The following is a 71,864-nucleotide window of genomic DNA, read 5'->3' as shown; positions in this document are numbered from 1 at the left end:
AGAGTTTGAACAAGAGCTCTGTCTGGAGCTGCATTCTTGCTTACACCCCAGAAGGGCACATCCCGAACAGCCACCTATAAGAAAAGGAAGTCTTTCACTGAGACCTGGGGAATGGAATGTATTTGAAAATCCCTTGGTGTTTTTAAGCAATAAATTTAGGTTAAGTTTGAAAGAGCTGCACAGGCACGTTAATCTTTCTGAGAAAGATGTGGCTAATTTGAAAGCAATAACAATGACTTTAGCCTCACCATCGTTGTGCTTTATACAGCACTTTATATTCACAATCGGTTTCGAGGACTGTCGTGTTTACTATCATAATCACTTCCATTCTATTTCCTCTTGAAAGGAAAGCTGAAAATATCACTGACATATGGGAAAAATAAATTTAAAAATCAGAGGAAGAAAAATAACTTACTTAGAAAAAAGTTTTCTAAATTTTCTACTTTGATTTACTTCATGAATTACAAGACTGTATATGAGTCAAATATCCATTGGTTTGAAGGTAGCTGGTGTCTCAGGAGAGGCAAGGTGGAGGAAGGAATAGTGGTGTTGGTGTGAGAACTGGGTTCGAATCCCAACTCTGCCTTTCACTAGCTGTGACTCTGGGTAAGTCGCATGCGCGTTCTGACACTGAGTCTCCTCCCCTCTTAGGTGGAGCCATAGCAACTACCTTAGGAAGTTGTGAGGATGAATCAAAGCCTTATACCCAAGGCACGTAGCAGAGACCTGTCACTGGGCAGACATTCGGGAAAGGCCAGTTGCTTTTCTGCGCCACGTACCTCTGATTTGCATCAGAAATCAAGAAACAAGCTCATGATTTGTCATAGGCCGACCATTACTAGATGCTGGAGGTTAAAGAGTGTGTAAGACACACTCCTGGCTTTGAGGCTCTCGCGGTCCTTCAGGGAAGTCCTTCCTTCTTCCCTGCCTTCCTTCCTTCCTTAACAGATATTTATTAAGTGGTTGTTATGTGTCAGGTGCTGTTCTAAGAGAGCATAGATAAAATTCCTGCCCTCAAGGAGCTTACATTTTACTGGAGGTGACAGTAATCACACAGACAAAGAAGTAGATAATGTCAGACAGGTAGGGGTCAGTGCTATGAGGGAAACTGGGGCTGGAGAATAATGGTCAGGGTTGCTATTTTGGTAGGATGCTTGGGGCAGCCTCTCTGAGGAGGTGACCTTTGAGAAGAGACCTGATGGAAGTGAGGCCATGTGGCTCTGGGGGAAGACAGTTTCCAGAAAGTACAAAGTTCTGAGGTGGGAATATGCTTGGTTGAGAAATGGATGGGAGGCCAGTGTGGCTGGAGCCGATAAAACAAGGGAACAGTGAAGGAGGTGTGGTTGGAGGGAGAGCCAGGGGTCAGATGGCAGGGGACCGACAGACACTCATTTCTCTGGAACACAAGTGCTTTGCTGGTGGTACCAACGAGGTGCTTTGGGGACACAGAGGAAGGCTTTGTTAGCTCTGCTCTTGGGTGAGAGGTGGCAGGTGTGTTGGTGTAAGGGAAACCTTCTCAGAGAGCTGGGGATGGAGCTGAGCCTTTATCACAGGCTCAGGCTCTGCTAAATGCTGGGGGCAAAGACAGCAAGACACAGTGTTTGTCCTTCAGGGGTTTACAACCTATTGAGATTATGAAACAAAATACTTGACCTGAATGGGGTGCCGTAAGCCCCGCAGAGCAGGAGGTCAGCTGCCTGTACTGTGGGGTCACCATATATGGCGGACTCATGGGGGCCAGAAAAGCCCTTTGAGTGGTAATGTGATTGGATCACACAGTGAGTGGTATTGAAGGTGAACTGGAGGGGGGACAAAGTGGGGTAAAAAAATAGGCATTTGCTGAAATTAATTTGAAGATACACATTACATATCCTCTACTCTGTCCAAAGGAGGTCTTTGCCAGCATGATACAATGTGCCCTATCTTGTCCCAGGGTTGTCGGTGAGTGCAGCTGTTGGTGTCTTTTTCTTCTAATTGCAGCTGTGTTCCCTCATGATTTGGGCCTCCAGCTGGGAAGCCAGTCTGCAGGCCTCTGTCCACACCGAGAACTATAAGGAAATGTAAAGGGACATTGTTTCAGGGGATGACCATGTGTCTTCTTGCACTGGGCCACCCTGTTAATATGGGAGATGGGGAGGAGAGGGGTGGCATGGTTAGTGGGCCTGCTGAGAGACTGCAGGCGGGGAAGGCCTAAGGTCAGTCAGGCAAATCTAGTTCAGATTTCCAATACCACCCTGAGACAGCTGCCTTTGGGCCAGTAACTGAACAGCTTTGGACTTTATTTTGCTCATCTGTGACATGGGCTGATAAGTGTATAAATTTCACACTGTTGTTGTGAGGACAGCAACACATTAGGTTGTCAATAAAGGTTAGCTATCTTTTCTCATTGCAATACACCTCATTAAAGAGGTAGAAATGACCTCAGTTCATGTGAACAGTTTGAATTGTTTGCACTTGATATGGTGGACCCATGGCAGCCAAAAAAGCTCTTCGAGCAATAAAGTAATATGATTAGATCTCAGTAAGTGGTGTTGAAGATGAGCTGGAGAAGGGGCAAAGAGGGGTAACGAATAAGGCAGTAAGCATTGGTTTCTGTTTCAAGCCATTTGGTTGCAAAGGGAAGGAAAGACCACTTGAGGGGAATTTTTAAGACAGACTTTAAGGGAAGGTTGCAAATCTAGGCTGATGCAGCTGCTGTGACGTGCCCTACCATGGACACCATTCACGTCCAAAGAGGTGGGTTTTGTTCTTTACTCTGGCCAAGGGGTTAGTAGAGAAAAAGAATAAAGTCATGGCCATCTTGAGCTGGTACCAGAAGAGTGGAACAAGGATAGAGCCCTTGCTCAGACACTACCCATTGGGCTCCAATAAACATCTTTGTCGACACCCATTGTCACGGGAACAGCTTTACCCATAACCCCAAAAGACTTTTACTCTTTGGTTAGTTCATTTAGGGAAAAAACCAACCAACCAACACCCTCACCACCCTTCACCACACCTGGCACATCATACATACGCAACAATTATTTCCTGGCTGCATAAACCAATCTATTTTTTCCTCTAATCAAAAACTAAATCATAATCTATTATTGGATGAAGTTCAAATTCACCCTGATGGCTAAATCTGATGATGAGATTATCTGGCCAATGAATAGTCAGTTCAATTCATGGTCATAAACTAGAAATACCTTGCAAAAAAACTACTAAAGATTTTCCAGGTCACATGCATTTTATTAGCCCATGTTTGCCAGAGGAGTGACACAGATGGGACAATAATTGAAGTCAGCCTTTTAAATTTGGCTGTTGAAAGTCATTACTCACTCTGGGCATAGAAATGGTAGGAAGGCTATGTAGCATTTGAGGAATGTGAGATGCTAAGACTTATCTGCTGAATTTTACAGCTGGAAAAGTGATGGCATATGAAGGTTAAGTGGCTCGGTCAGTGTGCCAAATGTAGGAACACACATTAGGGATTATTAGTGATAACTTGCTATGAAATTCATCAACAGACCCCCAAGCAAATATTATTCCATTGTTCCAACACAGAACTCACTAGAAGGGAGAGGTGGCAAGAGGAGGATGATTAAGCAGTAAAACTTTTTCTAGAGGAAAGTGAAAATGTGTCCAAAATATATAGACAAGGAGCAATATTAGAGTCAGCCAGAAGAGACCCAAGGAGCTACAACTGTTTAAATAAAATTGCCATTTTATATTCACAATGGGCCAGATTTTATCCCAGTATAGCTCCGCAGGAATTCTTTGGAAAGTTTCCTAACTCTAGAATTACTTGGTGTGAGTGAATTGGGGCCCTATGAAAATGATACTTGGTGATGATTTTATGCAACTGCTTTTTAACCACCTAATAGATATAGAATTACATTTTACCTAGTCCCACACTGGCACAGCCCTGGGATGAAGATTCAGCAAATCCCATTATATGTGGATTTGACTTTTCTTTCAGTTTGATAGCTTTGGGGAAAGAAACTCCAATGAGCTGTGTATTTGTACAACTAACTCAGCATAAATATTCATTTCTACAGAATATGTGCACTATGCAAAGTTGGCCCAGTCATTTAAACTTATAAAAGTCCAGCACATGCTGTAAGAATCACTTAAGTAATGAGAATAAAAACCCCAGCAATGTCTATACCTAGAGAATCAGATTGCTTCTACTGTTGCCTGTTCCCTTGCTACAGGCAGCAAATACCAAGAAAGTTCATTCTGTTCCCTCCTGTCTCTTCTCTCTGTTGGTCCTATTGTAATTACATTCTTTCCTCCGATATTTTAAAATGTTCCAGCCAACTTAGTCTTTCCTTAAGTTGTCTCCCACTTTTGGGAACTGCTACCCTCTTTCCTTACGTTTCGCTGTCCCAAATTCATCGTCTATGGAAAACCTCTCTCTCCCTCCCTTTTTTTCTTTTCTAAGCTCCCATTGATATGGTGACACAAAGAGGAATAAGTCACAATTTTTGCCCCTGAGAAACTCATAGCTTAGTGGAAGGCAGAATTGTGGTGATCAAGAGAACACATGGGAACTCTAAGTAAAACTGTGTTTGCCAGCCTGGAAAGAAATCCAGGAAGGCCTCCAAAAAGAGGTGACATCTAAACTGAGTCATAAGGTATGAATAGGAGTTGGGGGTGGGTAAGCAGAGGTGGAGCAGGAAAAAGGGATCCAGGGCAAAGGGGTCCATGTGAGCAAAGATAAAGAGGAGGGAGATAGGATAATGGTGATGTGGGGTCAGAGGTGGAGGACTACAGGTCCTCTGAGACATCTGGCAAAGTAGGTGGCAGGCAGTTGGGGAGATGCAGCTGGAGAGGTTGACAATAGCCACATCATCAGGCCTAGTCATGCTTGGAGGTCTCCTTCCAGAGCTCTTCTGTGCTAAAACTTCAAGAGTTCTATTCCCAAAAGAGAGCCTGCTTTCTTCCAGTCATGGCTCCATAACAATACATGGTCAGGGGGATGGAAGAAGGAATCACTGAGAAAGGGTTTTCATGGTGAGACTCACAGAGTCATGAAGTAATATGTATGAAGTTCCCGAATGCAGTTCATATCCAGAATTTGGTTCCTGTGTAGATTAGTTTAGACTCACAATCACTTTGCTTATTGATTTACTCAGTTTTTATTACTTACATTATTACCTACAATGTGCCAAGTCTTGAGCCAGACACTAAGGATATAAAGGTAAATAAGACACCAGCCCCAGGGTAGAGTGTTCTCCTTTGAAGGTATGGCCTAAGAAAAGTTCCTGCCTTCATGAAATTCATGTTCTGGGTGCAAAGGCAGACAGGAAAACACTGTTTAAATGTTGTGCTAAAGGCTTGCCTTAAGCAGGGTTTGGTGAAGCCACTAATTTACAAGTGAAAAGGAGGTAGCATGTATAATAGAAAGATCAGGAGCTGGGAAGTCAAGACTTGATTTTACAGACTGTACTCTATTACCAGCTGTGTGCGACCTTGAAAAAGTTATTGAACCTCTCTGAGTTTGCTTTCCTATCTATAAAATGGGGGTGAAGACAACTATCTGATAGAGTAGTTTCCAGTATCACATGAGACAATATTTGTGCCTGGAGCATTGCAGGTGTAACAAATTTACTTTCAACCAACATTCTTCAAACATGCAATTTGTATTCAAGTCATATACTATTTCTTTCTTTTTCTTTTTTTTTCTTTCTTTTTGCGGTATGCAGGCCTCTCACTGCTGTGGCCTCTCCTGTTGCGGAGCACAGGCTCCAGACGCGCAGGCTCAGCGGCCATGGCTCACAGGCCCAGCCGCTCTGCGGCATGAGGGATCTTCCCTGACCGGGGCACAAACCCGTGTGCCCTGCATCGGCAGGCGGACTCTCAACCACTGTGCCACCAGGGAAGCCCCATATACTATTTCTTTTTTTGTTTGTTTGTTTTTTGTTTTTTTGTTTTTTGTTTTTTTTTGCAGTACGCGGGCCTCTCACTGCTGTGTCCTCTCCCGTTGTGGAGCACAGGCTCCGGATGCGCAGGCTCAGCGGCCATGGCTCATAGGCCCAGCCGCTCCGCAGCATGTGGGATCTTCCCGGACCAGGGCACGAACCTGTGTCCCCTGCATCGGCAGGCGGACTCTCAACCACTGCGCCACCAGGGAAGCCCCATATTACTATTTCTTAATCCTCAGAACTCTAAGGATTCAAAGATGAATATGAGAGCTGCATCTACATTTCTCACCTTTAAGGAACTCTCCATCAGGTATTAGCTTTCTCCTAATTAATACAGACATTAACTTCTATTTTCATGTCTCAGTTTCTCATCCAGGAAATGAGGTTAGTCTTCTTGCCTCCCTTCCCTCCTCCATAAAAAGCCTCAGGACCTAATAGAACTTAAATACTCATGCACGCGTGGGCAGGCGTGCTCACACACACACACACACACACACACACACACACACAGTGTGGCATTAAGCACGCGTTCTGGAAATAACTCACCAAACAAACAAAGCTTCTTTATGCCAGGAATTGTTTGGGGCTGGGGCTGCTGGCTCATAGAGCTGTAGGTTGCAGCATGGTTAGTTCTAGGACATAGAAATATGTAGGCAAGTTTTCTGGCTTATGTCCAGAATCCCTTTATGGCTCCTTGGTGAGGAAAAGGCAGACAAAGTCACAGGACCCTTGGGTTCTAATACCTCTCCCAAATGCTGGTGCTGTCACTGGGCAGGAAAACAAGAATTCCACATGCCAATTGCCTTTGGATGATCATGATGAGGTTGGGGGCTTCTTCCTTTAGGATTTTGTTTCTTTCTTGTGATGTGCTACACTTGTTCATCTGTTCCATGTGTCCTGTCAGACAGCAGCTGTTTCTAAGTTATATGGGCCAATCCACAGGGACACTTAAGCATCTAGAGAACATTAGTGATAATACACCGGATAAATCCATTTCTGTTACATGGTTTTCCTGCAGAGAAACAAGGAAAAGACCAGCATTCTGATGATATTCTAGCTTGTGAGACACATCTGCCACACATTAAACAACCATTTGAGGGATTCATTTCTGAAAATGATTTCCTTTCATTTTGGAAGGACAGCTACAGCTGTGTCTCCCTGCAGCTTATATTCTATCAAAGGCAGCCCAAATGTAGGAGTTGTTGAAAATTTCAATCCCATTTAGTGATGTGCCAATGAGTTTCAGTGAAGCAAAATCTGTCAAATGATGTCATTGTGTATATTTTTTCATTTACTCCTTCCTTTCTTCTTCTTTTTTTTTTGAAAATGAATTTTTCTAGGTGATTCAATTGACTTCTAACTCATCATAAATATTGTCCCAGAGTCAAGAGAAACCAGCGAAATGCATGATCTGACTGGAAACTTATGTAGTTCCTCTGCAAAAAAGATGGTTTTAGGAATCTAAGACAAAGATCAAAGTTTAAAAGTAGAATTTGAAAAGCACAGTGTGGCTGACCTGCATGTGTAAAGCATGGTCTGTACCCACCTTGACCAGAGTATATAATAAAGGAGATTTTAAGTATCTTGTAACTCTCAAAATTCAAGGTATCTTGTACCTCTCAAAGTTCAGGGTAATTCTAGAGCAACCTGGTCAGTCTACTGTCAAAAATAAATCAATAAGAATGTATTCAGTCTCCCCTCCTCTTCTTGTCTGTCCCAGGACCCAACCTCATCTCATCTCTCGTGCTAGCTCTTGTCAGCATAATTCAGGGGAAATAAAACAGAAAGTTGATTTTTTTTAGTGGAAAATAGGAGGAACTCCTGGTGAACTCTGATTGCAGCTTTATGGTTACAAGGAATGGAAACTCAGCGCACCTGCAGAGTTGGGGATACCTGTAATAAAGACTGAAGATCAGGGAAATCACAGATACTGTGGCATAAGTAGGACTTGGGGAGCCAAAGATAGCTCAGAGCATCTCCGAAGCTGGGGTTTCTGAGTCTTCACTCCTGTCATCACTTTTGTGGCTTCAGCCTCCATATAGATAATCCACTCAACACTTTGGCCTCAGTCCCTTGACCTCATCACTTCTCATGCCCTTTTCCTGCAGCCCCTGTTAACCGCCTACTCCTGTGGCTTACCCTAAATCTTGCTATTCTCAGTAATTGCCCCACCTCCAAAATTGTGATTTCCAGCATCCCACACTCATTCCTTTGTTTATTATTCCCACACCAAAATTTCTTTATGACTATCAGCACCTCAAAACCACTGGCCTCGGGCTTCCCTGGTGGCGCAGTGGTTGGGAGTCCACCTGCCGATGCAGGGGACATGGGTTCATGCCTCGGTTCGGGAGGATCCCACATGCCGCGGAGCGGCTGGGCCCGTGAGCCATGGCCGCTGAGCCTGTGCATCCAGAGCCTGTGCTCCGCAATGGGAGAGGCCACAGCAGTGAGAGGCCCACGTACCGCAAAAAAAACCCAAAACAACCACTGGCCTCACCACTTTTTCACTGTCCCTCACCACTGCCTCTTTCTCTCCCAACTCCCTCATTTCCCTCTAAACCCAGCATGGACTCTGTAGTCCATGACGGCAGTCACTCTCTTACATGTGCCCTCAAATTCTTGGTCTTTCTTTTCCTCCATGTTACTGGAAAAACCCCAATTCTAATTAAACCCAACTCTCTGACTGCTCTGCTGTGCCTGCACCTCAGCAGTTAATTCAGCTGGGAGAACACACACAAGTATGCTGATTTTTCCTTCTTTAAAGTTATGACCAATAACTGTCAAGGTGGGCCCTCTGTACCACCCGGTGATCTTACCTTCTTTCTCTCCTCAATTCATTCTGTTTTCCCCAAGACAACTATTTTTGTTTGTTTGTTTTGCGGTACGCGGGCCTCTCCCTGTTGTGGCCTCTCCCGTTGCGGAGCACAGGCTCTGGACGCGCAGGCTCAGCGGCCATGGCTCACGGGCCCAGCCGCTCCACGGCACGTGGGATCCTCCCGGACCGGGGCATGAACCCGCATCCCCTGCATCGGCAGGCGGACTCTCAACCACTGCGCCACCAGGGAAGCCCCAAGACAACGATTTTATACCTTCTCTTCTCTCCTTAAGCAACCGTCCCCCCTTCCCCTTCCTCATTCTCCCTGAGGACCTCTAAACTCACATCACTGAGAAGAGAAAATAGAAGCAGTCAGAGGAGAACTACATCTTTCTACCATTAGAACAACTACCTGTTTATACATCTACCCACATGCCCGGCCTTCCCTCTTGTTATAAAAGACAAACTTTTGTTGTTTTTTTCTCTTTGTTTGTTTCCAATCTCAGGTGAACCCCTCCACTTGTGCCACTTCTCACCTACCTAAGAACTTTGCTGCTGATGTTTTCCCCTTTCTCTGGTTCACCATTCCCTTCTGCATACCAACATTCTGTAACATCTTCCATGTTTTCAAAAACTGTACCTTCACCCAACTTCCCCTTCTGGATACAGCCCCATCTTTCTTTTTCCTCTCTGGCAAAATTTTCAAAAGAGTGTTTACACTCACTGCTTCTACTTCCTCATTTCCCACTCTTTCCTGAATTCTCTCTAATTTTAGGGGGTCTATTACCATCACCCCTCTGAAATCCCTCTCAAAAAGCTTGTCAATCACTTCCATGCTCCCACAGAGGTCCACCTTCAGTCTAAATCTTCTCTTTCTCTGCAGCATTTGTCCTAGCTGGTGACCCCTTCCTTCTCAAACACTTGATTCACTTGGTTACCACATCCTTCCATTTGCTTCTTTCTTCCCAACCTCTACATGTGGCATTCTCCTAAAATCCTTCCTCTTTCCCTCTCTATCCATAACTCTCTCAATGGTCTCAATAACATGGTCTAAAAAAATAGAAACACAGCATTTATACTGATGGGTCCCCGAATTATAGCTCCAACTCTAACCTTTCCTTTGAGCTGCACATTAAACATCCCTCCTTCTCCATGTGAATGTCTCCAAGCCATGTCTAACTTAACACATCCACCACCAAAAACTAGGAATCATTCTTAATTCCTTCCTTTCCCTGGCAGTCCTCATCCAATCCATCAGCAAATCTATCAGCTTTAACATTCCTGGGCCTCAGTGTTCTCAGCTGCAAAATGAAAATATCAGGATCTACTTTATAGATTGGCTGTGGAGATTACGTAAGGTAAGAGAGACGTGCTTAACACATACTAACTACTCAATAAGCATCAATCTCCCTTCTCTTTCCAATAACCTATAACAGTGGTGCTGCCCCTGTATCCATTCCACACCTCCACGTGGCACTTGAGGCTTGTCATAGTCTGGCCCCACCCTGTCTCTCCACCCGTCAGGCTCAATAATTATATTTCTATTATTATTTTTACTTCACAGAGCTTTTTAAAATTTTTATAACTTATTTTTTAATTTAATTTTTTAATTTTTAAAATGAATGAATTAATTAATTTATGGCTGCTTTGGGTCTTTGTTGCGGTGCGCGGGCTTCTCATTGTGGTGGCTTCTCTTGTCGTGGAGCACGGGCTTTAGGCACGCAGGCTTCAGTAGTTGTGGCACACGGACTCAGTAGTTGTGGCTCACAGGCTCTAGAGCGCAGGTTCAGTAGTTGTGGCACATAGGTTTAGTTGCTCGGCGGCATGTGGGATCTTCCTGGATCAGGGATCGAACCCGTGTCCCCTGCATTGGCAGGTGGATTCTTAACCACTGCGTCACCAGGGAAGCCCTCACAGAGCTTTTTGACATATCTTATTCTTATCATTTCTATAAGAAATAGGTATTATCAACTCCATTTTAAGAGTTGGAAAACTGAGAGAGATGCTACATAAATTGCTAAAAATCATAAGCCAATCAATGTTAGATCTGGAAATGAAGCAAAGAGCTTTCATTATGAGCTGCCTTGCTTTTTCTCCCAGGCCACGCTGCCTCTCCAACACAGAGCTTTATCACCCTCACTTACCTGAAACCCACTCCATGCCCTTCCCTACCCTGCTTCTCCTTCCAAGAAGTCCCTCTCTTCCTTTCTTTTCCTTCATCATTCTTGTGATGGACTGAACGTCCTCATGCTGCTGAGGACTTCAGTGTACAACGGTCTCTCAGACTACCAGTGTTTATTGTTTCACTAATTCACTTAGTCATTACCTTCCTCCTTCTCTCACTCATCAAATATTTAAAGAGTATCAACTCTAGGCAATTCTCTGTGCTGAGGATGGATTACAAGGATGAGAAGGAGTCAGACCTTATGGCTGAGGAGCTCACAATTTAGGACACATGTTCTTAGCAGGGCAATAACACACCTGAGGGGGGAAGATTGGTTCTTGGGGGCCAAAAAGATTAGTACAATTCTTTGTGGCCCTCCAAAGCTCAACTCTATTTGATGAAATCTTATTCCTTACTATTTAATTTCTCTTGTTGGGTTTTCTTGGGTACCAGCACTTTTGACATTGACTTCATGGAAAGTACACAAAATGTATGGAAGATCAGTGCTACAAAACTGTGGTGATTAGATGGTTATGATTGGAGGTCTTTCTCTCAATTGACTGCACCATCTTGGAGTTGCATTTGGAGAGGTGGCCTATATATTCATGTTGGCTAATACTAGCTGCCTTGTGAATATTGTTTGTGTTTGCTCTTCGGAGCCTTTGTCTCAGAGAATTAAATAAAATAACTAAATGAAAATATATTTATTGTTTAACTTTACAAAAATTAGTCCACCGGTAATTATGTCAAGTGATGAAAAGAAAAAAATTCTGCAATAACAAATGAATATCTAGCAGTTAAAGCTATTTTTGCATATTGAATTAAAATTAAAAGTTAAATTCACTGAAAATAAGTTTAAGAAATTAATTTAATTTCCAATTGTTTTACTTTTGTTGGAAAAATAAATCTGAATGATATTTTTAAAAATCTGATTACACTGCTATTATATATTTATATCAGTTGACTTTCCTAGGTAATTTTTTTTGTGGTATGCGGGCCTCTCACTGTTGTGGCATCTCCCATTGAGGAGCACAGGCTCTGGACACGCAGGCTCAGCGGCCATGGCTCATGGGCCCAGGCGCTCCGCGGCATGTGGGATCTTCCTGGACCGGGGCATGAACCTGTGTCCCCTGCATCGGCAGGCGGACTCTCAACCACTGCGCCACCAGGGAAGCCCGGACGGGGCTTTTGTTTACTACTGTACCTCTGACGTGGGGACTCAGTATTGGTTGAATGTGTCAGTGAATACATGAATGAATAAGGGAGGCCACTTTGATTTTTGGCTTAAATGGAGTACAGCTTGAACCTTTCTTTTTCATTATTTTAAGCAACCTTTCCTCCTGATAGTGGCGGCAAAGCGCCTGAAGAAAACAAACATCCCTTCCTCTCTGTAGTTCTTTTTCTCTCTTGTACATCCCCCTTCCTTCTCCCTCTCCCCCCCTCCCATTCACTTTTCACATTACAAATGGCTGACACGGTCCAGGCCCTGTGGGAATAAATTCCAGTGTACTTCTTCCTAACTCCTCCTCCTCTCTCTGCCCTGCTTAGAATAAGTCTGTAAGGAAGTGTCCTGGGCATACAACCTTTGAAGGTGCTTTCTTCACCTGGTTTCAAAGGGAGAGACACCCATCACTTAGACACATACCACTGGGATGACCGTGGGCCGCTTGCCCAGTCCTACTTACGAGGTCCTGTTGTCAGGTGTGAATTACTGTGACCTCCCAGGTCTCACACAGGAGTGATGACAGACTCCTCCAGGAAGGCCATGCAGAACATTTCTCCTGGAGTATATTGCTCTAATCAGTTTCAGACCTTGCCTTAGATGTCCTCGAAGCTTCCCAGGAACTATCTGAATAGACATTCCTATGAGATTCTGGCCCAGGACACCAGAATGCTTTGAAATTAAACTGCCTGATGAGTTTAGACATTGCTATGTACATATTTCTGGGGCGATCTGAAAACACAATAAATTTCTATTGCGGGACAGAGGGTTCTGTTTGTCTATTACGTGAAATGGCAGAAAACGAAACACATATTGATTCTTGCAAATGTATACTTTTTTATAGTCTCTAAAGAAATGAAAGAAATCAGAGACTTGGTTTACTATTGCCATATGGAATATAGTGTGAGAAAAATTTACCAGCCTGCAGGTCTACCGTTTCTGGTCTTAAATCTTACCTATGAAGTATGTTTTTCTTCTTACATATGGAAATCCCTGAACATTTAGATGGGGATTCACTTGCTTGTCCCCTGAATTATAGTTCAATGCAGAGACCCTTTTCACTGGATTAGACCATTTAAATCCCTCTAGCTATGAAAGTGTTTTTCCTTGTCATCTATATTTCTTTCAGGAAAGTGAGTAGGTCAGGAGGAGAGACACCAACCTGACTTAACTTTTGTGTCATTGACATGAGTAGTACAGCATCCTAGAAAAAGGCTGAGCTTTGAAGTTGGGCAGATGTGGAAGGGAATCTTGTGTTCTTCACCAGCTCTGTAATCAGGGCAAGTTATTGAGAGAGGTGGTACTGAAAGGCGGTTAAGGACATGAGCTTCTAGGTATGACAACTTGAATTTGAATCTTGGTTCTGCTACTTATTCTATGATCTTGGGCAATTGACTTTACCTCTCTGAACCTCAGTTTCTTCTTCTGTAAACTAATATTTACTTTTCTGAGAGGTTGTGAGGATTAAGTGAAATAAAGCATGTAAAGCTCTTAGCACAGTTTCTGGCATTCTGGTAAGTAATGGTGCAATCAATGTAAGCTGTTATCAGCATCTACATCCATAATATTAGTAATTGTGGTGTTAGTTAAGATCACACAACTAGTTAATGATGGAATCTAAAAAATCCCTTAATGCCTTATTTCCAGCCAAGTGATTTTTTTGTTCTGTCAAAATTTGTAGCCTTGGGAGGAGATGTGGCAAGAAGTTAAATAAATGAGCGTGAAGATAAGGATGGTGAAGATGTTAGAAATGACAGTGATCACTTGAAACACAGCTTTCTTTACAGCAGTGGTCCTCATCCTTGGTTACACATTGGAATCCCCTGGGTAGTTTCAAAACACCAATGCCTGAATTTCACCACTAAAGATTCTGATTTTAATGGTTTGGAGTGCAGCCTGGATGGGATTTTTAAAATAGCCCCCTAGTAATTATAATGGATAACCAGGTTGAGAACCCCTGGTTTAGAAGCACCTCTTGCAGCTTGCAAATCCTAGTGACAATGGTTAAGATCAGGCTCCGATGCCTCTGTGGAGGAAGACCAGCAGAAAAGCTTTGTTCCCCGGTGCCCAACTCCCACTGCTACAAGACTGAGAGGGTGTGAGCTTATTGTACCTTGCTGGGTGTCTAGAGAGGGAACATGGTAGCTGGCTACCTCCTTACTGGAAAGCAACAACCCTGTATTCTCTGTGGGTGTCTCTCCCTGCTCCTGGCTGTCAAAGGCTAACTCAGAAGCAGAAAATGCACCCACATGCAGACCCACACATGTTTAAAAGCATAGTATCTTAGAGATTGCTATGGAATCTCAAAATGCTGGTGTGTGTGCACGTGTGTGTATGCATGCATGAGTGTCTGTGTGTAAATGGAATCACTACAGTCAATTTCAGACTCCCTTATATTCAACCAGTCAACATAAAACAGCTGAATATTGTTATTTTATGGTTATTATGGTTATGGTTGTGGTTTTATGGTTATGTTATTTTATTCTTTCATGGTCTTGAAAGAAACTTGAGATTGTTCTGAATCACCAGCCGGCACCACATTGCCCATCTAGCTAACGGCCTTCCATTTAAGAGGGTTGGTCAAGTCCACTTCAGGATTTGTGGCCATTATTCATCAGTACATGATCCCCCTCTACCCAGGGGTGAGTGATGGGAGTAGGACTAGCCCTGCTTGAGCAGATCTTGCAAAGCTGAGCTGATGTCTCAATGCTGGGATGTGTCCAGCTGGAGAAAAGAGACTCAGAAGCATGTCCTCGAGGAGTGGAGAGGGGGAGCTGGGTAGCAAACCCCAGGGCGAGGATTCTGGACCAGCAACCAAGGTGCGGAGTCCAAAATGGGTGTTGTGAGGGCTTCCCTGGTGGTGCAGTGGTTGAGAGTCCGCCTGCCGATGCAGGGGACACGGGTTCGTGCCCCGGTCCAGGAGGATCCCACATGCCGCGGAGCAGCTAGGCCCGTGAGCCATGGCTGCTGAGCCTGAACGTCCGGAGCCTGCGCGTCCGGAGCCTGTGCTCCGCAATGGGAGAGGCCACAACAGTGAGAGGCCCGCATACCACAAAAAAAAAAAAAAAAAAAAAATCAAAATGGGTGTTGTGACACCAGGATGGCAGAGGATGAAGATTAGAGGAGCTAGAGAGGTGGAAGGGGTCTGGGAGCAATTCTGGTAAAATGCACCAAGGCGCCTTCCTTTTTAGGAAAGCAGGGGCTAGAGTGTAGTGCACAGTTATAATTGTCTATGCATCTATTATAAATTATTTGCCTTTTGAAACCCCGGATACTTCAGCTAGCTGAAGCTGGTGAGTTTCTCAATCCACCAATCTCTTTTAAGCCACTGCGGGGACTTGTTCATGGATGCCAGGACGTTCCGGAGTCCTTGCCAACTTCTGCTTAGTTACCACTTCTCAAGCCAACCTGCCTTTCTCCCTTCCAGGTGTGTCTTCCTCTGAGGAGCCACTCCTTCCCTTGCTCTGATCAGGGCCCACAGCATGGGACTGCCGTCTCTGCTCTGCGCCCTGATCATTAGGCAGCTGTGTCCTAGCACAAAATTCACCCCTGTGACTAGCTTTAGAAAAGCTAAGTCTGTTACTCTTTTCTCTAGGGTATTTGCATTCTTATAGGGAAGGATATTATAGACTGAGGAATTTTAAAATAGAATTGCAGGTGCTCGTCATTTTACCAGTAACAGATGATTCAAGATGCTTTTGTAAGAAAAGAGGGTTTATCAGAATTTTAAAAATTCTCATGGCCAATTTCTATGCTTCTGAGACAAGAACTGTCCAAATTTAGTTCCATTTCTCCCACACGCACGTCTGCACAGAGGTCTGGGTAGGTGAGGCAGTGACACAGGAAGAAGGAGCTACATGTAGAATCTGAAACCTGGGCCTGAGCACATGCTGGGCGCCAGCAGTTTGTGGTCCTGGCAACGGACCTGGCCTTCCTGAGCCCTGGGTCCTCATTTGAAAAATGAGCTCAGCCACCATAATTGAAAGTCCGCTAAGTTCCAGCAAAGCTTGGGGATCAAGGACAGCAGCAGTTACTGAGGGAGACTGTGCCCCATGACAATGCTTTTCTAGACGTGCCTATGAGAGGAGTGGAAGAAATGTATTAACTCTGCAGGGGAGCTAGGGATGTTGTCAGAGAGAAGAACTTCATGCTGGAACCAACACTGGGGACTGTGTGACATGGGAGTTAGGAGCTATGACACTGGTGTCTTAGAGCTAGCTCGAATCCAGGCTCTGTCACTTACTATTGGGGACGTTATCTGAAAAATGGGGATGATAATCGTATACATCCCATAGGTGAGAAGTAAGTTGATACAAGTCAGAATGGTGCCTGGTGCCTAGGAAATGCCAGTCTTCATCATTTACTATTTATTTTATATATATATATATATATATATATATATATATATAATATATATACATCATTTACTATATATAATATATGTTATATATATTTATAATATATATACATCATTTACTCTCTATATATTTTATATATCTATATACACTTTGGGCACAGTGCAGCTTGTGGGATCTTAATTCCCCAGCCAGGGATTGAACCTGGGCCCTGGGCAGTGAAAGAGCAGAGTCCCAACCACTGGACTACCAGGGAATTCTCTATCATTGACTAGCTTTAAAAAAATTATTCATTTATTTATTTAGTTTGGCTGTGCTGGGTCTTAGTTGCGGCAGGGGGGATCTTTAGTTGCGGCAGGCGGGCTTCTTAGTTGCGGCTCGCAAGCAGGATCTAGTTCCCCAACCGGGGATCAACCTGGGCCCATGGCATTGGGAGCCCGCAGTCTTACTCACGGGACCACCAGAGAAGTCCCTCATTTACTACTGAGTAAACAATAAAGAGGAGAGAAAAGATATTGGGGCGGAGCATTCTAGATGTAACCTGAGGCCAGGCAGAAATACAAAAAGGGAATGCGGTGCTTGGGGACTAAAGGAGACGACAGGAATCGAGGACCTGGGACCTGCGGGGAGAGGGTGCAGACAAGCCTGCAGAGGCAAGGGGGCCAGACCTGAGCAGGCCCTGCAGGGGCCCCGAGGAGGGGGTCTCTCTCGGGAGAGTGAGGGGAAGCCATTCATGGCAGGTGGGAGGGTTCTAGGAGAAAGACGTCTCCCGCGGCTCCAGGGAGGTTGGGCTGAGGAAGGGAGACTGGTGACAGGGTGTGGGAAGATCAGATGGGATATTGAGTGTACAAAAAGCACATGTGAATGTGCAAAGTGCAAGGTGAATACGAGTGGTACGGAGAGACCAAGGCGGGTCTGAGAGCCTCCCTTCCTGAGAGAACCTTGGGCAAGAACTATTGTTTACCTGCACTGGAGGGGGGGAGGGGAGGAGGTGGGGGAGGGGAGCGGGAGGGTGGGGGGGAGGGGAGGAGTAAGGTAGGGTAGGGGATGGGGAGGGGAGGGGGTAGGGGAGGGGGAGGGGGTAGGGTGGGGAGGAGGAGGGGGGTAGGGGTGGGGAGGGGGAGGGGGAGGGGGTAGGGGAGGGGGAGGGGGTAGGGGTGGGGAGGGGAGGGGGTAGGGGTGGGGAGGGGGAGGGGGTAGGGGTGGGGAGGGGGAGGGGGAGGGGGTAGGGGTGGGGAGGGGGAGGGGGGTAGGGTGGGGAGGAGGAGGGGGGTAGGGGTGGGGAGGGGGAGGGGGAGGGGTAGGGGAGGAGGAGGGGGGTAGGGGTGGGGAGGGGGAGGGGGGTAGGGGTGGGGAGGAGGAGGGGGGGTAGGGGTGGGGAGGGGGAGGGGGGTAGGGGTGGGGAGGGGGAGGGGGAGGGGGTAGGGGTGGGGAGGGGGAGGGGGAGGGGGTAGGGGTGGGGATGGGGAGGGGAGGGGGAGGGGAGGGGGAGGGGGGTAGGGGTGGGGAGGAGGAGGGGGGTAGGGGTGGGGAGGGGGAGGGGGAGGGGTAGGGGTGGGGAGGGGGAGGGGGAGGGGGAGGGGTGGGGGAGGGGGAGGGGGTAGGGGAGGGGAGGGGGAGGGGAGCAGGAGGGGAGGGGAAGGGAGGGGGTGAGGTCAGCCTCCCACCTCCCTTAGCCTGCGCCCGAGCTGGTGGCAGGTGGCTGCAGGCCACGGGGACGCAGAGCAGAATCATCAGAAAGGACCCCTCTCGACTCAGCCCTCCTACCCTACCGCCCGCACACAGTCTCTGAGATGCAGAACTCCCCGGAAGTAGACTAACGATGAAGGCCCTAGAGGCAGCCTGAACTTGAATCTGCTTCTCTCAGTTGCTAGCTCTGTGACCCAGGCAAGTTGCTTAAGCTCATCTTAATTGCCTTTGGCTTCAGTTTTCACATCCATAAGATGGCGTTAATAGTAATACCCACCGCATAGGACAGCAATGAGGATTAAGTGAGTTAGTATGTGGAAGGCACTGGAATGGTACCTGACACAAGTAAGTGCTAAATAAGGCTTTGTTCATTAAAATATGTAAAATGATAATAACTGATGGTGTGCAGCGTGGCCAAGAAAAAAAAAAAAGATAACTGTACCTACTTCAAAATGTATCGTGAGGGCTTCCCTGGTGGCGTCGTAGTTGAGAGTCCGCCTGCCGATGCAGGGGACGCAGGTTCGTGCCCCGGTCCGGGAAGATCCCACATGCCGTGGAGCGGCTGGGCCCGTGAGTCATGGCCGCTGAGCCTGCGCGTCCGGAGCCTGTGCTCCGCAATGGGAGAGGCCCCAACAGTGAGAGGCCCGCGTACCGCAAAAAAAAAAAAAAAAAAAAAAATGTATCGTGAACATTCAAGTATTTGGGGCAATGTCTGGCATATCTTAAGCCCTCAGTTAAGTTAGGGGCTACTATTACTATTCTAACGGATGCCCCAGAGCTCAGGGGAACACCAGGGGGCAAGGTAAAGGTATGCAGGGGAGGATATTTTCCCCGTTTCAGACAATCTACTTGAACGTGGGCCTGTCTTTGTTGCATTTCTACTTGAAATTTACTTTGGGTGTATTTATTTGTTAATCATTTTTTTGCATTCATAGATTCTGCCCTATACAATCAGCAAGTTCCATCCATGAAGAGATATTTAGCCCCCATCCCTTGCGGTAGGACCAGGTCGTTATCCGCCTGAAGCTGTTTGAATCCCCTACTGCTCAGAGGCAGAAGGCTGCAATAATGAACTCCTCTCACCCTAAAGGTCCTTTTCCTGAAAGGGATGTGACAGGTTGGATTTTCTTCACTGTCTCACACATCACCCCACACCCCTCATTGCATGCATCTCAATGGTTTTGCAAGATAAATGTGGGGTCCCTTCTCAGTTTCCTGGGTTTGAAGAGAGAAAAGCCATAGGAATGAACCCTCAAGGAGAAGAGAAGTTGATCATTTCGCCAAAGAACAGCGAGGAAACCAGGCTAATGGAAAGCTCGGGGTATTGGGAGGGGGTATTGGGACACTATGGCCATACAAGGGCTCTGTGCCCCTGCCCTCTTCCACGAAGAACAGCGCGACCACCTGCAAGAGGGCTGGTTTCCTCAGGGAAAGCCCAACTGGGGTCCCAGCTCCATCTCTTGAGCTACAGGGTCTGGGGCTACTTACTTAACCTCTCTAGCTTTTTCTCATCTGGAAAATAACAACAACAGCAATAATATGTCATGAGCAGTTATAAGGATTCTTTCTTTCTGTTTCCCAGACGTGCCAAGCTTCTTCTCACCTTGGGGCCTTTGCACGTGCTGTTTCCTTGGCAGAGGGCTCTCCCACCAGACTTGTGTGGCGAGTTTCTTTTCCTTATTCAGGCCTCAGAGCAAATATTCTCTCCTCAAAGAGGTCTTTTCTGACCACCCTATCAAAAATGGCCATCCCTGGACACTTTTATCACACTGCTTCATTTTATTGTTTACATAACACTTATCACTACTTGAAACGATCTTTCCTTGTTTGTTTACTTGGTTATTGTCTGTTTCCCCTGACTAGGATGTAAGTTTCACAAGTACATGTTCACTGCTGTATACACCATGCTTGGCACATTCAATGAATGAATAATGTATTAAAAGCACCTGTACTTTCACTTAAAACTCAATGATATTAGTATCATTATTATTATCATTAATTTCATTCCCAGAAAAGGATGGCAGTTTGAGTATTCCTTTGTTTTATTTCTAAAAATCCAGAATTCTCTATAGGCTTTGATCATAGACAATAACTTCAAACTCTGTCCTATTCAAGTCTCATAAAAACCCATCTTTGGTGAAAAACACCTAAAGAGACATACCATTCCTTCATTTTTCTAAACATTCCAGATGCTACACCATCAGAAAAACTAGAAACTTGCCCTTTTCAAAGAGCAGCTTAAACTAAGGCTTTCACTGAGGGATGCTATGAGAAACCACCTTAAGAGTCATTAGCTGTTTGAACAGTATTAGGGAGATGGTACATTACAGTCCCAGGAACAACTATGAGAAACTCTAGTGTGAGAAATTCCTTTCAAAGTTCAACCCTTAGTAAAATATTCACTTCCTTTGGGGAGCTAGTATGTATTTTTGTCTTCACAAGTTGGGTAACAGGTTGCTTGCCTTTTCACTTTAGCTGCCAGGAAGCTCAGGGCCAAATATTTAATTCATATATAGAAGCTATATAAGGTTTAACGGTCTGCATATTTGCATCTCTCTTTTCCTTCATCTTTACCTCACACTCTATATTCATCTTCACTATGATTAATCTCTGGGAAGACAAAAAAATTGGCTTAGAAAAGGGCAGGTACCAACGGAAGCTGGATAGTCAAAATCACAGTCTAATCTTATCGCAGAGACAACCTGGGGAGGACACTGCTGCCATGGTCTCAGGACTCACATGTAGAGTCCTTAGGGGGAGCATCCACTTGGACAAGACCAGTCACATGTGCAGAGCAAAACGAGTATCTGACCTCCTAGGTGTCTGCATGAGAGACAGCCCTGCCTGCCACCCAGGCTCACGCCATAGGGAATTCCTCAAACAGGAAAAGGGTTCAGATATTAGACACCCCCATAAATAACTGTTCATTGGAGTTTATTTTTATTTGAGGGATTTTTTTCCTTATCTACCTCAAAGCCTTTGTGGAATGACGGGGGATAGGAGGAAACCAGTAACTACATATAACAGATGTGAATTGCTCCACGCCACAGAGTGAAAGAAACCTTTCATTTCCTTACTTTTCTAAATGAAAACTTGCTCTGGGCTCCGTTCTCCAACATGGGTGAGAAGTCCAGTGTGTTACTTGCGGCTCCTTCCTCATTCCCCGGACCATGAGAGCCCCGTAGCTGCAATTTTCGGAACAATTGGACAGGCAGGGTCCATCCTCTGGTGAGCTCTCCCTGTGGTTGCCATGAAGATGCCCACTGCCAGATGCTGGGGCCCATTCTGGGGTGGGCAGTTCCCCTGGTAGCGCCCATTCCGCCTGGGCCAAGCTCACGTGCTGCATTTGCTGCTGGCTGGGCCACTCTGAGGTGAAGGTGGAAGGCTCACGTACCTTTTGATGGGTAGAATCACTTCCGAGTGGGAGGAGGTCAGGCTGTGCACTGGATTCCCCGCCGTACAGGCACATGGAGGCCAGAACGCAGTGCTGCACCTCGCTTGTGGTTCTTCTCTCCCCAACCCCTCTCCATCCCAGACCCAATGTTTGCGTGTTTATCCACTTTACACCCAACAGAGAGGTACAAACTACACATTCTCTTCAGCCTCGTCTCAGCGGGGATATGAGGGACATGCTGAGTGTGGGTCCTTGGGGGTATTGTTCTCTCCAGCGCGGGGGAGGGAGTGACATTCTATATTTTTAATCATAACAGGAGACTGGTTTGACCTTACGGCCAGCAAATCCCCAGGATAATACTGGGCTACCAGGCGAAGTTTCCAGGGCAGCAGTGTTGGACCCGCCCCGTTTCAGACAAGAACAAGCCAAGGTGTATTGAAGCCTGTTCCTCTCCTGGCAGCATTAAATAGTATTCCCTCCCCCTGCCCAGGGCATCCAGGATTTAAAAGGCTCACGTCGCTGTCTGAACACCAGAGGGCGCCATTAGCCTGGTTTCTGGAGTCGCAGCTGCTCTGATCAGAGTAAGAACGTGTCAGGTGTGACACAGTGAAATAAAACCTAGTATTTTAGATCCATTTTAGAGCGAGTAGGTGGCTCATTGCTGTGAATTAAGGTCACCAGCAGTAAAATAGGTCAGAATTTCCTTGATTCCTTTCTGCCCGATCTCAAGATAAGTAACTAGGAGGCTGATTTAAATGGTTTCCAAGGAACTGGTAACTCCAGGCATAAGGGCAAATAATAATGATTCTGGGCACGAGAAGCACGTAACGTTCTATGGAGGTTGAGGAAGGCTTTAGATAATTTCAGTAAGAAACTTTTATGGGATTTGCCACTTCATTCATCTCGAAACCAAGCGGCAGATCCTTTTCCTAGCTCTGAAGAGCCACTGCTCCTGTCAGGCGACCCCGAGTCCAGTGCTGTTTCCAGAATCTCTGTTTCCAAGTAAATCACTGTAGGGGTCAGTAGTAGCCGTCAGGGCTCTTCCATTGGGAGGTTTTCTGAATCTGCCTGACCCAGAGGAGGCTTATGCAGAAAGCACTTGTTAAGCAAATGAAAACTACCAAGATCTCAGGGACGTGTGATCAAAGCTTTTGGTCCACAACTTTTTTGTTGTGTGTAAGTAGATTGCATTTATAAATGAGTCTCACAGGGCCATAAAAGCTGGTCTCAGCAGGGCATTCACTTGAAAACACTGGTAGCAGTTATGGTTTTGAAAAATAATGAAAACATATTTTAAAAATCCATCATTCAGACTCTCTGTTCATTCATTCACCATCCAATTAATTACTTTTTAAACACTGGCTGTTTTCCACTGTGTCCCATAGATGCCCCACTGGGAGAGGAACTAGGTGTGGCCATTCGCCCTGGACTCTTCATTATCTTGTGGAGGATAGATATATGTGAAAGGGAATCGCTGTACAGAAGGGTAAGGACTGGAACGTAAACAGTGCTCCTGGGCATGGGAAGAGAACAACTCAGTCTGGAGGGTGAAAGACACCTTTGTCCTTCAGTCGGGCACTCATTCATTCTACACACGTTCATTATGTGGTGTCCAGGTGGCGGGCACTGGGAGGCAGTGAGCACACCCAACAGCAGATGAGTGCACAGGGATCCATTACAAGGTCGGAACAGCCTGGAGAAGTTGGGGCCCTATAAGCTCTCAAAACTAACCAGCCAAGACTCCTGTGCAGGACAAGTCCCTCACTGAGGAGAAACTTCTGGGAGACTCCTCCTGCCCACATGGAACTGACCTGAAAGAGAGGTGTTTCTTTTTCTCTTTTTGATCATATTCGTAGAACCAAATGGGTCGTAGGTCTCTAGAAGAGGAGCAGAAACATTTTTTCCTCCTAAGGGGAACTGACTCATGGAGATATAGAGGAAAGAGGAAATGAATCCAGAAAAGTCAAATGCAAGGTTCAGAAATCCAGCTTGAACAAGCTTAAACTAAAATTGGGATCTGTCAGAATGACTGACACTTGGTATGACTCGTAGAAGCACAAGAACATCTGACCATGCTGGCCTTGGGATTAGGTCTGGGGACCTCAGTGGTCGGAAGCAACTTTTGCATTAGTCAAAACTCTTTTGATTGCAAGCAACACAGACCCGACTGAAACTAGCTTCGGCCAAAGAGGGCAGGGGTGAATCACAGATGGGTGGCACTAGAGACTCCTTGCCCTCAAGACTTGCTCTCCTCCTCTCACCTTTGCCTTTCTGGGATGTGGGTTCCATTCTTCTCTCCTCCAGAGTGCTAGTTTTCTCTGAGGGTCTAGGGTCAAAGTTGCTGGAAGTTCTTTGCTGACATCTTTTCAACTTTGCCCATTTAGTGAAAAGGGGTCATCTTCCCCAACTCCATTTAGAGGAATCTTGGTGTACGTCCTGATTGGCTCAGCATCCATCTTTCTTCACCCCCAGACAAATCACAGAGGCACAAGGCAGGTAGAGTGCCATGGCTGGCCCAATCTCGGTCCTACCACCCCTCCCTATGTCTGGGATGAGTGTGGGGAAAAACAGAGTTCCCAAAAGAATGAAGCCTTATTACCAGAAGAAAGGGTAAAGGCACTGGGCAATGAAAAACAGAAAACTGCTACTAGAAGAATAGATTGGGGAGGCACTTTACAAAATTTACAGAGTTTTATTAAGTGTCAGACACATGCATTATATCTCACACATGTTAACATTTGTATTTGAACGCCAAATTTATTTTACTAAGAATTTCTCCCCCAAAGCTTTCATGTGAGCTATAGTTGGTCCTATAGGAAGAAAAACAACAATAAAGACTTTAATGGGGAAATGTATTTACAAATATATGTTTTTTTGTTTTGTTTTTTATAAATTTATTTATTTGTTTATTTTTGGCTGCGTTGGGTCTTTATTGCTGCACACAGGGTTTCTCTAGTTGCGGCGAGCAGGGGCTACTCTTCATTGTGGTGTGGGGGCTTCTCACTGCGGTGGCTTCTCTTGTTGAGGAGCACGGGCTCTAGGTGCACAGGCTCAGTAGTATGGCTCATGGGCTCTAGAGCGCAGGCTCAGTAGTTGTGGCGCATGGGCTTAGTTGCTCTGCCGCATGTGGGATCTTCCTTGACCAGGGCTCGAACCCATGTCCCCTGCATTGGCAGGCAGATTCTTAACCACTGCACCACCAGGGAAGCCCATAAATATACATTTTTTAAAACATAGTCCGATGAGAAGGAATTTAACTTGTAACTTTTTATTACTACTCGTTTGTTCATCAAGAGAACTTACTTATTATTTCTTGAGTCTGTCACTTCGGAGCATATCTTAATTTGCAGGGGAAAGTCACATGGACAGTCCTCAGGTATGTACATGTGAGTGCTCATTGGCCTTGGGTAGAGGGGTAAGTGTAATTGGATTTTTTGTAGCCAAGCAAAGATGCTTTTCCCAATACTCCTTAATTAGTAGATCTGGTGATTTTGGAGGAGGATGGGAAATGTACAAGAGTTAAAGGAATGTCCTAGGAGAAAAAATCAAGACTCAGACCTTCCTTTCTGATTAGAATCTTTCTGATGGACTGAGATGGTCTCAACTAAAGTCTAGGGCAGAAAGGATCCCAAAGACCCTTGAAGAGAATGCACAGGAAGGAAAGGGGGAGGGTCAGTGTATATTTGAGTCTGGGAGTCACTCTTAACTCTGCCAGCCTATTAGAAAGGCAGAGTTGAGAACAATGCCAGAGCACAAACATAAAAGCTTCAACCAGAGGACCCAAATGTGGAGCATCCTTGGTTGAGAGTAAAATTCAGAAGGGAGAGGGAAAGACTGGCTCCTTTGGACTCAGTAAGTCTCTGAGGTTCTCGGACCATTCAGCTGGAGGTGGCAAAGAGGTAAGAGGAGAGAACAAGAGAAATTGGTGTTTGTTAACCGCAAGTGATTAAAAAGAGATGAGACCTTATTTGGACATCAGTCAGTTCATACTAGAAACTATGAAATGGTAAAATTATAAAAATATAATAAAAAACAGATTTATAGTCCACCTCAGATTTAGAGCATGGACTTTTAAAACAATTAGTTTTCAGGAATAAGATTTCCAATATGGAACCTAAGTTACTGCCTTTAGGGATCTTAATTCCATTTTATCCTAACACAACTATTGTGAAAAAACTATTTACTGTTGGGTTCTCTCCTTATGGACCACATGTAATTAAACAGAATAAACTCTGAACCAAGTCTCCTAATGCTTCCTCTAAAATATCTAGTGAGGACACTTCAAGAATAGAAGCAGAGAAACTGGAGTATCTATCCTGGAATTCTGCTTAGGTTATGTGTACCTGTGTACATCATCCTGTCCAGTTCTTACTTTTTGCCTTGAAGCAAACAGTCCAGCCAAACGTTGAAATGTACACCCAACTAATTTAGCTAAAGGCTCATAGACTCAGCCGAAGCTGTTGATTTACAGAGTTTTCCTTTAGTCAAGGGGAAGTTACCCATTTGCTTCACACTGAACTTCCCGCTGGAGGTTAGGCTGGGCTGGTAATGCCCTGGCTGGTCTGTATCAGCAACAATAGCAATAAAAGGGTGCACTGAAGAGTCTTGGAAGTCTGAGCACATAGCTCCTTGCACAGAAAATTCCTTCAACATGGTTTGTACAAACTCTAACCGTCGCGTGTTTTAAAAATCAGTTTCAGAGTCAAGAAAGTTTATTAAATATCCATAATAGTGAGAAGAGGGACAATGCTCTTAGAAACAATTTTTACAAAATTGGTACTATTTCTGCATTTAAGATTACATATTTCAGACCAAGGTAAGGATGCCTTACCCAAGAATATAGCCCGATTAAAAAAAAAATTAAGGTGTAAATTTCAACATGTTTGCAGGCTTTTATATGTAATGGGTGGAGGTGCTTTTGCAAAGCATTGTAATGGGTCTTGTGTCTTTTGAGCATCCGTGAGGGAGGAAACAGGAGCTGATTTGATTTATATAATAAAGAAGTAGGATTTTGAGATTCCCGGGACAATCTACAAAAGAAAGGGTGTGTGTGTGTGAGGAAACAAGGCAGCAGCCAGGGGAATGGAGAGGAGAGAGGACCCGTGAGAAGGTCTCAGAGGTGAGCCCCAGTGGGGACTGTGTAAGGACAAAGACCTCTAAAGTTGCCTTATAAGTAAGTCATCTTCCTGGCTGTGTGGCAGTGTAACTTCTCTACACCTTTGGTGTAGCATGCCTGCCATACGTGGCATCCTGTGTGCTGTGGAGAACCAGAGGTCAAAGGTTGATAACCACACTGAAAGCAAGATGGTGAGAAGAGACAGTCAGAGAAGGAAAGAGAAGGTGAGAATTCAGCATGAAAAAGATCCTGGAATAAGAGGGAACTGGGAAAACCTACTCCTCCAAGATCCCCCAGAAATATTGGGAGCAGGAAAATGCTGGTTTTCCCAGCATTTATGTGAGATGCAGGTTCCAGACATTTTTAAGGTGAATTATTATTTATTTTATTTTTTTTGCAGTACGCGGGCCTCTCACTGCTGTGGCCTCTCCCATCGCAGAGCACAGGCTCCGGACGCGCAGGCTCAGCGGCCATGGCTCACGGGCCCAGCCGCGGAGTGGCATGTGGGATCTTCCTGGACCGGGGCACAAACCCGTGTCCCCTGCATCGGCAGGCGGACTCTCAACCACTGCGCCACCAGGGAAGCCCTAAGGTGAAGTATTAAAGACAGGATGCTCCCACAAGGAAGCGAGGTTTGCCGGCACCCAAGTGGTTGGCCCTTCAGTCACACGGCCATCCCTCGGGCTCTCTGCTAGGGATTTCTCACAGGTTTCTTCATTAATTTCCTTAGAGACATTCAACTATCTGGTTCTAAAGCATGTGAGTGTACCCAGAGGATACCTGGCATGGATTGAGTTTTCCTAAATGAATGAATTTCAGAAACAGTGATTTGATGGGAGCCAGGCAGAGAGCCCTGAACAGCCAGGTTAAGTTTGCTGCCTATGTATTTGAGTTTTATAAAAGAGAGTCTCGAATGAAATAATCACTTTGGACAGTTGCTGCAAAGATCTCTTTCAGTTTTCATGTGGGGGAGAATGGCAGCTTGAATTAATTGGCCTCAGTTATTGGTTTTCTTTCATCAGCAGCCACGTAAGAAAGATAACCCCAGGACTGTGGTAATTGTAGAGTCACTGGAACGATTTGTTAAAGGTAAACCTAGTTGGTGGAGTACTAGGGATTCTGTAAACATTTTGTCAGTTCGCACATTTTGCAGACAGCCTTTAAAGAAACATCTGCGTGTTTAATTGGCTTCCTTGGGTGAGCTCTGTCCTAGGAGACACTGACTCCAGCTTTTAAACCTCCTTGAATTCAAGCTGATGCCTCTAATATTTTCTTCAGCCATCAATCACGTGGCCAGTGCAAGCTGTCCCACTGGAAACTTGGAGGCTATGGTTAGGGCTGGTCCTGGATGGTTTTTCTAGACAATGGCTGCCATGAGCAGCCCCTCCCCTACCCTCAGCTTCCCCCTCCCCCTATCCCCTGACTCCTCTGTTCTCCTGTTCTTTTGCTTGGATTGAATGTCATCATTGAAGTAGGCGTGCACCCAGGCAAAGGAGTTAGTAGAAAAGGCCATTTATTCCAAAGGAATAGCTGTATACCTCGCTATAAAGTCTTAGAGAATACTTTCTTAAAAGAAGTATTTTAAAAAATGTTAACCACATCCTTTAGAATTTTACAGGGACAACCCACAACACACACCTCAAACAAAAGTTTTCCAAGAGAATATTTGTACTACGCACAAGACATACTGATATTTTCTATTCTATTCTTTTTTTTAAACATCTTTATTGGAGTATAATTGCTTTACAATGGTGTGTTAGTTTCAGCTTTATAACAAAGTGAATGAGCTATACATATACATATATCCCCATATCTCTTCCTTCTTGCATCTCCCTCCCACCCTCCCTATCCCACCCCTCTAGGTGGTCACAAAGCACTAAGCTAATCTCCCTGTACTATGTGGCTCCTTCCCACTAGCTATCTATTCTACATGTGGTAGTGTATATATGTCTGTGCCACTCTCTTACTTCATCCCAGCTTACCCTTCCCCCTCCCCATGTCCTCAAGTCCATGCTCTACATCTGTGTCTTTATTCCTCTTTTGTCCCTAAGTTCTTCATGACCATTTTTTTTTTTTTTTTTTAGATTCCATGTATGTGTGTTAGCATACAGTATTTGTTTTTCTCTTTCTGGCTTACTTCACTCTGTATGGCAGACTAGGTCCATCCACCTCACTACAAATAACTCAATTTCGTTTGTTTATATGGCTGAGTAATATTCCATTGTATATATGTGACACATCTTCTTTATCTATTCATCTGTCAATGGACACTTAGGTTGCTTCCATGTCCTGGCTATTGTAAATAGAGCTGCAGTGAACATTGTCGTACACGACTCTTTTTGAATTATGGTTTTCTCAGGGTATATATCCAGGAGTGGGATTGCTGAGTCATACGGTAGTTCTATTTTTAGGTTTTAAAGGAACCTCCATACAGTTCTCCATAGTGGCTGTACCAATTCACATTCCCACCAACAATTCAAGAGGGTTCCCTTTTCTCCACACCCTCTCCAGCATTTATTGTAGATTTTTTGATGATGGCCATTCTGTCTGCCGTGAGGTGACACCTCATTGTAGTTCTGATCTGCATTTCTCTAATGATTAGTGATGTTGAGCATCCTTTCATGTGTTTGTTGGCAATCTGTATATCTTCTTTGGAGAAATGTCTGTTTAGGTCTTCTGCCCATTTTTGGATTGGGTTGTTTGCTTTTTTAATATTGAGCTCCATGAGCTGCTTGTAAATTTTGGAGATTAATCCTTTGTCAGTTGCTTCATTTGCAAATATTTTCTTCCATTCTGAGGGTTGTCTTTTCATCTTGTTTATGGTTTCCTTTGCTGTGCAAAAGCTTTTAACTTTCATTAGCTCCCATTTGTTTATTATTGTTTTTTATTTCCATTTCTCTAGGAGGTGGATGAAAAAGGATCTTGCTGTGATTTATGTCATGGAGTGTTCTGCCTATGTTTTCCTCTAAGAGTTTGATAGTGTCTGGCCTTACATTTAGGTCTTTAATCCATTTTGAGTTTATTTTTGTGTATGGTATAAGAGAGTGTTCTAATTTCATTCTTTTACATGTAGCTGTCCAGTTTTCCCAGCATCACTTATTGAAGAGGCTGTCTTTGCTCCGTTGCATCTTCTTGCCTCCTTTACCAAAGATAAGGTGACCATATGTGCGTGGGTTTATCTCTGGGCTGTCTATCCTGTTCTATTGATCTATATTTCTGTTTCTGCGCCAGTACCATACTGTCTTGATTACTGTAGCTTTGTGTTATAGTCTGAAGTCCGGGAGCCTGATTCCTCCAGCTCCGTTTTTCTTTCTCAACTTTGCTTTGGCTATTCAGGGTCTTTTGTGTTTCCATACAAATTGTGAAATTTTTTGTTCTAGCTCTGTGAAAAATGTCATTGGTAGTTTGATAGGGATTGCATTGAATCTGTAGATTGCTTTGGGTAGTATAGTCATTTTCACAATGTTGATTCTTCCAGTCCAAGAACATGGTATATCTCTCTGTCTGTTTTTATCATCTTTAATTTCTTTCATCAGTGTCTTATAGTTTTCTGCATACAGGTCTTTGTCTCCCTTGGTAGGTTTATTCCTAGGTATTTTATTCTTTTTGTTGTGGTGGTAAATGGGAGTGTTTCCTTAATTTCTCTTTCAGATTTTTCTTCATTAGTGTATAGGAATGCAAGAGATTTCTGGGCATTAATTTTGTATCCTGCTACTTTACCAAATTCATTGATTAGCTCTAGTAGTTTTCTGGTAGCATCTTTAGGATTCTGTATGGATAGTGTCATGTCATCTGCAAACAGTGACAGCTTTACTTCTTCTTTTCCAGTTTGGATTCCTTTTATTTCTTTTTCTTCTCTGATTGCTGTGGCTAAAATTTCCAAAACTATGTTGAATAATAGTGGTGAGGGTGGACATCCTTGTCTTTTTCCTGGTCTTAGAGGAAATGGTTTCAGTTTTCACCATTGAGAATGATGTTGGCTGTGGGTTTCTCATATATGGCCTTTATTATATTGAGGTAAGTTCCCTCTATGCCTACTTTCTGGAGGGTTTTTATCATAAATGGATGTCAAATTTTGTCAAAAGCTTTTTCTGCATCTATTGAGATGATCATATGGTTTTTCTCCTTCAATTTGTTAATATGGTGTATCACGTTGATTGATTTGTGAAGAATCCTTGCATTCCTGTGATAAACCCCAATAATCATGGTGTATGATCCTTTTAATGTGTTGTTGGATTCTGTTTGCTAGTATTTTGTTGAGGATTTTTGCATCTGTGTTCATTAGTGACATTGGCCTGTAGTTCTCTGTCTTTGTGACATCTTTGTCTGGTTTTGGTATCAGGGTAATGGTGGCCTCATAAAATGAGTTTGGGAGCGTTTCTCTCTCTGCTATATTTTGGAAGAGTTTGAGAAGGATAGGTGTTAGCTCTTCTCTAAATGTTTGATAGATTCGTCTGTGAAGCCATCTGATCCTGGACTTTTGTTTGTTGGAAGATTTTTAATCACAGTCTCAATTTCAGTGCTTGTCATTGGTCTGTTTATATTTTCTATTTCTTCCTGGTTCAGTTCAGAAGGTTGTACTTTTCTAAGAACTTGTCCGTTTCTTCCAGGTTGTCCATTTTATTGGCATAGAGTTGCTTGTAGTAATCTCTCATGATCCTTTGTATTTCTGCAGTGTCAGTTGTTACTTCTCCTTTTCCATTTCTAATTCTATTGATTTGAGTCTTCTCCCCTTTTTTCTTGATGAGTCTGGCTAATGGGTTATCAATTTTGTTTTTCTTCTCAAAGAACCAGCTTTTAGTTTTATTAATCGTTGCTCTTGTTTCCTTCGTTTCTTTTTCATTTACTTCTGATCTGATCTTTATGATTTCTTTCCTCCTGCTAAGTTTGGGTTATTCTTTGCTCTTCATTCTCTAATTGATTTAGGTGTAAGGTTAGGTTGCTTATTTGAGATGTTTCTTGTTTCTTGAGGTAGGCTTGTATTGCTATAAACTTCCCTCTTAGAACTGCTTTTGCCGCATCCCATAGGTTTTGGATCGTTGTGTTTTCATTGTAATTTGAGGTATTTTTTGATTTCTTCTTTTATTTCTTCGTGATCTCTTGGTTATTTAGTTGTGTATTGTTTAGCCTACATGTGTTTGTATTGTTTACATATTTTTTCCTGTAATTGATATCTAGTCTCATAGTGTTGTGGTCAGAAAAGATACCTGATACAATTTCAATTTTCTTAAATTTACCAAGGCTTGATTTGTGACCCAAGATATGATCTATCCTGGAGAATGTTCCATGAGCACTTGAGAAGATAGTGTATTCTGTTGTTTTTGGATGGAATGTCCTATAAATATCAATTAAGTCCATGTTGTTTAATGTATCATTTAAATCTTGTGTTTCCTGATTTATTTTCATTTTGGATGATCTGTCCATTGGTGAAAGTGGGGTGTTAAAGTCCCCTACTATGATTGTGTTACTGTCGATTTCCCCTTTTATGGCTGTTAGCATTTGCCTTATGTATTGAGGTGCTCCTATGTTGGTGCATAAATATTTACAATTGTTATATCTTCTTCTTGGCCTGATCCTTTGATCATTATGTAGTGTCCTTCTTTGTCTCGTGTAATACTCTTTATTTTAAAGTCTATTTTGTCTGATATGAGAATTGCTCCTCCAGCTTTCTTTTGATTTCCATTTGCATGGCATATCTTTTTCCATCCCCTCACTTTCAGTCTGTATGTGTCCCTGGGTCTGAAGTGGGTCTCTTGTAGACAGCATGTATACAGGTCTTGCTTTTGAATCCATTCAGCCAGTCTATGTGTTTTGGTTGGAGCATTTAATCCATTTACATTTAAGGTAATTATTGATATGTATATTCCTATTACTATTTTCTTAATTGTTTTGGGTTTGTTATTGTAGGTCTTTTCCTTCTCTTTTGCTTCCTGCCTAGAGAAGTTCTGGTAGCATTTGTTGTAAAGCTGGTTTGGTGGTGCTGAATTCTCTTAGCTTTTTCTTGTCTGTAAAACTTTTAATTTCTCTGTCAAATCTGAATGAGATCCTTGCTGGGTAGAGTAATCTTGGTTGTAGGTTTTTCCCTTTCATCACTTTAAATATGTCCTGCCAGTCCCTTCTGCCTTGCGAGTTTCTGCTGAAAGATCAGCTGTTAACTTTATGGGGACTCCCTTGTATGTTATTTGTTGTTTTTCCCTTGCTGCTTTTAATATTTTTTCTTTGTATTTAATTGTTGATAGTTTGATTAATATGTGTCAGCATGTTTCTCCTTGGATTTATCCTGTATGGAACTCTCTGTCCTTCCTGGAGTTGATTAACTATTTCCTTTCCCATATTAGGGCAGTTTTCTACTATAATCTCTTCAAATATTTTCTCAGTCCCTTTCTTTTTCTCTTTGTCTTCTGGGACCCCTATAATTCAAATGTTGGTGCACTTAATGTTGTCCCAGAGTTCTTGAAAGTGTCCACAATTCTTTACATTCTTTTTGTTTATTCTTTTCTGCAGTAGTTATTTCCACTATTTTATCTTCCAGGTCACTTATCTGTTCTTCTGCCTCAATTATTCTGCTATTGATTCCTTCTAGAGAATTTTGTATTTCATTTATTGTGTTGTTCATTGTTTGTGTGCTCTTTAGTTCTTCTAGGTCCTTGTTAAACATTTCTTATTTTTCCTCCATTCTATTTCCAAGATTTTGGATCATCTTTACTATCATTACTCTGAATTCTTTTTCAGGTAGACTGCCTATTTCCTCTTTATTTGTTTGGTCTGGTGGAGTTTTGCCTTGCTTCTTCATCTGCTGTGTGTTTCTCTGTCTTCTCATTTTGCTTAACTTACTGTGTTTGGGGTCTCCTTTTCGCAGGCTGCAGGTTTGTAGTTCCCATTGTTTTTCGTGTCTGCCCCCAGTGGCTAAGGTTAGTTCAATGGGTTGTGTATGTTTCCTGGTGGAGGGGACTGGTACCTGTGTTCTGGTGGATGAGGCTGGATCTTGTCTTTCTGGTGTATAGGACTGTGTCCAGTGATGTGTTTTGGGGTGTCTGTGACCTATTATGATTTTAGGCAGCCTCTCTGATAATCAGTGGGGTTGTGTTCCTGTCTTGTTAGTTGTTTTGCATAGGGTGTCCAGCACTGTAGTTTTCTGGTCGTTGAGTGGAGCTGGGTCTTAGTGTTGAGATGGAGATCTCTGGGAGAGTTTTTGCAGTTTGATATTCCATGGAGCTGGGGGGTCTTTGGTGGACCAATATTCTGAAACCAGCTTTCCCACCTCAGAGGCACAGGCTTGACACCTGGCAAGAGCACCAAGACCCTGTCAGCCACACAGCTCAAAAGAAAAGGGGGGAAAAAAGAAAGAATAAAATAAAATAAAGTTATTAAAATAAAAAATTATTATAGATTAAAAAAATAAAAAATAATAAAAAATGGGAAAAAATCAGAAAGAAAGGAAGAAAGGAAGAAGAGAGCAACCACACCAAAAAACAAATTCACCAATGATAACAAGCACTAAAAACTACACTAAAAGAAAAAAAAAATGGACAGAGAGAACCCTAGGACCTAGAAATGGTAAAAGCAAAGTTATAATGACAAAATCACACAAAGAAGCAGACACATACACACTCACAAAAAGAGAAAAAGGAAAAAAAAGTATATATCTTTTGGGAAGTCTGAGGTCTTCTGCCTGTGTTCAGTAGGTGTTCTGTAGGAGTTGTTCCACATGTAGATGTATTTCTGATGTATTTGTGGGGAGGAAGATGATCTCCACATCGTACTCCACCACCATCTTGAATGTCATTCTATTCTATTCTATTCTATTCTATTCTATTCTATTCTATTCTATTCTATTATTCCATTCCACTCTGTTCTTTCAATTAAAAAAAGCTGCTGGCCATTACTCATTACTCTGATGTGATAGCTCACTAACTGTAATCTAGAGAATTTGGCATTGGGTCACAATATTAAAATTGTCCATTTGTTTTTAATCCAGCATGGCTGAAAAGTGATTAGAAGGCATTAATAAAAATCTCTGCTCCCTGATCAGTCCACTTTCTGATCTAATGAATCATCCTTTAAAAATCACTCTGAACTTCATGAAGGGACATCCCCCTTTCTCCTACTTGGCTGAACAGGAGTCAAGAGGACCAGCTCTTCTCCAAGCTCTGCCACTAACTGTGAGACCCTGCACAGGATCCACCTCAGCCTCTTTTCTCTAGTCTGTAAAACAATAATATTATTAACAGTTAAGATGTTTCTAGTGATTATGTGCTAGTCACTATTCTAAGTGTTTTATGTACACGAATTCATTGACTGCTCACTGTAAATCTGTGAGTGAGATGCTGTGTTTGCTGCGACGTTATAGCTGTGGAAGTCAAGCCCAGGAGAGGTTTTGCTAAGGTCTGCATGCTGTGGCTGTAGACCTGCAATGGGAGAGCCAGGATTTGTGCCTGGGCAGCCTGTACCATTATTTTACACCACCTATTTGGGGCTCATTAAAATAGGTGATCTCCCAGGTCTTCTTCGAATCTGACTTTCTGTGTTTCTCCTTGTCATGGTGGTTGGGAGTTTCTCAAAGATTCAAATTAACCTCCTTGTAGCTTTTTGGAAAAGGTCTGTGATATATGGCCCTAGAGCATTATTACCTCTATAAGATAAACCCCAACCAATGTTTCTTATTTTAGGAAGAGGTGTCTATGTGTTTGTGTGTGTGTGTGTGTGTGTGTGTGTGTGTGTGTGTGTGTGTGTGCACGCATAGGTGGTCAGGGAACATGGAAGGCAGGGAAGCTGGTAAAATCACCCAAGCAGGTTTCTTGCTTCACCCTTCACATCCATACCCCCGATGTCCACATCAGGGGCTTGGTAGAAGCAGACACCATGAAACTGTAACTATTACCGCTAAGAGCAGATGTAGAGAGGATGTAGGGAGGCCTGCCTTCCTGATGGGGCCTGTGCCTGTGCAGGAAGTAGGAGGTTAGGAAACACAGGCAGCGTCTGAAGGATCCAGGACACCAGATGTCAACACAACGGCCAGGTGTGCTCAGGGGTGATGGGAGACGAGGTTAGGGCTGGGCTGCAGCAGGCCTTGAATGCCGGGAGAAGCCAAGATGCTTATAGAAGAGACCTTTAGCAACTAAAATCATAATTTCAGGTATTATTGTGTTACACTCCTAAAGCATTATTCTTGGCAAATTGGGCACTACCTAATGTTGCTAAAATATGAGCTAACTTCTAAGAGAGGGTGAAACAATCCCCGGCAGCCATTTGAACCTTGAAAAAAATGCAGCAAAAGGGAATCATAGTGTAGGCTCTGCCCAATCATAACAATGCATCTCACAGGGAAGGAATCCATATTTATTTGATGCTCTATTTAAACAAATATCAAATAATAAAATCCTCATGGAGGAGACAGGGTTATCCCCCCCAACCCTTTCAGGACCACTGTGGGAAAATAAATCTGTCAAGGGGCACTTTTAAATAAAGCGGATGTAGATTAGTTTCAAGTGGTAAGGGTTTTGGTTTTCTTAAAGAGGAAAATATAAGGGTTAATTCATTTGGTGCTTTAATTAGGATCAATGTGAAAGGAAAATTTTAAAACGTGCTTCAGTCCCCAATGGCAGCTAGTTAAGGGAGAAGACTAGGAAGAGTGAGTGATAGAATGAGGAAGAGTAAAACAAAAGGCAGGGAGAAAGAGAAGGTGGCGGGGATGAAAAGAGAGACTCAGGGGCCAGGAGTGGGGACACTGAGAGTCGATCGCTGAGCTGGGCAGGAAGAGCTCAGGGTGAAAGGGGCTGTGATCCGAAAGTCTCAAAGAGGCAGGAATGGAAATAACTGAAGGCAAAGTGAAATGATCTTATTTAATGAAAAAAAAAAAGAAGAGCAATTTAAGATTGTTCCCATGATATAGTTGAAGAGGTGAAGAAGGGTTGGATTTTAATCCTAAAAGAACTAATACGATTTTCCATTTGACGCTTGTGTAGATAGGTATAAATCCACTCTTGGTTATGTGTATTAACAGGCTCTGTGTAAAGGGGTTAAAGAGCTAAAATCGTCTACAAAGCTATCTAGAAAGTTTTAAGCATACTATTTTACAAATGGGCATTTCTTGAACTGTTTTATTAAATCTTTGTACTTTTTTATAGTGGTAAAATATACTCAACAAAAAAGGGACCATTTTAGCCATTTTTTAAGTGTATAATTCAGTGGCATTAAGTACATTCACATTGTTGTGCAACCATCCCCATCATCCAACTCCAGAACTTTTTCTTCTTCTCAGGTTGAAACTTTGTACCCATTAAACACGAACTCGCCATTCCCCATTTCCCCCAGCCTCTGGCAACCTCTATTCCACTTTCTGTCTCTGTGCTTTTTTTTTTTTTTTTGGGGGGGGGGGTAGGAGTTTATTAATTAATTTATTTATTTTTGCTCTGTTGGGTCTTCATTTCTGTGCGAGGGCTTTCTCTAGTTGTGGCAAGCGGGGGCCACTCTTCATCACGGTGTGCTGGCCTCTCACTATCATGTCCTCTCTTGTTGCGGAGCACAGGCTCCAGATGCGCAGGCTCAGCAGTTGTGGCTCACGGGCCCAGCCGCTCCGCGGCATGTGGGATCCTTCCGGACCGGGGCACGAACCCGTGTCCCCTGCATCAGCAGGCAGACTCTCAACGACTGCGCCACCAGGGAGCCCTGTGCTTTGTTTTTTAAGACCAATTCATTATAAGTTGTAGCTGTGGCATTTCATAATCGCAGCATTTGAGGAGCAAAGTCATGGAGGGAAAGCTTTTTGAGGAAAGGTAGGGCTTACACTGATTTTTCAAACGCTTAAATCCCATATTTATTCATTTCCAAATGAAGTTTCCACCATTTCTCACATTTAAAGTGTTCATTTAATTAATTCTAAATGAATAGGCAACACATTTATCTTTATTTTTAGTGATTCCTAGGAATGGATACATTGAAGTATTTTCAAAAAGGACATGCAATTAAATTGTCATTACACCAATCATTTCTATTTGACTAGAATCTATTGAAACTAGTTAGTGTAGGTTCATGCCCTAAATATTAAGAAAATATATGAAATTGTTTCTATAATGATCGAGAAAGCATTCACCACTTTTGATGGAGTAGTTAACCGTTCTTTGCCATTTCTATTATAAGTAAAGCCTGGGATATTAACAAACAGACAAGAGAGCAATAAACAACAGATACTGCGATCATTTAGCTAATTCTACTTCGAGTTCTGAAGCAAGAATAGATTATGATACATTGATAATAAACGTGACATTCTCAGCACATGTAAGTAAGCCCTGAATTTGAGAACATCTGTTTTCCCAGAGCCCTAGTAAATACACTTTTAACAGAGATCTCATGTAAAGTAGCCATATGCTTATAATTATCCAAATATTGTAGATCCCCTGTGTGAAATTTCACATCTTTGTTGCTTCTATTTTAATGTTGACAAAGTTGGTAGTAATTTTTAAAACCAAGTCTGATCCTAAACAGGAAAGACAATTTCCTATGTAATTATAATTTTCTATGCAAGATTTGGCAAAGATCACATTGTTCTTAGAATTTAATCATCTTTACTCTCATAAGCATCCTAGATGCTCATTTGAGAATTCACTTTGCTCAATTTAAGTATCCCAATACCTACTAGCGAACTGCAATGTGTTTTTAATCTAGATGATTTGGACAAACATAAAACATGTCGAATCATTATAGAAGAAAAGTGTTGCCACAGATTCACAGTGAAATACAGTAAAAGCTCACTATGTCAAACAAATTTAACCTTTTTAGAGAAGTTACTTAACAAAAGAAGTTCTTAAGAGAATATGAGAGCTGGTTAGATTGAAGTTTTAAAATGTAATTCCAGAGCAAATGCATAAAGATTGAGAAATAGTAAAAATTACCAGGGAATTATCTGATATTTAAAAAATCCAAATGGTTGAGTAATTAATGGTCACCATACTTACATGCATCTGGAATAAGTATTTACATAAGTTGTTGTATATAATCTGCATAAAAACCCCAGAGGGTCGTATTTTTACCTCCATCTGACGTGCCAAAACTAGAAGTAGAAGGTTTTGCGTTCATATAGCTAAGAAGTGACAGAGCTGGGATTCTAATCATCTGCTGCAAACCCCTCCTCTTTCATTAGCATCCATGGTATACTCCATGGATGCTAATGAAAGAGATGGATGCTAATGAAAGCAGACTGTAGACTCCAAGAAGGAGTCTACAGTCTGCTTCATCCTGATATGGCTTTTGTCTCCTTTCCAGGTTCTAAACAGGCCCAGCCCTTTTTATTTTTAGAAATCTGTCCAGATTAGCACAATTTAACCTGATATGACTAGGCGATTAAATACACCTTGTTCGCACGGGGAATGAAAATTATTTGCTCATTAGGAATGAGACTCATTCATTTAAGAATAAAGTTGCATACTGTGTGTTTCCTTTACAACTTTCCCTCAAAAATCAAAGCATTTCTTGAAGTTCTTGGCGGGTAGCTTGTCCCTATTTCATGGTGAAGACCAATGGTTCTCAAACTTCAGCCTGCATTAGAATCTGCTCAAGGGCTCGTTAAAGTATAGATCTCTGGGCCCCAGCTTCTGATCCCGTAGATCTGGGGCGAGGCCTAAGAATCTGCATTTCTAACAAATTTCCCGGTGATGTTGATGCTGCTGGTCCAGGGGCCACCCTTCAAGAACCACTGGTGTTGGCAAACTACATCATGGCTGGACATCTGCGTGCCCCGTGGTGCAACCAAACAAGGAGAGCAGTGATTTGGTCGTTTTGACACCCCTAGTGAGTCTTCATGTTTCTTTCGATACCCAGAACTGGAACTCGAATTCCCTGTCAAACCCAGTACCATCACGCTGGTGTCAGGCGTGGGGCTGACCTACTGAAAGTCTGAGTCACACCCGTTCAGCTGATAGAGTGGGGAAACAGAGGCCCAGAGAGGTTATATGTGTTATATTATCAGGCACAACTCTTCATTCCATTTCATTTAACTTGTCTGTGAAGCATCCTGCGAAAGAATGGGAGTGCCAAAGCAAACAGAGCAAGTGGCATCATAGGTCTCAATATTACATCGGGGAAGCAGGAGGAATTAGGGGCTGGTACCTCCCAGGCTAATTTGTGAAGGAGCAGCTTTACCTTCACGTGCACGCTTTCCTAAGAGCCCCCCCTTTTTTTTGCATCTTCCTCTGCCTCTCCAGAGCAGTCCTCACCTTTCTTCCTGTCGCTCAGGACTCCATTTATTTTTCACCCTTGACCCCTTTCGAGGAAGATTACTCAGTACTCTAAGCGTTTTTTTCTTTTATGAGGGACTTTTTCTTGCAGATGAAGTTGTATGGAAAGGTCAGAAACATAGAGCAGGGCTGCTCAGCTTGGAGAAAGTGTGGGACGCAGGAACCTCACCTGGTAGGTTGCCTCCTCATTCCTCTTGCCGAAAGCTCTAGAAGCTCAAAGGAACAGACTTTTAAACCCACTGTTCTACTCCTGTTTGTCCTTAGCCTTCTTTTAATCAAAACCTGCCCGTCTGAAGTCTCACTTCTCTTGGACCATATAGGTGTCAACTAGTTAATGTTCTCAGGTTATCAGTGTGTCAATTTATTCGGAAGAGTATAATAGTGGTAGTAAAGTATGAATAGGGGTCATACCCAAGAACATTTTTGTTTTAACTGGGACCTTATGAAAACAGTACTGCAAACTAAAGAAATGATTTCATTTGTGCAAATTTCAGGTGTTAGACTACCTTCCTAGGATATAGTTCCAGAGACTTTACAGAATGGTTACGTCATACTAAAAGTTAAATTATTCTTTCTTTATTTATTTAAATTGAAGTATAGCTGATTTACAATGTTGTGTTAATTTCTGCGGTACAGCAAAGTGACTCAGTTATACATATATACATTCTTTTTTATATTCTTTTCCATTATGGTTTATCACAGGATATTGAATATAGTTCCCTGTGCTATACAGTAGGACCTTATTGTTTATCCATTCGATATATATATCCCTAGTTTGCATCTGCTAACTCCAAACTCCCACTCCATCCCTTCCCCATCCTGAGATAAACTCTTTTATTTATATAAGAGAATCTCCTCTCCCTGGGTTAGTATGAAATAATGCTTTGAAGACAACAACAGCACAGATTTCAGAGAGCAAGGGCAATTCTGTTTGCTTTTGGTCCTGTATCTCTGGGCAGGTAGAGCTCTCTTTATGGAAGTTTTGTGGCCAAATGCTACACACACCTTATATATGACTCTCTCATTTCTCAAACTAATGTTAACATAAGTGTCACTATTCCTTGCTCATCTCGCAAGCCCCTGAAAACTTTCCCGCGTCCAGCCCAGTTTTGGTTCTCCAAGGGTAATTCCCTCAGCGTCCACAGGAGGGCAGGACACACCATACTGCACAGTTGTCTGTATTTCTTTCTATTTGGGGGGGAAAAATCTAACCATGAAAAGAATGCCAGTTAAGTTGCTAAAGGTGCCTACACCAGACCTTCTCATTTCAGCTCAAGATCCTTTCACCCTTTTTGATATTCTTCATAGATGAAACAGCTGAAGAAATTCCAAGAGAATCTAAGACTGGACTGAAAGTTTCTATAGCATTATTTCAAATTCTCAAAACATTCTGAGATGGTCTAAAGGCAGATTTTGACTCGTAGTTTGCTCTCGTATCTTTGTTTTTACAACACACATACTCACAGAGCAAAGGCCTTGTTAACGTTGGGGTGGATTCCTATTTGAGGCATATCTATGAGGGAGGAAGAGGTACGGCTTTATACAGGACTGGGGATCATTGTCATAATATTTGAAATAGGAAATGCTTTTCAGTATAGGGAAAGCATTGGATTAAGTGTCAGAAAGACTTGCCTACTGGTTGTGAATAGATTCCTGACTGGCTTGCAACCTTGGGCCCCATCCACCGAGTTTGTGCATCCGCTCACCTGTGACATGAAGACTGCAGCACTTCCAGGAAAAGGAGAGCCAGCACCTTCCTTGCTTGGACTTGAGGCTGGTAGCAATGAAGGAGGAGAATATCTGCCCCAGGGGAATCCTGACGGTGGGAGGACAGACCACATCCTCTGTGGTTCCTGTCCTAGTGTCATTTACTCTTACCCAGGACTCCATCCAGTGTGTGTGTGCTGAGCGCTCCTAAGCCACAGCAAATAGGCTCATTACTTTGTTTCCTGTTTGCTGATAACTTGTAGAAGATAATAATTGCCGTGGGCCAAAAGAAGAGAGAACATACAGGACTGCAGTTGCAGACAGGAAGCCTTCTTATTGGCTGGGGGGGTCTGAAACCATGGATCACCATTAACCAGACTCCATACTGATAGAAATTAAAATACTGATAACACAAACTACAAGGGTTCGTTTCCCCAAGGGAAGGGATGGAGACAGACCACAAGGAGGAAGCCTCTCCCGGATGACACCGGAGAAGCAGACGTACAGAGCTTGCAGGCCAGGCCAGAGAAGACCATGTGCATCCTAGGGGTGACAGGTAGGCGGAAGGGGAAATGTTGCTTCTTCAAGTGAGAAACGAGGGGTTTCGAGTTTGTGGTTTGGCAGAGGGCTGTTGGAGACCTGCAGAGGGGGCAGACGGGCACAGAGGAGAGCTGTCCAAGAAAACAGCCTTGGCAGTAATACAAAACCAACCCAAAACATGAAAAGAAGGGCGAGCAGACATGCTTTGGACATAATGTTAACTGACAAGGGGAGGGTAGGACACAGCATCTATCTCTGGATTGCAATAACGTATGCAAAAGACAGAGACAGATTGGAAGGGCACCCATAAAGGCAAACACATTTTGGTCTCTTGTAGTGGCAAAAATCTGAAAAACAACCTTTTTGTTCAGTTCCATTTCCTTTTATGTTGTTAAGTTAGTAAAAAACAAACTATTTTAAAGCACAGAGAGAGGAAGGAAGAAAAGGTTATGGTAAAGCAGCTTCGAGTCTAAAGTCTCAGAACTTGACAATCTTGAAGCCAAAACTGGGGACATAAGAAGGCGTGGGATAAGGCCAGAAGGGACACCCATGGAGGAGATCGAGAGGAGAGAAGCTGGCTCAATAGCCCAGCGGTTAAGAGCTCAGACTCCGCAGCAGTGTGAGCTTGGGCCTCAGTTTCCCTATCTGTAAAATGGGGATAATCCAATCCCGATCTCATAAGGTTGTTTTGAAGATGAAAGGAAACAAGGTCTCTTGGGTGTTTGCCATTACCTGGGGGAGGCCAGTGCCAAGACCTTAAGGAAGTTCTGGAATAAAGGGAGCAAGGAAGCAAAACTGCCTCTTCTTGCAGTCAGGTGACTGGTCCCTGCAGAAGGAATGAAATAGCAAAAGTGGGAAGGGGGAAGAAAGTGAGAGGGTGGGGAGTATGGAGACTGGGAACACACACACACACACACACACGCACACACACACAAAGCAGTGTGGGGAAGGAAATCACCTGAGAGCAAATAAAATCATAAAGAAAAGAAAAAGCAAGAAAATAGGGACATTGACTCAGGGATGATTCCTCTTTGCTGGAGAGGGAAGAGCACTGGGTCTGGAGTCTGAGCCCTAGGGTCTGTTTCTGGCTGCACATCCTCTTGGCTGAGTGTCCTTGGAAAAGTCATTTATCCCCTCTCAGACGTTGTTTAAATCTGTAAAAGTGAAAATAGGAAGGCCAGCATCACAGAAGGGCTGGGGGTGATTCAAGGAGATCTTTTTACGGCTGGTGGCTGAGCACCCAATAAATGCAAGGGGAAACTCGACGTCCACAGCGTTAGGGCAAGGAGCATGGCGGGAGAGAAGCAGCCCTCCGTCTCGTCTTCCAGCCTTCAGGCCCCGGAATGAGTGAGGCAGTAGGCGGGGAAGACAGGCACGGAGAATCTGGGGACAGATAAAGGAAACTCGTGATGGGGCGAGGCTGGGCTGAAGAGAAACAGATTGGGGGAGAGCTGCAAAGGGAGGGGTCCACTGAAAGAGGAGGGGGAGTCCGGGGAGGGAGAGGGTGGGAAGGCCTAGAGAGATGGGAGGGCAGTGTGAGAAGAAAAGCAGGCTGGGGAAAGAGAGATTGGAATGCAGAAGGAACTTGGGGAAGGAGGAAGTATTGAAGGCGGGAGGGAAAGAAGTGAGGGAAAATGGGGATGCCGTGGAGGCGGGGGCCAGGCCGCGAGAGGGAAGAGCATCCGGGGAACAGATGGAGGAGAAAAGAATCGGCTAAATCCAGCGTCAGAAGAGGTTGGGGACTGCGAGGAGAGAGGCTGGGGCCTTCAGGAGAGCGCAGCAGCTTTTAGCATCCATCCAGACTCTAAAGACTCGTGGCCTTTGCCTGACCTCGAGGGTCGGGAACAGACGCCCTGTCTTTGTGGAGAGCGGTACCCCACCGAGAGAATGGGGCTGTTCTGGGCTGGGCCCTACGCCTGGCGCGCGGCGAGGCTTCCCTGGTCCTGGACTGGCCCTTGAAGGGAGCGATCAACTGGCCTGGAGGTTGGGGCCGAGGAAGGAAGGTACCACCGCCCGGAGCCGGCGCGCAGTCGGCTGCTGAGGCGCCTGCTCCGAGCTGTCCCTGGGGGGGCGCCGCCGCCGCTTCCCTCCTCCGGGGCCGCACGCTCCCAGCAAAGTGGAGGAGGTTGGGGAAGACCGAGAGCCGGCGGAGCGCTACGGAGGGACCGAGCTTCGAACAGTGCTAGGGGGGCTCTGGCGCTGCGGATGCCCGTGGCTTCCTCGCCGCCGGGCGGCCTCGCCCGCCTACCCCTGCCCGGCGCTCCAGGCCCGCTCTGCGCGCACCGCCTGGCAACCCCTCGCACGTCCCGCGGGGGCGCTGCGTCCCCCTGCCACCCCGGCCCACAGCGGCCCCTCTCCCCCACACCTCCTGCCCGCACCACCCGGCCTCTCCTCCCACCCTCGGCTCCCCTCCCCTCCCCTCCCCTCCCTCCCCACCCCTCCCCTCCCGGCGAGGGGCGGGAGGGGGCGTGGCAGGGCCGGGGTTTGTGTGGCTGGGACCCGGCTCCTCGCACTCCGAGTCCGCCCGAGGAGCCGGGCCCCGGCCGCTGTCCAGCCGCTCCGCGCCCCTCGCGACCCGCGCCGCCGCCTCTCGGGGAGCCGCTCGCCATGGATACCCCCAGGGTCCTGCTCTCGGCCGTCTTCCTCATCAGTTTCCTGTGGGATTTGCCCGGTTTCCAGCAAGCTTCCATCTCATCCACCTCGTCGTCCGCCCAGCTGGGCTCCGCCAAGGGAATGCGAAGCCGCAAGGAAGGGAAGATGCCGCGGGCGTCGCGAGAGAGTGCCACGGCCCGGGCGCCCCTGGGGCGGCAGGAGCCACAGCCGAGGCCGCAGGAGGAGCCCCGGCGGCGGCCGCCACAGCAGCCCGAGGCTCAGGAGCCTCCGGGCAGGGGCCCGCGCGTGGTGCCCCACGAGTACATGCTGTCAATCTACAGGACTTACTCCATCGCCGAGAAGCTGGGCATCAATGCCAGCTTTTTCCAGTCTTCCAAGTCGGCTAATACGATCACTAGCTTTGTAGACAGGGGACTAGGTAAGTGGCAAAGAAGACGCCCGACTCCTTTCTCCCTGGAGCTCCGCAGCCAGGGCACAGCTCCGGCTCTGGCAGGAGGCTGCACTTGTGAATCCCCTTCCCGCTCTGGATACCTCCCCCTTTCTTTTCTTAAACAGTTTTTCTCAAGCCTAAGTAAGTTTCCGAATGCGGCTGCAGACTTTATTCCAGTGTGCAATCCCCCCTGCCTCGCTTTCTCTCTCCCTTCCTTCCTTCTTCTTCCTTTTGCCTTGTGCAGAAAGGAGCGTGGCGGCCGCACGTCTGGTGGCTGGTGGAGGAAGCGTGGAGGGCGGGAGGTAGCGGGCAAATGACCGGGGCTGCAGAGGGATCGCGACGGGGACTGGGAACCCATGGCAAGGGGTCACTGGTTGTACCGGGTGCGCGGTCCAAGGCCGGAGCTGCCGGGCGGACCGAGCGGCCCAGGGGCCTGAGTGAGCGCTGGAAAGCCCCGAGCTCCCATCCGCTCCGGGAAAAGCCGGCAGAAGAGAGTTCCGCGGTCGAAGAAGCGAGTCCGCGATTTGCGTCTGGCAGTGCCCTGGCCCAGCCGCTGCCCGGCTACCCGGCTCGTCCCCGCGCTGGACGTGGGGATGGTCAGCCGCGTAGGAACCCCGCGCCCTCGGGCTTTTTTTTTTTTTTTTTTGCTCCTGCAGCGCGCTCTCGGCCACTCTGGGGCCGCAACAGAGTCATTTCTGCAGAGGCAGCGGCAGCCACTGGCAGGGCGGGCCGGGGGCAGGGGCAAGTGAGCTATATTTGGGGGGTTGTTGGTACTTAGCTCACATGGGTGCCTGGGTGTGCTCGTTCACCTTTCTGAGCCAGGCAACTCTCCTCTCTCTGCGCTTCTACCAGGGGCCCCGTCTTTGGTCCCCTCTGTGGGCGCGGGTGCATGTGTGGGAGTCTGCGGAAACCCCTGCGCCCCCTCCCTGCCACCTGCGTTGGTCTGCAGCCTTGGAGAGAACCTCGCGCTGCAGGCGCCGGGACCTCAGTTCCTAAAGAGAAGAGACAATACCGTAGAAGGAGGCAGTAAGGAAGGGAGAAAAAGCAAAGGAAGGGCAAACGGGAGGTAGGGGGCGAGAAGAAAGGACGGAGGAGATAAAAGCGATTTGGGCATCTATCCACTCCGCCACCCTGCCCGGACTTAGCTCCTCGGCTCGGACGCCTTCCCTGCCTCCCACTTCCAGGTCAGTGAAAGGGGGGTCTCCCAGGAACCGGCGAGCACGGGGGTTCGGACTGCTCTGCTCCGACTGCCTTGGGGGCACTTGCACGCCCTCGAAGCTTTACAGAGCAGGCTAACGGCCCCGAGCCTCGGGCTTTTCCCAGGCTTCAGCCCCCGAGCCCCCTCCCTTGCAGCCGCCTTCCTTGCGGGCGTGGGTCCCGCCCACGCTCGGTTCGCGGCTGCAGCCCGAGGTCAGCGAGGTTCACAAGCTGCTGAAAAGTCTGGGCGGCAAATTAACGCCAGGTATTTTATGGTGATTTTACAACTGTTAAAGTCACCCTGGCAAATACAAGCGGCTTCTTCGTAGCGCTGCACCTGGGGGCCCGGCCTCCCTGCTGCCAGCGCAGCTCGCCTTCTCCCCACCTCCACCCCTCTCCCTGACTCTGTTGTTTCTCTCCCTCTAAATCTTCTGTTTATCGTTCGCCTTCTCTAATACCCTTCTCGAAGGCTACCCTAGACTTGCCTAGTCGAGAGTGTAAGGAAGCACAGAGAAAAGTACTCTAGAGGCCTTTCCCCAAGGGAAGAAATCCCGCAGGCCCAGGGTGGCGGGCGGTTGGGCGCGCATTTTCTTCTCCCCACGGGAAGCGGCCAGAACCTCCGCCCCTCCCCCAAGCGGACACCCCCTAACTCGTAAGTTGCGCCCTGTGAGTTTGGCACGGGACCAAAGGACCCTGCGGGCGGCTGGGAGGCGTCTACCGAAGCCTGCGGCGTTGGGGCAAGTGTGGGAGGTCTCTGGGGGCTCCAGGTCCGGCGCAGAGGCTGGTTCGCTTCACCCTGGCTCGCGCTGCAGCAGCCTGTCCGCGGGCACCGCGCTGGGCGCCCCCGGGGCGCCGGAGGTAGGGAGGGGACTGGCTGCGCGCCCAGGTTTGGGGGCGGGGGCGCTCAGTTTCCGAGCCAAGCTCTCTAAGCTAGCCGAACCGAGATCCAGACGTCCGGCTTCCATTCCCGAACGCGGTCCCCCGCCGGAGGAGGCGCGGCGTGACCACCTGGACCGTAGCTTCAGAGGCGCGGTCTCCTCCACGCCCTCCGGTTCCCAGAAAACGCGAAGAAACGTAGTTGGTTGACCGCGAAGGCTGTGCCCGCCGCGCTGGGGCGAAGGAGTGCGAAGCCGCGGGCTGGAGGGCGCGCGCAGAGGAGGGGGTATGTTGCGGGCCACAGCCCCAGCTTGATAAAGGGAAAGCCTCACTTTCTCTCTCACTGATTTTGATTTGATGTGTCACCGGCGGTGACCTCGGGCTGGACCTTCCGGGGCTTGCTTAGCATCGGGCCCCTGATTGGAGTGTTTCAACTCAGCGATCTAATTGAGGGTTCATGTCATAACACATCAAATGGTGTCTAGTCTCCCGTGATGGAAGGGACCCGCCAGCCGCGCATCCCCGACTCCTGGCGAGGACTTCCGCCCCTCTCACGTGGGGACTCTTAAACTGCGCCAGACCTTCCAGCATCCCCTCCCCCAGCCGTGGAAGGCAGGACAAGGAGGTAAGAGAGGCGGCCAACTGAGAGCTGGGCCAGCCGCTCTAACTTGGCGCCTTGCCTCGGGGATGTTTAAATCGCCGTCGAGTGTGGCAGGCTTGGCTTCGAGAAGCAGGGGTCCCTCAGGGGGGAGGAGCAAAGAAAACGGAAGGAATCCTGAAATCCTCTCGTGAGGCATGAGCTACTTACGTACAGTACAGTATCTGTAAAAAGCCTTCCTCACCCGGGAACCCCGGGACCCCAGACATTACACCTAAAGCTTGCTTTTAAGAGTGGGAGAGCAGGGTAAACTCTGTCCATTGTGAATGAATGAAGAGCGCTTTAGGTCTATAAAGACTGCGTGTTCTGTACTGCCTCAGCCCGTGCCTCCTTCTCCCAAGCCCCGTGAAGAGGAGACCTTACTGCAAGTTAAAAAAAATATGTCTCCCCTTTCGGTTCGCTCTCCAAACAACTAAGGGTAATAATAATAACTAAGATATATTGACATGTTGAGCACTTACTGTGTACCAAGTACTGGGCTAACATTTGTTACATGAATTATTTCATTTAATTCTAACAACACCCCCCCACACCCGGGGAAGAAAACGCTACAGTCCCTGTTTTACAGGTGAGTTAAGGAAGACAGAGAGGTTAAGCAAGTTGTTCAAGGTCACACAGCTAGTGAGGGCTGAAGCACATATCCAGTTCCAGCCCCTGCATAGTTACCTATGGCACTACATGGGTAGGGTAAGAGTGAGGGGGTTTCTAAAGGATGGTGGCCAGAAGCAGAAATGGAAAAAGTTGACAGATTTCCCACCCCGTCTAATATTCCTCTGTAATCTCTTACGACCCAGTTAGGAGTTGGAGTGAAACTTTAGATTCAGGGGTGCTGTGCCTTGCTTCTTCTTTGTACTCCCTGTAAAAGGCACAAACTGCCTTATCCCTGACCTTTAAAAATGCCTCCATATTGTGCTTTCAAGATGATTTTGGATCCATGAAGATGAGAAAGTGTGTGAATGTTTGTGTTGGTGCAGCCATAGGATCAGGATGGACCAGGTTGGATATAGAGAAATTACAGTTAGCACCTGATACAACTCATCACAAGACCACTAGTACAGGAGGCTTGGATCTCCAACCCTGGGGCCCTGGAAAGGCAGACAATGAGAACTCCTATGAATTCAACATGGCTGTAAGACAGAGGGAGAGGGAGAGAGAAGCAAAACTTGGACTTTAGTTTATGTAGTGAGAAGCGCCATGTAATTCCAACAAGGGAGAAAAAAAAAGCCTCTTAAGGATGAAGAAACCAAAATGAATCTAAGAATATTGCTGTGAGTTAGGTTTCCAGATGATTTTGAAATAAGAATTCTCTTTAAATATTTGTTGTTATTGTTACAATAGCACTCTCAGAAAGGAGGCAGCAGGGAACAGATAACAAAAAAAACACAAAAAACAAAAACACCAAAAAACCCCCCCCCACACACACACACAAACCCAGACGAGATCGGAACATCCTTGAGGAATTTGACACCCTAGAAATGAACCTCGGGAGAGTTTGCCGCTGATTGTTTGTTGGCTTCTAGGTTTACCTTCTGGGTCGCGATTGCCAAGGGGGCAGGGCAGGACAGCTAACGGGGAGGACATTCTAAGAGCGGCATAGTTCCCTCCTGATTGAAGTTCGTCTGGTGTGGCATGTTCATGCAAAACAGCGTGTTTCTGGGTGGACCTGGGCCGCAGAGTGGTGCAATCAACGCAGTGGTGCTTTTGCCCGGACCCTGTTGTCGTTGGCAAACGGAAAATGAAATATAAGCAGGGAAGTATTTTAATGGGGACGGAGGGAATTCACAACTGTTAATTATTTGGTGACCTTGTATTCGATTTGTTTGAGTCCCTTATAAAAACACTAATGCAGACCAGACGGCCAAGTGAGGAAGCCGGCAGAAGGTTCCAATCTAGGCTTTATTTCCCCGGAAAGAGGGAACAGCCTTGGGAAAGGATTGCTGAGCTTTCAAGTGCGTGCGTGTGAGGACGCGCCCGGTGTGAGCACCGCGCGGGGTTTGCGTCGCCGTCCAGGTTCAGGATCCTGCTCAAACCTGGTGAACTGGCAGGTCCTATAAGAAACCCGGGGTAAGGGAAGGAAGCCTTAAACCAGAAGTTTGTTCTGCTCTTCTGGTTGGAATGATTAAAACATTTTTCAGGCCACAAACCAAACCCTTAGCCACTGGCTTGTTGTTAAATAGCAGTTAATGTCACTCCCACCCCTAAGGCCTTACGGGTTGCCTTACAAAGGCTGCCTTAGCAAGAAGCTAAAAACACCTAGTGTCTTCTGCAGAGAGAGTGCAAGAAGCGCCGGAATTCTGGGGCGGACTTCCTTGGCAGGGGAGACTAATCTGAGAAGGACACTGAGCTTTTTCCTGGCGCGGGAGGCTCTCGAGCTCTGGGAGTTTGCGCGGTAGAGTTGCTGGTGGGGGAGGGGATCGAAAAACGTGCTCAAACATCCTTGTCGTTTCTGCACATAAAAAAAAAAAAAAAAAAAAAGATTACCTAAGCCACAACCCACGACAGGCCTTGGGAATCCCTTCCCGCGCAAACTGAATCAAGACCTGAAACCTCCCCCTTACGACCAGAGGGGATGCGTGTCGCCTGGACCCGTGGGGAACGCAGAGCGTTGCACCGATGGAGGCCCTAGTGCAACTCGCTTTTTCCCAGCTGGGGTTCTCGGGGTTCTGGCGGCTCACCTCCTTGAAATTGGTGACGTCTTCCTGGGGCGGCGTGGGGAGAGGGAGAAGGGAACTGAACAGAGAGGTCGGGGAAAGATGGTTTGATAGAAACAGGGCAGAAGAAAAACTTTCGTTTCCTGCCAGGACTTCTGCTTGCAGCAAACGACCCAGAGCAAATTCACAAGAATCCCTGGGGACTTTTGAGTAAAGTGAAGGACACTAGTTCGATAACTCTTAGGGTATGGAACAACCCTGCTCAAGCGATGCTCTCTGGACCCGGGAAGGGCTCCGAACCGAGGCCGCGAGGTGTGGCAAACAGGAATGTGGATCCACAGCGCCACTTCTTTGCTTGGCATCCACCACCTCCCTCAAGTCCCCATCCCCCGCCCTTAAAGCCTGGCTGTTTATTTTTAAGCTCAATGTCGGTTAAATGGTGTCTCCTGTTTACAGGAATTAAATAGGTCCTCGTCGGCCTAATGGGTTCCAGGGTTGCTGTTCCTTGCCCTCCAGGACAGTCCATTAACGCTGCTGGGGGCCGAGGGTTGGGTGCGCTGGGAGTGGGCGGGCGGCGCTGACCAGCGTTAGCAGAGAGGCGCGCGCTGCGCAGCGAGCGGCCCGGGCGCCTGGGGGCGGGGCAGGGTTTAGGGACCCTAGAGTGGGCTTGCAGTGGAGGAGAAGGGCGGGCCTCTGGCCCCGGCTGGCGCGGGTCTGGCTGCTGGAGCGGAGCGGAAAGCAAGAGCAGAGGGTTGGCTTTGGGGTCGGTCAGGGCTGGTTTACCCGTCCCCCTTACCCCCCAAATAACGTAGGAACCGAAGAGAACCCGTGCGCCTGTTTTGCACATCTGGCTTCCAGGCAAGTTGGTCCAGTTCCGATCTCACTTCCCAGCTGACCGCCGCTCCCACGCCCAGTGGGGAGGGAAATTGAACGATGCTAGACTATGGCCCATAGCTACCACCACGAATCTCACTTTGCTAGGACGTTATTTCGGGAGTCAGCCCGAGGTGAACACAGTGGAGCTGAGTTGCCGCGATCCCTTCCTCAGAAGCTGCGTCCGGCCCAGCAGAACACATCACTGAGGTTTCTCCTGCGCAGGACCCCTTGACACCGAGGGTCCAATATCCTGACCACACGCCAGTCTGAGCCCGTCTCCCCACCTGCAACCTCAGAACTGGTCGGGGAGGGGGAACAACATAAAATGGGAACCTTTTCTTCTACTTTTCATCTCCAAGCTCTCAAGTCAAAAGGCTGCGATCATGTTCTAGCCCAAAGGGCGGTTTCAGGGCTGTGATACCCTCCCCGCTGGGCCTGGCTTGCTCCCCTGGGCTCCCAGGTGACCCTACAGGTCGACACTGCAGGGAGGGCGACCTCGGGTAAATCAACCAGGTCCGGGCCCTGCTCCCGAGGTTCCAAGAGAAGGCAGCGACCTGCAGGGATGCTGCAGCCTAGGACGCCAGGCACAGGCTGCTTGGCTGCAGCCGAAAGGTGGGGAGAGAGGCTCCAGCGTGAGGGGTGTCACCAGCTTCTATTTGGATTTCATCTGCAGTGGTGTCAAATTAAGATTTGGGCCACTGTGGTCAAGAGCCCAGGGTGGGATGCCAGTGAAAAGAGTCGCCTGGTGAAGTGTCCTTGATCTGGGCTTTGCGTCTCTGGCTCTTGAGCCCCTGAGAGGCCATGAGAGTTCGCACCAAGTGCGTGGAAACTACTTTGTAAATGAATCCGTTTCGTCCTAGAAAGACAAAAGGAGTCTCTTGGAGGTGCCTTCCGACTCCTGCTGGGGGTGCCCAGCGCCCAGAGCTCAGAGTAGAGGGCTGGCCCATCTCCTGCCAGAGAGCTGCGTTACTGAAGGCGGTGCTGCGGCTCCCTAGGAGCGTGGAGTTGTTCCCAGTCGGGTGGAAATCGGGGTTCCCCTTCTCTCCCCCTCCCAGCCTCATTGGTTTGCCGCTGGCTGAGTCAGAACTTGCTGTGGGAACTTTGAGGTTTCTCTGTGGGATCCAGGCGGGCCACCAGACTCGATGAATTCTGTGTGGTTCACAAGCCCAGGCTCGAGACAGGGAGGAAGGCAGGGATCTGCCAGGCTTTGGAAAGAGGGTGGAAAAGTCCTCTGTGGAGGACTTCCCGTGGGCGTTTCTGGTCTTTGAAAGGAGGAAAGAAGCTGGGAAATTCAGGGCAAGCTATTGGGGAAAACACTGGGGAAGCCAAGAGACCTAGAAAGAAGTGGGGGCGGTGACTGTATGGTGGGAGGCACCGGGCCCGGGAACTTCTGTGGGACTGCGATGCCGCCGCCCCTGACACTGCAGCCCGAGGGGTCACTCACTGCTACCACCCTGCTCCCCTCCAACCCGCAGGCTGAAAAACATAGGGAACACCCCCCGCCGCACCCTACAATGGCTCCGTGGACATTTCCTGCCCACGAGGGTGCCAGTGGAAAAGTAGGACAGGTGGGGCAAGGAGATCAGCCACCAGGCCTCTCGGGGCTTCAGCTGCCCGGAGCCAAAGGGGTTCACATATGGGCTAACCCCAGAGGAGGGACCCTACAAGGAGGGCCCTGTCCTTGACGAGGTTCTGGCTGGAGGTCATTTGTTCACCTGGCATTGTAGGAGGGACCAGAGCAGTGGATAAGGCCTGGGGAATGAGAAGGAGCAAGGTGATGGGGGTGGAGCTGAAACCCCTATGGGCCTTGCCCTTTGCTGGAAGCCATTGCTTCTCTCTTAACCCCTCTTCCCAGCACCTCTCCTCCACTCACTTCTGCAAATCCTGTGGGAAGAACTGGATTGCATCTCCTCAAAGAAGGCCAAGAGGAGGACAGGTGTATCTTCCCCCTACCTGGCCCCCTACCTGGCCATAGGTAGTTACAGTAATATTGGCTGCATTCACTGGATGCTTCTGTCTGTCATGCACAGCCTGCTCTGGTTGCCTTGACTCTGATCTTTACAATGACTCTGCAAAGTGGGGGTCATCCTCCCATTTTCCAGATGAGGTATATGAGGCTGGGAAAGATTATGTGACCCGGTCCATCCAAGGCCACCCAGCCAATAAGTTACAGGGCAGGACTCAAATCTATGCCTCTCAGACTCAGGATTCCTATGCTCCTTCCATGTTGTCAGTAGTAGCTAACATTTGCACACATCTTCAGATGTCTTTTCTACTCTATCTCATTTGCCACCCTTCCCTCAGTGACTGTGAGCTGGCCTTATATTCTAATTTTGCAGATGAGAAATTTGTTTCCTTGGAAATTCTCCTTCAAAAGTCCAATTGTTGGCATCCCTTCAATTCTGCTGATTAGGAAGTGATTGACACTTGGAGATCAGGGGTTGATGCCCTCCCCAAATTCATGGCAGCATGAAAGAACTGGAGCCTTCTCAGGGTCTCTACCAGACACAAAGATCAGGGGCTGGGATGTCCAGGGTGGTGGCACAGATACTGGAACCAGACTGCTGCATCTACCTCTATCTTGGACAAGTTACCTTGAGCTCTCTGTGTTTTAGTTTTGTGATCCGTAACATAACAATGATATCTTTTCTTTTTTCCATAGGTCGTTTTGAAGCTTAAACGACTTATTATAAGTTGAGAATTTAGATCATGCCCAGCACATAGTAAGGACTTACACCAGTGTTTGCTGTTATGATCGTACTGGATGTGAGCAAAAACACCCCAGAAAGGGTGAATTGTGTGGGTGGTGTCCTGATTCTGCACCTCAGGGGGATGCTCAGCAGTTTGCAAGACTCAGGTCTCAGTGGAGGCAGGGCGCAGGACAAGAGTACAGGGGGATGCCCAGGAGATCACTGTCCCGGAAGAGGGTCGTAGTTGGAGCACAAATGACTCAGAGACCTTCATACCCCAGAGGAGACAGGGCTGGTGACTCATTTTTACTCACCCAGTACAACTGACTCTATTTCCAACTTGTGGACTTTGTGGCACCTCAGGGCACCCTCAGGGCTGAGGGACTTGGGAAGAAGTGACTCCAAACCTAGCTATGAATTCCCTGCTTGGAGGTCTTCTTACTTCCAGTAAAGGAAAAAAGAATTCCTGGCAGAACCCAGCTCCCTTTGTGTTGACGGCGTTGGTGATGGACGTGTGTCTGGTGTCCTCCCTCCCTCTTTGCTTCACCGCCAAATCAGAGCCCTGTAAGAGGGGCGTGGCCTCAGGTCTGAGGGCCTCGGTTGGAATAAAGACCTGCAAATAGTGTCCCTGCCAAGCTGCAAGACATTGGGCAAGTGAAGACGCCTCTCGGAGCCCGCTCCGTCACCTATAAAAGAGTGTAACAGTACGACGGGCCTCGGACGCTCTCGGTGAGGATTCACGGAGGGAGGCCACCCAAACCCTGAGCCCAGCACAAAGGCATGCCCAGAAGCATCCAGGGATGCTTTTGAGGATGGGGGAAAGGCTGAGCTGCAGACATCTGGAGTTTCCTTTGCGAAGACGGGTGATTATACGCCCCTCCTCCATCCCCACCTAGGGGAGTAGGGGTGGGAATAGGGGTGGGAGGGCCCCCCTTTCATCTCGGCTTTCTGAGCCGCAGCCCTTCGCTGGAGGATGTGCCTTCGGAGGACGTGCAGCGGGCCGCGTTGTGGGGCGGCGGGTGGAGGCGTGTGGGGCCCGGCCAGGCGCCCACGAGTGGCCGCTCAGGTCACTGCGAATTCAGAGGACGCGAGCGGAACACGCGCTTAGCAGCGTTGGGGAGCCCAGGGTCTGGGCGCAAAGGGCCTTGGGGGTCGGGGGAACTGGAGCTCGGGGGAGCCCTCGGGGCCAGCGAGTGACACACAATTCAACCAGGACTCTCAAGAGGGACCTCAAGCTGCGTACGTATCTCAAGACGTCTTGGGGAAAAATGCAGTGCGCGGCCTTTCCGCCCCAAACCGAAGGACGATTCGGGTTTTCGGAAGCCATCTGCAGCGGGGCGCGGGGGAGCCGCCCCGAGCTGGAGGAGCGCGTGTGGGCGGCGAGGCTCGGGTCCTGCAGCTGAGCAACCGTAACCCTTACGCCGCCTTCCCGGGGGCGCGGTTCCCGGGGTGTCCGGACTTAGGCGCCGCAGGCATCCTTTTCTTTACGATCTGGTGTTTGCTTCTTAGCTTCCTCCAGCCACGTACCTTTCTAAGCCAGTTTCCTCGTTTAAAATGGGCGTGATAGTCCCTACCTTGAAGTGATTCGTTCTCGTTCCCTTATTTGCTTTCCTTTTAAATTTTTATTTTATTTTTTTAATCGATTCCACACCAAATGTATATGTTTGAGGTGCTCCTAACCTTTAACCGACTTGCCCTTAACTTATAAAAGGCTGACCTATTTATGAAGAATTTTCTTCAAATATGAAGGTGGTTTGTTCTCTTCTTCTCTCCACCCCTCCTTCCTCTGCCCACCCACCAGAGCAAGCTGATAAGCACAAATCCAGCGATTAAAACTTGAGGGGTCTCTATGTCTAATACTCAGCAAACCCTGAATTAACCTGGGTGTAAGCCAAGCTGTAACAGACCAGGTTGATACAGATAAAAAGCAAAAAAGATAGCTCCCATGATTTATTACTGATCAATTTCAATTTAAAGGCCTGAAGCATAAGACTGACTTCCAGGATGTGAGAAGGTGCCACCAACAGATTCTGAAATGAAAACTACCTGTTTCTAGGCAAGAGGATGGGAGAGAGTGTCACTTGATGACATCAGCTCTCTTTTATACAGGACTTAATGGGAGAGGAGGCTTGTGGGAGAAGGTGTGAAGAACTGGCTTCCTACCCACAGATGGCCATGGCAGCAGGGCCAGGCCTTGTGAATGCCAGGTCAGCAGGCAGAGTGTCTGCAGGGTCACAGTGGATGGTGTGAGCACTCCCCAGGTTGGATGCCTCCTCTGGGCTATTTCTGTGATGCATGCCTCCAGAGCAGGTCCAGACAGGTGGAGAATGTGGTCTGTAGGGGAGCTGCACAGAGCAGCCACACTCATGCGTTAGAGGTTCTGGAGACCCAGTTGAGAGTACATGTGGCTGAAAGAGTGAAAAAATGTGGAGGTGGCTGTGAGGAGCAGGAAGGAACAGAGAGCAACAGGGACTTGGTTCTGGTGAGCATTGCCTTAGATCCTGTCTTGGGCCCAGTGCTTTGGGGCCCCAGGGCCCTGTTTTGTTCCCACCTCCCATGGTGCCCTCCCCACCTGGTGGGGAATCTGAAGAGTCAAGGTCAAGGAAATGTGCTTATCTAGATTCGTGGTTCTTATAGTGGGGTCTCCAACCAGCAGAATCAACATCTCCTGGGAACTGAGGAGAAATGCAAATTCTGGGCCCTGCTACAAACCTCTGGGGCCCAAGAGAATCTGCCTTTCTAACAAGTTCCTGTGTAATGCTGATGATGCAGTTTTAGGGACCACTGCAGGTTCACTGGCTTTGAGAGCTACTGCTCTAGTCTGGTACCTGAGCCACAGAGTTCTTGCTCAAAGAGCCCTGAGCCCACTTCCAAGGCCTGGGCAGTTTCTTCTTTGGGTCTGTCCTCCTAAGGGTGTGTCACATCGCTGATGTGTGCCCCTGTAGCCTGGGAAGCTTGGACCTGTGGGCAAGGGTGTCCACATGCATGCAGGTAAGACCCCTCGAACTGTGGAATGGAGCCGGCATGGGAAGAAAAGAGAGCAGGATACAGGCTGAAGCCTCATTTGCACTTTTTCCCCCGAGCCCTGAAAAGAGTAAGAGCAGGCTGATCTTGCTAGAAAAATCGTGCGAAATCCCAAGGCTGCAGAACCCGTGGAGCCCTCTTTTTACAGATGCTTTCCTCTGTTTTGACCACTCTCGAGGACTAGAGAAATGTGACTCAGCTGTGCAGACCATTTATTAGCCCACACTTTAAAAAAAAAGAATGAAAACAAAAGCAGGCTGATTTCTCCGTGTTGCATGAGAGAGAAATAAATAAATTCCTTTACACCTGCCTAGTGCTCTCCAACCAGTGACAGACTGTCTCAAGAGTTATATAAGCAGAGATGGAAATGATTTCCTAAAGGAGCCCAGGTTTTATTCCTAGCAAGCCCTGAAAATACAGTCGGGACTGTATCCTCCATCCCTTGTACCCTGGTCACTCCTGGTTGCCTCAGCTCCGGGACTTGGACTCTAATGGACAGGCAATGGGGCTTACAGGCTAAATGTTCCAACTCTGAAATTAAACGGACCTAGGTTTGGGTCCCAATATGACCATTTATTAGTTGTGGGACTTTGGTAATTATTTTCTCCAAGCCTTGGTTTTCCCATCTGTAAAATTGGAACAATATGAGTACCTACCTTGCAGAACTGATCTGTGCTCATGGGTAAAAGGTGAAAAATATGTCAGCCCTCATGACATTTAGCTGGTGCAGCAAGTGCCTTAGGTTTGTCCCTCTCACCACATCCTCAGTTTGGGGGGAGAGAAACATGAGAGCCAGGAAAGTGAAGCCTCAGGCAATAGGTCCAGAGATCTGGGTGGTGGTTGAATGTTGTCAGACACAGGTTTCTTTAAAGGAGGAGAAGAAAGTGTGCTGAATTCCCACTGATTTTAATGTGCCCTGGTCGGTTTGAAGGTCTTGGCTTCCATAAATCAACTGCCTCCAGCAGCTTTTCCCTTTTCACCTCTCTAACCCTTCCCACAGCTCCGTCTCAGGTCGGGACTTGTGTGTTAGAGTGAGGCAGCCGCCCGGCGGTCAGCCCAGAGTGGGAACTGGGTGTGGCTGAGGCTCCAGATCCAGTGCCCTGGGGCTACATCTGGACAGGCAGTGAGGGTCGGACCTGGGACCCGGTGACACTTTTACTATTGAAATCTACCCAAACTTTACTAGCTTCTGGGGAAAGCTAGGGGCTTTGGGGATTTTTGTATTTGCTGGGTTGTAAATATTTTATGAGAAGGCAGCCCAAGAAAATCTGGTTAGCTTTCCGCCTTGCACATTGAAGTGGGGTTGGCTTCATGCACAAATGTGTCAAAAAAGAAGTCCAGTCCAGTTTTGCCTGGGTCCCCAAGAATTCGCCTTGGATTTAAAAGCCTGTTATTGTTCCCCCTCCATGTGTCCCCATTCTTTCTCTCAGTGGTAACCAAAAATTTTATCTTCAGGATTAGTTGCAAAGCAAGAAGATTTCAGATTGGGTGGGTGGGGGAGGGGAGAATGTCACTGTGTGTGTGTGTGTGTGTGTGTGTGTGTGTGTGTGTGTGGCTTCGGTTTTCTCCTTACTGATATATTTATTTCTCATTGGCTGCAGGATCTTCTCAATGGAGAGATGCCTTGTGTTTGTGTTGGTTCATTTGCCCCTCTGCAGACTTCTGAAAGCCTCCCTGCTCTTTTGTTTGTTAAGTGGCTGATGAATTTTAAAAAGAAAGAAATCGCATTGCAGCTCCCCATTGTATCAACTTTGTCCTGGGCCTAAACGCTTCAGCAAAACTGCCTGCTGGGCGGCATCTTCTCCCAGACCCGTGGGTCTCAACTAGGGCTGCACCTTCAAATCAACTTGGACCTTAAAAAAACCAAAGCTAACAAACCGCAACAAAGGTCCAATATCCAGGCCCTGTCCTCAGGTATTGATTCAGTTGGCTGAAGCATACCCCGGCGCTGGTAATTTCAAAATTCTCTAGGTGGTAGACTGAGAATGACTGCTCTAGATGTTTCCCACTTACTGACCAGCGTGTATCCTAGGTCGAGCAGGCCTGTAGCCGTTGCGGTGAGCCAGATGGACAGGACAGGGTCCTAGCTCCTATGCGCTGCTGTTGGAGAAGGGCGGGCTTACGCTGGGAAAGACAGACCGCTAAGGAGACAAATATAAACGAGGTCATTGTAGATAGTGCTAAGTGCCGTGAAGATAATAAACCAGGGTCCCGTGATAGTGACCGAGGGAGGCTACTTTAGATCAGGGTGGTCGAGCATGGCCTTTCGGAGGAGGTGACATTTGAACCGAGACGTGAATGATGAGAATGAGCCAGCCGAGAGGAGGTCTGGGGGAATGCGGGCCGGGCTGCGACCACAAAGGGCACATTAGTGGTTACATAGGCTCCTGGGGGAAAACCCGGGAGGCCGCCGCCGCGGCCGCCACTCCAGCAGCCACCGACTTCCGCCCAGGGAGTACCGGGCTGAAGGGGAGGAGGGGGCCGCCCTGGTGCCCTCCCCTTCTTTGCCGCGCACCGCCGGGCGGGGAGGCGGGGTGGTCAGCCCCGGGCGGGCCGAGCTGGACCCCTACCGGCCTGTCCCGTTCCCTCCCCGCCCTTTTCCTCCCAGGGGCGGCCGCAGAGCACCGGGCTGATCTCCCTCTTAAGTGAAACTGACTGTAATTATTTTTTATCTCGCAGACGATCTCTCGCACACTCCTCTCCGGAGACAGAAGTATTTGTTTGATGTGTCCACGCTCTCAGACAAAGAAGAGCTGGTGGGCGCGGAGCTGCGGCTCTTTCGCCAGGCGCCCGCAGCGCCCTGGGGGCCGCCGGCCGGGCCGCTCCAAGTGCAGCTCTTCCCCTGCCTGTCGCCCCTGCTGCTGGACGCGCGGACCCTGGACCCGCAGGGGGCGCCCCGGGCCGGCTGGGAAGTCTTCGACGTGTGGCAGGGCCTGCGCCACCAACCCTGGGAGCAGCTGTGCTTGGAGCTGCGGGTCGCGTGGGGCGAGCAGGGACCCGGCGAGGCCGAGGCGCGCGCGCCGGGGCTGCAGCAGCCACCGCCCCCAGACCTGCGGAGTCTGGGCTTCGGCCGGAGGGTGCGGACCCCCCAGGAGCGCGCTCTGCTCGTGGTGTTCACCCGATCCCAGCGCAAGAACCTGTTCGCCGAGATGCGCGAGCAGCTGGGCTCGGCCGAGGTTGCGGGCCCGGGCGCGGGCGCCGAGGGGTCGTGGCCGCCGCCGTCGGGCACCCCAGACGCCGGGTCTTGGCTGCCCTCGCCCGGCCGGCGGCGGCGGCGCACAGCCTTCGCCAGCCGCCACGGCAAGCGGCACGGCAAGAAGTCGAGGCTGCGCTGCAGCAAGAAGCCCCTGCACGTGAACTTCAAGGAGCTGGGCTGGGACGACTGGATTATCGCGCCCCTGGAGTACGAGGCCTACCACTGCGAAGGCGTGTGCGACTTCCCGTTGCGCTCGCACCTGGAGCCCACCAACCACGCCATCATCCAGACGCTGATGAACTCCATGGACCCCGGCTCTACCCCGCCCAGCTGCTGCGTGCCCACCAAACTGACTCCCATCAGCATCCTGTACATCGACGCGGGCAATAACGTGGTCTACAAGCAGTATGAGGACATGGTGGTGGAGTCCTGTGGCTGCAGGTAGCGGCGCCTTCCCTGCCGCCTTGGCCCGGGACCGCTGGGGAGGCCTGACTGCAGAGAGGCGGAGGAGGAGCTAGCCTTGGACGAGGCAGAGAGTGGGGCAACGGCCTGGGCTTTCAGCCGGGTGGGAGACCAGGGAGTTCCGCCTTTCCAGAACCTTCCACCTGCCAGCCCAGAGGGAGAGACGGCTTTTCACACCTTGCCCGGCCACCCTGGAAAAACAAGCCAAGGAGGATTTCTTTAGTTTTTGTCTTTATTATTGTGGCTTTGGATTTCCTTGTGTGTCTCACAGGTTTTGATGGGAGGTGAGGGCAGGGGAGACGCATACCTGGTCCTCAACTGCTCCAAGGATTGAAAAATTAATAGTTTAAGAAGGGAAACTGGAGGGAAGAATCACCTTTGACCACATCTCGGTCTGATTGTTTGCTACCTGTGTAAAGAAGGTGGGGTCTTTCTGGCCACGTCGTAGCCTGTGCCTTGTCCCAACAGAAAGTGTTAAGGTAGAGAAATAGGAAAGCCAGGAGGGGTCCTGCCTTTAGAAGAGCTTTGCAAGAGGTGGGCCCAAGCGGGCCTTTTCCCGCTTGATTGTATACCCAGCTCTGCCCTGGCCTCTGCCCGTATAGGGAAGTGGCAACCTGCATCTCACTCCAGGGGGCTCAGGTCACTGCCATTATTATTGCTTTTTCTGGGGGAAAAGGGAGCTGGTATGGATGGAATGACAAGAATGAGTCCAAGTGGAACCCCCTAAAGGATAATGAGAAACCACAAGGCTCGCCTTTGAGGGGCTGACATAGAGGTGCCTTAGCCCAGGCTGGAGGTAACCTATGGAAAAGCCCTTCCTCAAGTCTGTTTCTCATTGATTTCTTTGAACAGAATTTGCCAAAATTCAGACATCCCCTTTGAAGGGGAAGGTGATTTCCCATTTAAGCAAAAAATGGGTAGGGTTGGGGAACTGTAGAACTAAGGTAAGAGTTGCAGAGGATGGGAAAGTGACCCAAGAAAAGGGAGGGTGAAGTCAGGAGGGAAGGTGGTTCCCCCTTCCCTCTCCAAGGATGGGGATAGAGGGACAGGCCAGGAGCAGGGAGGAGAGGGATGAAAGGAGACACAAGCCCTTGTCTCCAAAGTTTCTTTAGAATCTCTGTTCCCTCCCCTCTCTCTGACATTCCTGAAAGATTACCAGTCAGCAATAGCCCAGGGCTCCCCCAAAAGAATTGTTTCAGATTGTAATTACCAGTTAGGCAATGTTTTTAAAACTTAGTAATGAGAAGCTGTGAAAAGAGCAAAGTGTTACATTGAGCTTGAGGTGGGAGACGACGGGGACGGATGGGGAGGAAGGAGGCAGGGGTGGAATTCATCTTCCGGAAGCAGGAGAGAACAGAGCACAAGCTAAATACCCATCCCCAGATTGCCAACATCATGAACTTTCCCCCAGCCTGCACCAGTATTATTTTCAGACATTGTCCATAAGTAGGCCCTTTGAAGAGTTAGCTTCCTTCTCATCTCTGACCATGAAATGGTTTAAACAAGGGAACTTGTACCAACCATTACAAAAAAGGTTTTGTTTTTCCTGAGTGGTTTTGCTCTCTCTTGATCTAAACCTGTTGCTTGTTGGGTTCAGAGAACTACAAACTGTCCAAGAAAGGGTGAGACTGATAATAAATGCTAATATAAAATGCTAAGTGAAAAAAAAAAGACTTGGCCAGGAGAAATAATTTAAAATGCACATTTGCTTTGGATGCACTGTTGTTCTGTTAAGGCTGTATATATTTGTTTATTTAAGGTGACTGAAAGTGCAAAGAGGAAATGGACAGCATGCAATTCATCTTAATGTACAAAACGTTATATGCACTCAAATGTTATAATTTCTAATATTTTTAAAGTTTATATTCGAGTTGTACAAAGTTAAGCATTCATCAGATATTTCATTCTTTCATAATGTTATCATTTTCTTAAATATTATTACAAAATTTTAAGTCTGTCTAATGGAGAGTTTTTTTTTTTTAACTGTCTACCTCACTATAATACAAGTATTTACGACACGAAAGTTACCAGAGGTCAATTAATATTCAAAACATTTTTTACAGTACACTTTTCCTGGATGATACTCAACCTAATACTGTATTATTAAATTCATTTTCCCCCTTAATAAATCAGCCTGGTTTATATGGATCTATTTAGAAAAACCATTTTCTCAAGGAATTACCTACCGTCAGTGGTATTTTGGTCCAGTATGGGACTGAATGTCTGAAAAGACACTGAGGATTATTTTGAAATCCATCATTCAGAACATTGGAGTTTTTCCTCACAACTCTTCCATAACTCTCTTTTCATGAAATTTTCATTCACCAGATTAAAGCCAAATCCTTGTCAACTATTAGACAGTGTTTATAAGCCTGTAACTCATTCCAACATCTCAAGAGCCCAAATAGGAACTGGATTATTTCTCAGTTTCTTTAATGTTGAAAAAAGTTGTAAGTTAACTAGGCCAGCCAAGACGTCCATAATTACCATTTACGTTATGCCTTAGTGGGAGCAGAAGATATGAAATGTTGTTCTATTTGTTCACTTGCTATAAATTAGGGAGCCCGTGTACAGGTGTTAAGTCTGAGTGCTCACTCTATGTCAAGCATGATGCTGTCTGAGCATTATCTCATTTAAACTCCTCAGAAACTTCACGAAATAGGTATTATTATAATCCCCATTTTACAGATGAGGAAACTGAGATGTGGTGAGTTTAAGTAGCCTGCCAGTGGTAGTTAGGATTTAAACGTAGCTCTTTCAGACTCTAGAGCCTGAAGAATTAACCACTATACAATTCTGCCCTGAGATATCTACCCGCTCTCTAACTGGTCCCTAAATGTCAGTGTGGGGAATTTGCAGTTAGCCAGTATTATTGGGCGTGGCCAACTGGAGGAGGAGTTGCTGCTCCAGGGGCCACCAGCATTGCCTGAAGTTTTGGAATAAGTGAATTATGATTGCTGGGATAAGGAAGCTGAAAAATGCGTATGGATTGCAAAGCTCTGGGAGTTCTCAGCTTAGGGCTTGCTTCTGCAAATGCGTGGTTTAGGTCATTGCTGGGCTCCTGTAGCTTCTCTGCAGTTTTCTGGAACTGCCTTGGGTGTGGTTTTTGTGAGTTTTGATTATCAAAATACTGGTCAATTTACAGACAGGTTATGTTTCAATAGACGTTGTAAGTGGGCTGTTTAGAACTGAGAAACATTTTCCTTTGGAAACAATGTTCGTTTGAGTTTCCAGGTCATTTTGCAAAAGCTTTATTTACCCCAGTGGAACTTTTTAACAAAGCAAGTTTGACCAATGGGTTTTGGGTACAGATAATCACCTGGGAAAGCAAAAAAGAAGTTCTTTCTCTTTCCTGGGTGGAGGCTCTTTTTGAAATAGTTGAAAATTCTTTGCATTTTTCCATCACTTTTTCTATACCCATCACCCAAGTCCCTCGACCTCCCAACTGCCCTGAGGACTCCCAACCCTGCCCCTTCATATGCCCCCATTCCAGAGATTTCCTTTCTCTGCACAGATATTTCCATCCCCAAAGTTATTTTCCTCTCTTTCCTCCATCAGAAAGTTTATTTCTTAACTCAGATGTTAGAAGTAACACAATCTGGTTGAATTACATGAAGATGTAAATATCTCTAAACTCCTTAACCTTGGGGACATTTGCAGTTTAAGAAAAAAATCTTGCTTCACTCAGATCTCTTGTGAGTGATGTGGAAGTCAATATAGGAGGACTCAACACTCAAGCCACACACAATTTTGAGTTGTATGTGAACTAAGCACTAATGACACAGGATAAGTGAAGACACTTACCAATGTGAAAGTTTTTGCTGTCCACTGGGGAACATTTTGTGCAATAACGAGACTATTTGTAGCTAACTTGTTTAAAAATTAATATCCAGTGTATTAAAGCAAAACGTTTAATAACTTAGTTTTTTCCTAAAGCTCGTTAAGTTTAATGAATGTAGGCCCCATAAAGCTTTATTTTTTTTTGCCCTTGTTTTGTTTATTGCTATATTCTTAGCATCCAGAATACTGCCGGACACATGGCATACACTCAATAAATATGTTGAATGAATAAATTTACAAATCCTATTTTACTTGTAAATCTAGTAATTTTAACAAGAATTTTTAAGGGAGCTTTTGATTTCTGTCTGCTCAGCTCAAGTTGAGTGGAACAGCCTCCCTGAATCAACCAACTCTCGTTACAAACCTAGTTAATAAACTTCTATTAAATATCATACATTGCTTTTGTCAATCTAATATATTCTTTTTTTTTTTTTTTTTTTGTAAAGTCCTTCACATTTCTCTAACAGGAAAAATCTCCCCAGGTACTTAAACTACTCCAAGTAAAGCTAATAAATTAAACCTCTAAAGATGATGATTCTTAAGTTCTATCAAGCATTTCAATACTGCTTGCTTATGCTGTTTGATTTAACACTGGGAATCTCAAGTTAATGACTTAGTTGCCCATTTAAATGGATGTCAGAAGGCTAACCTGTTAGATACCTTACTAAACCACATTTTCTTAAAACATGCAAACATTTAAAATATCAAATATATATAGGTTGTCTCAATGATAAAAAACCCACTATTTTTGAACTTAATACAAAAGTGTTAATAATTTGGATTTGATTTACTTAATCTTTGTACTCTATTCCAAAGTTTCTTTGGGTTAAAAACACTAACCCACTACTGACAAAGTATAGTTTCACAAGCAAGGTGGGGAGACCATGTCAACAGACTGTGGCTGCAAATCTACCAGAGGCTTTGATTGAGAAAGGAGATGGATTCTCCCTGGGACACTGGCCAAAATTCCAACTCCTTTTTAATAGTCACTGTACCAACAGGAAATCCAGACCCATATCTTTTATGAGTTGGTCTCTCCTGGATTCAAGAGAGGCTGTTAACTCATCTTCCCTTCTAATTTGGGTAAATTGAATTCTATGCTCTCCATTAAGATTGTGGCTAAATTTCTTCACTAATTAACTGGATTTCACAGTTGTTTAATGACCTTAGGACATTTCCTTGTTTTCACCTTTGGCTTTAAAATTACTTTACTGCCACTTTATTGAATTATTCTACCCTTACATAGTTCTTCCACAACCGTTTCCAACTTTATCATCAAACTCCGGTAATCAGAATTCTGTAATCTTTTTCTATATTCTTCATGTCTGGAAAATCTACAACTCTTATGGATATTAAAATGACATCTAATGGGAACTGCACATCCTCATTCCTTGCCTGGTTCTGTGGTCACAGTACAAAGTTGTATGAATGGAAACACAGTCACTATGCTTGAGGGGTTCACAGGAATATAAGTATTGTTAGTGTTACTATTATCTCCTTGGGCAATTATCACAAAAACTCTAATTATGATTGCTCTGCTTTACAGATGAGAAAACTGAGGCTTAGAGAGTTTCAATCAGTTGCTGGGGAGAAGCTAGGATTTAATTTGGTAGAATCCTGAGCATATTTGCGTCTGCTCAGGCATATATTTAGTAAGTTCCCATAGTCTGGAAGGCTCTGTTTGAGGCTCTGGGAAACTTGACAAACAGAACTAGAGGTGAAGGAAGTTCCAAAATTGAGCTGAACTTCCAAGACTTGCAGACTCCTAAAGGCAGGCTGCTGTCTCTACGTAAGTTCTGCTTTTAATGGCTTATTCCTTTCCTTTCCAACTCACAAATTCTCTGAAAGCTTCATCCCCCCTCTTCCATAACTGTTGAGGAAGCAGGGAGAATAGGACGTTGAGAAATGAGGAAGAGGGCAATATTTGCAGCCATGGGTTCTCTGTACCATTCAGATGTTCAGAATTACAAAGGGTGTAACGCTAACCCTTCCAAGAAAGTCCAAACTTATTAGTAATAAAATGTGTTTGATTTAAAAAGAAAGAATTTAATAAATACTTATTATATATTAGTGTCTTCTGTGACTAGAGGCAGAATTCACCGGATGTAACTGAGGATGATCACGTGAGTGGAAATTAGAACCTCTTGATGCAACTTTGTTTTTGAAAATTCATATTTCCAAGTGATGATTCCTTTACCTCTATTGGGAGTTCTTAAGCATGATAATTATTCAGTAGCAGGAATGTGAAACTAGTTAATATGCGTTTTCTCCTAAAAACAGATAGGAAACCAACAGTAAGTGCCCAGGGAATTTTAAAACAAGTTTAACAGGATTATTTACTCTTGACCTAGGGCAATGACCAAATGGGATACATCCCTGATGCAGAGATTCAGCTGTCCACAGCTCCATGTTTGATTGCTCCTCTTTGGAACAGAGGGAATCTTGTATCGCTATCCTGAAGACCTAATGGTTTACTTGGGAGTGCCAAGTGACTTACACCAGCCAGCTGTGCCTTAAGCTTTTTAAAAAAAAATTCTTGCTTTGATCTCTACTTTGTTAGAATTCTTTTGTAAGTTCTAGGGAAATGATGTGCCCCCGTTTGTCAGAAAGAAGGGGCACTTGGACTGCCAAATGTCTTCACTCTTTTCCTTTGAAACTAATGCAGTCATGTACATGGAGGAATATTTACCTGTCTATGTTGAGACAGTCTTAAAAGTTTCAGAGTTTCAGTTTTAATTTTGAAACTTCCCTTATCTCCAGTTTCATACCTAAAATCTCTAAAAAATTAAGCAAACCATGGAGATAATTAGTTTCTGAGTTATATTATAATTTTTGTCCTTACTAGTGATTAATGTTTATTGGACACCAATAGCATTCACATCATGGTAGAAGATTTAAATGTATTCAAGGCCCTTGGTTAGAGGGCTCAGTTCATAGTTTATTCACATCAGAAAGAACTTTTAATGTTGCTCATTTTAAAATTGCTGTCCAGAACAAGTGGACAAAGCTTATAAGAATGTTTGGTTTAGGCTCAAACAATATTGTATGTATTCATTCCAGATTTCAACTTTTACTAAAACCTGACTACTGAAGTTTGTTGTGAAAGAGTTGCCAGTGAGAAAGAACCTCTGTCATTGCAGTGAACAAATAGTTTTTTCAAATAAACAAATAATTGTTTTATTAAAAAACAATTTCTGTTTTCTAATGTTTACTTGTTATCGATTGAAAAGTGACTTCTTAGCTAACACATTGGTAGTTGTTGTTGCCTAGTTGGCAGTGAGAGTGTCCTGGATTGAACAGTGGAACAACAGAGTGGTTAAAGAAGACCCATGTGAGGCATGATCTGAACAACCACTGTATCTTAGAATTCTTCCACATTATCCCAAATCTTTGAATTTGGGCTGTTTGTTTAGGGTGTGGTTCAGGTACAGGCAGAGCTAGCTCCTTCACATTAGTGTCTTCCAATCTCTTGGTGTGACCCAGGTGGTCACTCTATGAGCAGGTGGTCGCTCTATGATCAGGCTTCCTGGGTCCTTGTAGGTCTATCCTTGCTGCCTAGCAGGGAAGTAGTCAGAAATTTGTATCTTTCCTAGCAAGTCAAGAGTGTGAGGGAGAGTTTATTAGGGCAGGAACTTTGCTCACTCCTGCTGGTATGTTGGTGGATTTAGTGGTTGGTGGTGAAATTCGACTCTCTGCTATTTATATAATGTATAGGTAATGGTGGTGGTAATTGTAATTATAGTGTCAGTCATTTTAACCATTAGAAATTAGACATAAATATTTGACGATGATAGATGGTTGTATCATTTAGGCTTATTCAGTTTTATTTAACAGAAACCCTCAGGTTAAGTGTACCTTAAATAAGAAAAATTAATTCTCACATAAAAAAGGAAAAGTTTAATGATAGGCAGTCCCAGGTTTAATGAGGGTTCCACAATGTCTTCAGAGCCTGATACCCTTTCTGTCTGTTTGCTCCACCATTCTAGTGCATGGCTTTCATATTCAAGGTTACCTCATGGCCCAAGGTGGCAGCTGAAGTCCAGCCATTACACTCCAGCTGTAGGTCAAAAGAAAGAAGAAAGCCAGAAGGGAAAAAAAGGGCTTTTCCCAGCTGGCTCAGCTCCCTTTAAGCAGCCTTCCCAGATGTCCCACACGACATTTCTCTTTAAATTTCATTGGCCAGAACATACTTAGAGCTTGCTTCCAGGGAGACTAGGAAATGCAGTCCTACTCAATATGTCTGTTTTTGGTTAGGCAACAAGTAGCCTTGTAATACTATGGTATTACGGCATAGACCCAATCCTATCACTTATGCCTCCTCTTCCCTGGAGGTTTCCTAGCCCTGAGAGCTCTCCACATACAGTACATTTAACCACAGGGAAACCAAGTGTCCCTAAAGCGATGGTTGAAAAGTGCAGGCTCTCTAGTAAATGCTTGACTGGAGAACCAGGCTGAGGCTTGGAAGACTAAAGCCTTTTGCTCGCTTCCTCCAGAGCTGAAAATGCACACCAATCTGACTTCACTATTTAATTGCAGAAACAAAGAAGGTTAAACTGAAAGAAGAGAATGGGTACATACGGAGAGTGTTGTCCAGGAAGGCAAATGATTGACTTTGACCCATCAGATGAGGAACTCCTTCTCCTGTGGGAAAGTGATGATAAGGGAAGCGGCATAGGTGGGAGATCCCATATCAACCTTAACTTTCTTACTGTAGGTGCTCTTATTAGGCTGTACATGTATAAGACATAGATACTTATAGATGAATAAAAAAGCTTATTATTATATGGATGCAGATGTATTCTATATCTCTATATATTCCATGTACTATATATAATATAAAGCAATAGTGTTATAACTCTGAGCTCTGTAACCAATGGGCCTGGAAAGGGTTACACGTGTGCTGAGATATTGGGCCTGGGGCAGTCAAAGCCTATAGAAGATCAGTTCTATCCAAGAGCAGACTCTTCTGTTTGTCCCAGAGTGTTTCAGAAACATTACCACTTTCAATGTATGCTCTGGCTCCCAAAATGCTGGCAAGCACTGCTATAAATCAGTTTATTTTATGCAACGTCATGTATGTGCCATGAGACTTTCACTTTAAGTGTCATTTATCAATGATGGGAAGTAAGTAAAAACTCAAGTTAGGTGTAGGTGCCGAGCCAAATTTTGATTGAAATGCAGTGCTAATTTGGGCTCTTGGTCGGTGGTCAGTAGATAGAGGTAAGAACTAGTCAGGCTAACCATTGTTAAGAGCTGAAATCTCCTTAGTCTCTGGACCAAAGACCTTTAATTAAATAGATGAAAAGACAAGGTTACTCCAAGAAATTATAGTGTCAGTGATAATTGTGACACTTGTTATAATAATAAACAAAACCAAAAACAGTATTCCACTACTTGGATGTTTCCAGTGGGGTTTTGTGAAGTTCTGTAAATAATGCATCTGCATTCAAATGACATCTTTTGCCCCACATCTCACACATTCTGCTTTGTTCATTATTTAACACTTTGATCTTTATTCTACAGATGGGCAAAATGGTAAACTTCTATGAATATTAACAGATGAGTTTCATTCATGGGCCAAGCCTTGAGTGCCCAATAACTTCATGTGTTCTTTTGCTCCAAAGGTAGATTAGAGAACAAATACTTCTTCCAAAAATTACGCTCAACAAGATGTTCATGTGGGTGCGGGTGTGAAGAGGAGGGGCTTTCCATGATCTTGGCACCAAATGACATGGCTTCTCTTGAGAGTATGTGTGATCTGAAAATGTGGACCAAGGACAGAGCTATAACATAGAAATATGCACACACATATGTTTATCTCTCTCACAGGGGTTTTTCAAGTTTAACAAATGACCTAGTATGTATAAAGTACTCAGAAATTGTTAATGATTACCACCATTATTATTATATTGTTTTTGGATAGATTTTTGAAAGCTGCATTAATGTTTGCTGAGAGAAATGATAGTTCAAATGAGCTAGTCCTCTATAAGAGATCTCATTTATTCATGAAAGAATTGTGAATACTTTTTTGGCATCTATCATATGCCAGGTGCTGTGCTTGGCATTAGGAATGACTTAATAGGAAAGTCTCTGTAAAAGAGAAGACTTGCTGCAATCATTGGGGCACAATGTGGTAAGCATCATTAGAGAATTGAACAACACGCTAACATGGAGGAAGCAGATTTCCTTCCTACAAAAGTGGCATTCCCTAGAGTTTTTAGTGAGCCATCCACCCTGGTTGTTAATCCCTTACATTGGTGAGGTGGATTGCCTCGTTAGTGTGCAGCCTGTGGTTACAAAATTATTTTTTTTCTGTACCTAAAATGAACTATGCCTTTGGAGAATCAAAGTTTTGACACACATCATATTAACCCTGCTGAGAAAATTCATGTGGAGCCTACATTTCAATAAGCTATCTTAAAAATTATGGGGTGAAACTGTCACTGTTTGCAGATGACATGATACTATGCATAGAGAATCCTAAAGATGCTACCAGAAAACTACTAGAGCTAATCAATGAATCTGGTAAAGTAGCAGGATACAAAATTAATGCCCAGAAATCTCTTGCATTCCTATACACTAATGATGAAAAATCTGAAAGAGAAATTAAGGAAACACTCCCATTTACCATTGCAACAAAAAGAATAAAATACCTAGGAATAAACCTACCTAAGGGGACAAAAGACCTGTATGCAGAAAACTATAAGACACTGATGAAAGAAATTAAAGATGATACAAACAGATGGAGAGATGTACCATGTTCTTGACTGGAAGAATCAACATTGTGAAAATGACTATAGTACCCAAAGCAATCTACAGATTCAATGCAATCCCTATCAAAATACCAATGGCATTTTTCACAGAACTAGAACAAAAAATTTCACAATTTGTATGGAAACAAAAAAGACCCCGAATAGCCAAAGCAATCTTGAGAAAGAAAAATGGAGCTAGAGGAATCAGGCTCCCAGACTTCAAACTATGTTGCAGAGCTACAGTAATCAAGACAGTATGGTACTGGCACAAAAACAGAAATATAGATCAATGGAACAGGATAGAAAGCCCAGAGATAAACCCACACACATATGGTCACCTTATTTTTGATAAAGGAGGCAAGAATATACAGTGGAGCAAAGACCGCCTCTTCAATAGGTGGTGCTGGGAAAACAGAACAGCTACATGTAAAAGAAATAAATTAGAACACTCCCTAA

General features: G+C 45.9%; 1 protein-coding gene across 1 annotated transcript; it reads left to right on the top strand.

The window, feature by feature from the left end:
* Positions 1-44,750: 44,750 nt before the first annotated feature.
* On the top strand, positions 44,751-60,799 carry GDF6 (growth differentiation factor 6; the record flags this gene model as incomplete). The annotated part of the gene is made up of 2 exons (XM_079722310.1): positions 44,751-45,174; positions 59,838-60,799. 2 exons carry the CDS (start codon positions 44,751-44,753, stop codon positions 60,797-60,799), a joined length of 1,386 nt encoding a protein of 461 aa, XP_079578436.1.
* Positions 60,800-71,864: the final 11,065 nt, after the last annotated feature.

Source organism: Hyperoodon ampullatus (assembly GCF_949752795.1).
Source record: "Hyperoodon ampullatus genome assembly, chromosome: 17".
In the NCBI taxonomy this organism is placed as follows: domain Eukaryota; kingdom Metazoa; phylum Chordata; class Mammalia; order Artiodactyla; family Ziphiidae; genus Hyperoodon; species Hyperoodon ampullatus.
The sequence above is the reverse complement of the archived record's forward strand: the minus strand, read 5'-3'. Positions and strand labels throughout refer to the sequence as shown.